Source organism: Tauraco erythrolophus, chromosome Z, assembly GCF_009769465.1.
Source record: "Tauraco erythrolophus isolate bTauEry1 chromosome Z, bTauEry1.pri, whole genome shotgun sequence".
Classification (NCBI taxonomy): domain Eukaryota; kingdom Metazoa; phylum Chordata; class Aves; order Musophagiformes; family Musophagidae; genus Tauraco; species Tauraco erythrolophus.
The window spans coordinates 78,841,277-78,913,365 of NC_141496.1; the positions used below are offsets into that span (position 1 = coordinate 78,841,277).

Sequence of the window (72,089 nt, forward strand, 5' to 3'; positions counted from 1 at the left end):
TGTCTTCGATGTGTGGGGTTTTTTGCTTTCTGTATCCTGTGAGTTTACTAACATAAAATAGAATTCAGACAAGGAAACTTTGCACTGAAATTATCAAGTCAGTGTTATTCTGACATTTTTCAATGAGAAAACCAGTCTTTAAAATAATCTGATGAGCTGCCAGAAGAAGAGGAACAATAACAGAAAGTACTTGTGTCCTGGCAGAGTTACCAGCGCAGAACTTTCTTCCAACCATGCAAGTGCAGACTACAGATTTCGGGAACGCAGCGGCTGTATTTGAAAATGATTCACTGCCTTGTTTTCTCTGCCCTCTTCCCTCTGATAGTAAAAGCATGTCAAAACTCATAGGAGGACAGAAGGAAGGACGGACGAGAGAAACAGCTGAGGTATGCAGTAATCAGCAAGCAATTACACCAAACTTGTTAAAGACATCGCAGCTATTTTTGCTGGCAATTAATGTGCAGAAAGAAGCAATTAGTCACAGAAATTGCTCTACTCACAGAACAAATACAGACAGCAACAAACATGCTGATTTCAAAACCTAGGGCATTAAAAAAGATTCTGAACACTGAAAAACAGAATATATCATTAAATGTCATGCGTTCCTTAGTGAAAAATGGAAAAAAAACTAGTCCTCCTTTTTAAGCAATAGTTAAGAGATTTAGGGAACATATATTGTAACTGTATGATTTATAATATAATTAAAACATAGTTGGAAGATTCTTCAGAAAGAGGCATCATCTTATTTTTCATGTAACTTTTCTTTATTTCCAAGAATGCATTCAGTCAGGCTAGTCTGTTCTGTCTTTATTCCTAAAACAGGACATCATTTTTTGCTCTTTCACAGGATGAGGCAAAACTCATGACATTTTCAATCCTCATGTAGAATGTTATGAATTTGGGTACCTAATGAGTACACGAATACGTGTTGCTGTATTTCAGAGAAGCAGAACATTCCCTCATTTTTGTTGTCCTTAAAGACAAAAATTACATTCATTCACATTCTGTCTGACATTAGTGCATGTAATAGCTCTTCTATTTTCAGTGAACTTACACAGAACAAGCTGTAAATACAAAGTCCACAGGCAACCAAAAACATGGGTAAGAGACTCAACTAATAGTTCTAAGAATATAACTTTACAACACTGCAAATAGCAAGCCTGAAAACCTGTATTAGAAAACTCTTCAGTTAACGGTGAGTAATCTGAGGACAGATAACCAAATGACCCTGTGCCATAAGATTTGTCATGGCAACTGAACATGCATAACCAATATTTGCTGGAGGTTTGGAGATGCTCCTCTTCCCTTGTGTCTTGGTTTAGACTGGGATGTGGAATCATACACACAGTTACAGTTGGGGTTTGACCTTGATGATTTAAGCCTGTGTTCTTGATGAAGTTGGGAAACATCGACAAAGAATGCTGATAAAAAGGAAAAGGCAGTGTGAGTAGCTGTCATGGGGAGTGTGAGAAGCTGACATTTAGCTTAGCAGATAGAAAATAATGCTTTTTTAGGCATAGCCGATAGCAAAGCTAAAACAGGTGCGTGCACTACTGCTTGTAACCAATGATAACCAAGCAAAGGGTGCGTTGACATGTTGTGGCTGGAAAAATGAGCTGCTTATAAAATAAAAGCTGCTTATAAATTGCAGTAAAGGTCTCTGGTATCACATCTACGGAGTACGTGCGTAGTGTGCTGCAAATGGCACCCGAACAGGGACCTGATATTCAAGTCAACTGAAGGGCCTTTGAGTTGCGGAGTGCGAGCGAACGGCGGCAGAGCCTGGCTGGATGAATCAGCGGTTGAGAGCTGAACAGTCCGGACCGAAATTATCAGCAGGATACAAGAGCTGAAGAGTCTGGATCAGTGACACCTGCAGGATACAGGTGTGCCGCCAGGGACAATGGGGTGTTTCACATTGGGAGACACGAAGAAATAGGAACCAAAAGAGAAAAAGCAACAATTACCTCAACAGGAGGAGGTAAGCGACTGGGAACGATGGGAAGCACGGCTTCAACAGAACAAAAGTCAGTATTTAAGGTGTTGACAGAAGTGCTAGAGAAACAGAATGTCACTGTCAACAGTACTGACTTGATAAACTCCTGGTTTGGGTATCGGCCCACGTACCGGAGGCAAATTGTTCAAATACATATATGACGGGGACTTGGGACACTATAGCTGTTGAAGTTTGGGACGCAGCCACCGGTGGGGATGCCGCCGCGCAGCGACAGCCGACAGCCTGGCGCGCTGTGTTCCAGGCGTTGAAGGGCGCGGCGGGAGAGAGTGGGGCGAGGGGGCGTCGGCGGCCGCCTCCCCCCGCAGCCCCGGCGGCACCGGCAGTCCCGGCCCCGCCTCCCCCGCGGCCCCACCGGCAGAGCTGTGTGGAGCTGCCGGCCTGGAAAAAGTCATCATCGAATCCTTTTGATCCAGGATCCCGAACAAGAGCCAGACTTATTTCCCACCACCCCCCCCCTCCCAACGATGGCACTCCCGCCAGCCGCGCCGCCCGCGGCTCCCCGCACCGCGCCCGGCGGCGCCCCGCGAACGCCGCTGCCGCCGCCGGCCGGGGCCGGGAGCGCGGCGTCTGCCTCGGCGCTGCCGCCCGTGTGGGGGAGCGAACCGCGGCTGGAGGGGACGGGGACACGCTGCGTGCCGCGCCGTGCCGGTTCTGTTGCGGTGGAGGGGTCGGCGGCGGTCACGGAGCACGAGCGGCCACGGCCGCGGCGGCAACAGCAACAGCAACAACAAGGGGGGCGGCCGGCACGGGGCGGGTGGTTCGTCGTCCCCATCCCACCTCCCCGCCCCGCCCCGCTGCACCGGGGCCGGCTGAGGCGAGGGAGGGATGACACCCCCCCCCTCCCACCGCTGCCGCAGGCCGCCCCTGGAGAGCAGCTGCTTGGCCGCCGCCCGTGGCCCAGGTTTTACCAAGAGACAGCACATCTAACACATCTAACATCTAACTGGATCATCTCGATCGGTATTGCAGGAAATAACTAATCCTCTTCTGTCCCAGCAATTTCAACAATTAATATCAGTGCTGCAAATCCGTAAACGTGCGTATTCCATCGCACACCTGCGAGCGCACACCGCGCTTCCAGGGCCTACAGCAGAAGGGAACAGGCGAGCTGAGCCTCTCACGAGTGCAGCTCTGGTACCAAACTCGTTAATGCAGGCAAAGATCTCGCCTCACTGCTACCATCAGAATGCTGATGCTATTAGGTGACAATTTGGCTTAGCACAAGAGCAAGCCCGCTCAGTTGTACTGTCGTGTAGTAGCTGTCAAAATACGATCGTGCCACCAATGGATGGTGTTAATCCTTGTGGTTTACGCTCGCAAGAACTTTGGCATACACCTCTCATCAGGCTCATGTATTTTTGTCATCATGGGGTATTGAGCATGTTAGTGGTATTCTTTACAATCCTGCTGGGCAAGCGATCATAGAACGTGCACATGGTACTTGAAAAATATGCTTTTAAAAAAAAACAAGAAGGGGAAATGATAGGGAAATCTCCCAACAAAAGAATAGCTAAAGTGTTATAAGTGTTAAATTTCTTAAATTGATGAAAAGATGATCTAGCTCCGATGGCTGATATCCATTTTGGGATGGATAAAATGTCACATCTCAGTCAAGATCAGGCACAGGCAGGGTTACAGGAGGTGGCTTTCCAACAACTGCCTGAATTGACGATGAGAGCATTAAGACGTGTCCCTGGTTCCGGGACAGGGGAGGCTGCCTTTGCTTCCATTCAGCAGGGAGCACAGGAACCTTATGAGCATTTCCTTGATCAGCTACAAACAGCAGTTCAGAGACAAATAGAAAATCCGGCTACTCCAGATGTGCTGGTATTCCAGTTAGGGATTGAAAATGCTAATGCAGGCTGCTGGCAAGCTCTTGATCCTATTAGAAATTGGGCAAAAACAATTGCAGATTTAATAAAGGCGTGTCAGAATGTGGGCTCGGAACACTGTAAAACAGAGATACTGGCAGCTAAATGTTTCAGTCAACAGTAATCACTGACATGTTGGTGCATTTAATTCCTACTGGTGTCTTTGGTCCTATTCCACAAGGATTACGTGCACTATTGCTGGTACGATCATCCGTCACAGCATCAGGATTGTTTGTGCTCCCAAGGATAATTGATTCTGAGTATAAAAAACATATAAAATAAAAAAGATCATGGCAAGGACTCCTTCACCACCATGCACTATTCCAGCTGGAGCAAGAATAGCACAATTGCTTTTGATGCCTCGAAGTACCACATCACCTCCATTATGTAACATAGATAGAGATATAGGAGTATTTGGTAGTACAGGCCAACTAAAAATTTTTTTGGACAGAGAAAGTCGCAGCTGCACAACCTCTTTTAACAATAACCATTAATGGGAAGGCTTTTTCTGGCCTAGTTGACACAGGGGCTGATCTATCTATAGTGAAAAAATTCTGAATGGCCATTCTCTTGGCCTCTGCTACAAGCCCTGGCAGCTGTGATCGGAGTAGGTGGAACACAGATCCCACAGCGCAGTTCACAGTCCTTGTTAGTAGCAGGCCCAGATAACAAACAAGCTATTTTGAAACCATATGTTCTTGATGTCCCATGTACATTATGGGGTCGGGATTTGTTGAATCAGTGGAATGTGGGGCTAACCACAAATTTTTAGTGCAGGTCACTGATGTCCAGCCCCAACTCAAGCTGGCCTGGTTGACTGGCGAGCCGGTCTGGGTTGGAGAGTGGCCATTAAAAGGTGAGCGGCTGGAGTGGGCTCAAAAATTAGTCAATGAACAGCTCAAATTAGGACATATAGTTCCCTCCACTAGCCCATGGCCATGGAATACTCCAATATTTGTTATCCCAAAGAAATCAGGAAAATGAAGATTTATATTAAAAGATTTAAGAGCTATTAATGCAATCATGTCACCAATGGGTGCATTACAACCAGGTGTACCAAATCCTACTATGATTCCAGAATGTGGCATTTGATGGTGATTGACTTAAAAGATTGGTGTTTTTTACTTTTTTAATTTTTATTTACACCCCAATTATTGTCCTAGATTTGCCTTTTCAGTTCCAGTGCTTAACAATAAATGACCCACACAACAATATCATTGGATTGTACTGCCTCAAGGAATGAATAGTCCTACAGTTTGTCAATTGGTGGTAGATGATGCTCTCCTTCGGGTCAGACAGCAGATCAAGCTCAGCAGATTGTACGTGCCTGCCCTGACTGTCAACGTATTGTGCCTTCAAATACTCCAGCAGGAGTAAATCCAAGAGGTTTATGTGCCAATGAATTATGGCAAACTGCTGTTACTTATATTCAGTCGTTACGTACATGTAACTGTTGATATGTTTTCTGCCTTTGTTGTTGCTACTGCTCACACTGGAGAAAACCATGGGAGTGCCAAAGAAAATTGGGATAGACAATGGTCCGGTACGGTGCCTTTTTACAGGACTGGGGAGTGACTCACACTACTGGTTTCCCTCATTCGCCTACGGGACAAGCTATTGTTGAGCGAACTCATTTGATGTTCAAACAAATGCTTGATAAACAAAAAAGGGGGAACCTTCTTTCCTTGTCTCTAAAATGGAGAGACACGGATTTGACAGATGGACCACTCGGTGGATAAAGAACTGGCTGGAGGGTCGCACTCAAAGAGTTGTGGTCCAATGGTGCGATGTCTACATGGAGACCAGTGTCAAGTGGTGTCCCTCAGGGATCTGTTCTGGGTCCAGTGCTGTTCAACATCTTTGTCAGCGACAGACAATGGATGATGGCATTGAGTGCACCCTCAGTAAGTTTGCTGATGACACCAAGTTGTGTGATGCCGTGGACTCACTTGAGGGAAGAGATGCCATACAGAGAGACCTTGATAGGCTTCAGAATTGGGCCAGTGCAAACTGCATGAGCTTCAACAAGTCAAAATGCAAGGTCCTGTACCTGGGTGGGGCCAATCCTAGGCACAAATACAAACTGGGCACAGAGTGGGTTGAGAGTAGCCCTGAAGAGAAGGATTTGGGGGTGTTTATAGATGAGAAGCTCAACATGAGCCGGCAGTGCGCTCATGCAGCTCAGAAGGCCAACCTCATCCTGGGATGTATCAAGAGAAGCGTGGTCAGCAGGTCAAGAGAGGTGATTCTCCCCCTCTACTGTGCTCTTGTGAGACCCCACCTCAAATACTGCATCCAGTTCTGGTGTCCCCACCATAAGAGAGACACAGATTTGTTGGAGCCTGTTCAGACGAGGGCCACAAAGATGATCTAGGGGCTGGAGCACCTCTGCTACGAGGACAGGTTGCAGGAGCTGGGATTGTTCAGCCTTGAAAAGAGAAGACTTCGGGGGGACCTAATAGCTGCCTTCCAATACCTGAAGGGAACCTACAGGAAGGGTGCGGAGGGACTTTTTACAAGAGTGTCCACTGATGGGACAGGGGGAAATGGGTTTAAGGTGAAGGAGAACAGATTTAGATTAGATCTTAGGAAGAAATTCTTCAGTACAAGGGTGGTAAGACTTTGGAATAAATTGCCCAGAGAAGTTGTGGATGCCCCCTCCCTGGAGGTGTTCAAGACCAGGTTGGATGGAGCCTTGAGTAGCCTGGTCTAGTTGAAAGGCGTCCCTGCCCATGACAGGGAGGTTGGATTATATGATCTCTGAGGTCCCTTCCAGCCTATGCCATTCTATGATTCTATGATATACTTCCCCATAGGAATCCTTAGACAAAGCTACATATGTTTTAAATTTTCTTAATTTGTCTGCTTCTAGGCAACGTACTACAGCTGTGGATCGCCATTTTAAAAACAGTGCCATTTTGTAGAAAAAACAATGGTATATTATAAGGAACTGGGCTCAACTCATTGGGACGGCCCTGTGCCTCTGCTTCCATGGGGAAGAGGGTATGCTTGTGTTCTTCCCACAGGTCCATACTGGTTACCAGCAAGAAACGTAAAGCCAGCCAGGACTTTTGAAACTACAGATAGAGAAAGGGAGATTCAAGAATTAGCAGAGCAAGAAGAGATCATAGAAATGCTGAATGAGGAGAATGGTTCAAAAGACTTGTAATAGAAGATTTCATGTTAATATATAAACTGTTTTTATGTTTCTTATTATTTGGTATATTACATGTGTGTTTTTTCCAGTTGGAAAGTGTATGCATTCCACCCATAGCTACTGGAAGGAAAAGAATTGAGTGGTATCAAATTAATGACAAAGAATCACAAACTGGACTTAGTTGTGAGTACGTAACTTTGAAAAAGGAAGCTGGGAGGATTGTTATTGAACAACGTGTTGCGATCCACAAAAGCCGCCGTCAGCCAGCAGAGCACGTACCTGGCAGCCTTGTTGCACGCACTGGCCACGCGTGCAGCAACGCCGTGTCAGTACCTTTGTCATAGACTCTGTTGAGGGTGTAAAAGAGATGGGTCAGAGCGGAGCGGAAGGAGGCTACAGAGCACACTTTGTGGATAAACAGGGGATGCCCCAAAGGTGCTGTGCCTACATCCCTTCTCCGCGATGACCCTGCTGATTGACACCCTCCTTCTTAGTGGTGTCTTGGGCATAGTCGAGATGGTAAGACTCCCAGAAAGGGGAACAATATGCTAGTAACTGCTTCTGCAAGGCTATACCAGAACAACGTGCTAGTAACTGCTTCTGCAGGGCTATAATAGAGCTTGGCAGGATATTCCTTCACATATAAGGGGAGATCTATGTGCTATAGGGGCTTCAGGAATGTATTTACCTTATACCACCATGATCCTAAGTCATAGACACACCTGGAGTAGGCAAAGCACGCACGCTTATGATAGCTAGTGCGATTCCAGAGCAGAATTTTGGGAACCAGCTAAAATCATTGCAGCTTCAATAGTTGCACCAGGAGTTGGAGTGACACGGGCGTTAACTACACTGAATAAATTAAGCTGTTGGCTTGCAAAACAAACTAATGCTACAGCTTCCGCTTTAGACATGCAACCCTGCAAAACCGAGCCGCCATCGATTTTTTATTGCTAATGCATGGGCATGGTTGTGAGATACTAGAAGGAATGTGTTGTATGAACTTGTCTCATCATTCAGAATCAGTTCATGAAACGATACAGAAATTGAAGGACCGGGCAAATTAATTACAGGATGGTTGGTATCCTTAGTAAAGGCAGGGATTATGTTACTAGTTCGTCCCCTGCCTATTGTCATGCTTTCAGCAGATGGTACAGAGTACGGTTCATCAGGTAATGGTCATAGAAGAACAAAGAAGGGGAATTGTGGAATCATACACATTTACAGTTGGGGTTTGACCTTGATGATTTAAGCCTGTGTTCTTGATGAAGTTGGGAAACACCAATAAAGAGAAAGAATACTGATAAAAAGGAAAAGGCAGTATGAGCAGCTGGCATGGGGAGTGTGAGAAGCTGACATTTAGCTTAGCAGGTAGAAAATGATGCTTTTTTAGGCATAGCCAATAGCAAAGCTAAAACAGGTGCGTGCACTACTGCTTGTAACCAATGATAACTAAGCAAAGGGCGCGTGGACAAATCGTGGCTGGAAAAATGATCTATAAAAGCTGCTTGTAAATTGTAATAAAGGTCTCTGGTGTCACATCTACGGAGTCCGTGCGTTAACCCGCCGCACTGGGACAGAGCTAGTTTTTCTTTTTAGCAGCTAGTTTCGGATTTAGTATGGGATTTGTTGTAAGAATGCTGGTAGCACACTCATGTTGGTATGGAGACATCAAGGACATTTCAGCTTCCTGTGTTTTGCTACTGTGCAGGAGCAGAACAGACTCGGGGGGAGCATGGCTGGGTCAAAGGGCCCACAAGTCCCCTTGTGATTTGAATTCAGATTTAGGATTGAGGCCCAGGTTGGCTAATGGAGTATACCATATCATGCAATGTCATGCCCAGCATATAGATGAGGGTTGGTTGGGAGATTTGGTACTCTCTTTTGAGGACTATCTCTGACTGTCAGTCTCTCAGAGTGCACTCTCTCTCTCTCTCTCTCTTTTTGCACTTCTCCCTCATCTGGGATTGTGGTGTCAAAGCTTATCTGTTTTGGGACCATTTGCTGGGACAGGACAGGCGTTGGTCACCAGGTGGTGAGCAATTACACTGTGCATCACTTGTTTATATATATTATTATCTATATGTATATATTAATATATTATTATTTCATCATTATTACTTTTAATTTTCTGTTATTGTTATTATTAAATTGTTCTTATCTCAGCACAGAGTCTCCTTCCCTTTTCCCCTTTAACTCTCTTCCCCATTCCCCGGGGGTGGGGGAGGGTGAGCGGGCAGCTGCCTGGGGTTTAGTTGCCGGTGGGGTTAAACCAGGATACCCTGTTTTCTCTTGCTGGATGAAGGCCTTAACCACCGTGAAAACAGAGCCATGATAACATCGCAGAAGCAATGACTTGAGAATGGCGGTAAAAAAGACAAAAACTGTGTTGACCTCTCAGAGATCTGGGTGGGGAAGCTTTTCCCTCAAGCAAGTGAGGAAAGTCAGAAATCACACGTAAGTACACCCATTTGCCTTTGGGATCACCCAGAGATAAGCCTGCCTTTTGAGGCCCGCAGGAATCCTCCCTTCTTGTCTCAGGAAACATTGAATGCATTTTCCCACACTGGCCAAAAGGGGCTGTGCCAGGGTAGCGAGAAGGTGGAGCTACAAGTGAGCAAGAGCAACCTAAGAGTGCCTCCAGCTCTCCAGGCTTCAGGTGATACTCACCGACCCTGTGGATGGATTAACCAGGTGCTGGCTGCTGTTGCTCTGTGCTGCAAGTAGCTTTCAGCATTTACACGAAACTCTCCTGCCCATGCTAGGCAGATGGAGCTGAAGGAGACCGCTCGTGACCGCTCAGGAGTGCATAATTTGGCCTTCCAGGTAAGCATGGTTTCCTTTGCTTTGTGGGGAAGAGGAAGGATTTAAAAACAATGAACAATGCTTACTTTAGTCCCTGAACAAAGAAAAAGCAAATTATACTCCCTGCCTACAGATACTTTACAACACCCCACATGATTTGCACTGACATCCTGCCGAAGTACGAGGCTCTTGCATAAAAAGCTGGAGCGCAATCGACATGTTCGGGAGTAGGTTCCGCTTGTTGCCTTCATCTGCTGCCTAGTATACTGGTATCTTTGAAAAGTCTCCTGACTCAGTAATATTTCTAAGGCTGATGGATCTCACAACTAGCTCACCCACCTCTCCCATCTGCTGTATCAGTTGCTGCTTTTCTTGAGAATAGGTAATTCACAGTTCTGCTGAAGAAGAGGTCATCATTATGCAGCAGACATATATCTCATCGAAGCAACATATATTAATAATATAAGAAAAATAATAATATAATCACAGTGGGGCATATCTGCTTTCTTCCACGCATAAAATAAATGCAATTGTCTTTTTCTGCTGCCAAGAAGAGCACAGAGAGGACGTAAGGAGCCAACCCAGAAGCTTCTGCATATTATGGGTATAATGAAACGTTAACACTCATTTCAAAAATGCAGATTTCAAAAGCGGAACCACCAAAACAACTGTTAACCGGTTAGTCATTGTTTCTCGGTGCCCAGCATCACTGTGCCTTCGTAGGAACTGGAGCAGGGGCAAACAGAAATTTGCCAACCACAGCCACGTGGGTTCACTGTACTTGTTAGTGAAGGTAGAACAGGTTGGGGAAAGAGAGCATCTCTAAAGCCTGCTGTGTTGGCAAAGTACCCATTGCTCTCCTCTGCAGCCTCCGATTCTCATGCTGCCCCTGAGCTCAGCTGGCAAGAAGGGTAGCACACAGTGGGTGTGAGTGTCAGCCGATGCTATGCAAACAACACAGAAAGGTCTTTGTAGATGCTAAGCGTGTGGAATATTATGTAACACCAGTGACATCTAACCACTCTGTATATTTATTCATTGGGCTATAGAGACAGACAAGCAATAGATTGATTTGATAATCTGCCAGTCAGGGAATATTTGCGGAATGTAAGGGAGTTAGGGTCACGTCCTTAGTCCGGTCAGTAGTTAATAATTCACGCTAAGTGGGACAGCTTCAAGAGGAGACAGAGAGATAACTCTCTTAAAACATGATAGCCCAGTGGTTAGGGCATTCTCCTGGGCAATCAGAGAGTCCTCCGCTCATCTGTGCGTCAGAGCAGATAGACAAGCAATTTGAACTTGGGTGTCCCTCAGTTACAGTGAATGAGATGACAGGCTTTCATCCTGGCTGCATTTTCACACAAATCATGTGCCTAAGACAGTGCAGTTAGCTTCTAAAGTCTGTGCCTACGAACTCATGAAGAAAAGAAGTCCCTCGCTAGCTGCAGAAGCCCGGTGCTGAACATTCTTGAATGATTTAAGCTGAAAATCATCTGTTTCCTCGATGATCTCTACAGTGACTCGGGATAATCCTCCACCTTACACAGCTAGCATACCTGGGCAACGTGCAGGGAACAGAAGTGCTGTCTTTCCTGTCCATTGCAAAGGTTTGCAAGAGCTTGTAAATCCTCTCTTATTTGAATAATTGAAATGCCAAATCACAGAGACTGTCCAACAATGAGACCTGGGGGCTGAGTCAGGTTTTCTGGTTACGTTTTTTTCCTGGAACACCAAAAAGTGTTCACGTTTACACTATCTCTGACCCAACATAGAAGTCATTCCCTAGAGAAAATAAGACACAGAGGGAAACAGGTAAACTTCTGCATACCGAAAAATAAATCACTTCACAGTAGAGGCCACTGAGAAGAAAACAATGTCATCATTTTTTCCCATTTTCTTGAATTTGAACTTTTCTTGCAGAAAGAGTGAGCGCTTTTCTTCCTCCAAGATGCAACATCTATTATTAAGCACTGAGTATCTTCCCTAAACCACAAAATATAAAAGTGTCCTGGAAAGGGATTAATTTAAGCTATTTTAAGTATCAGTGTGAGATTGTGCTCCATAGGTACCTTCAGATGTACCGGAGCCATGTAATGATTAACACACAAAGGGACAGAAAAAATAAGACAGGGACAAAGGAAACCCGGGCTAGGTGGTTTGTTTTATAAAGTAAACGAGTTAAGAAAACTGCTGTCACCATAATACAAAGGAACTCAAGGCTAAGAAGTGATGAATGAAGGATCATATCAGAGCTTTCTTATGTCAAGAATGAGAGGCATTGTGCCTTCTGTTGTGGAAGGACTTCAATGGGATGAAGAGGTTGTAATATAGAGGAATCTGCCTTTCGACTAGCCATAAAAAATGGTCAAAGGGGATAACTATTTGAGCTTTTCTCAATTTCACATTGGTTGTTATTTAAACATGCACATCCTTCTGTACTATGATAGGATTTTCACTCTATCAGAGAAGCATAAGACTTTTTCAACCATACTATAGTAGAACCCCAGAAATCAGTTAACCTACATCAACTTTCAGAGAGGGCGTGCATCCATGTCATGTAAAGTTTTATTAACACCATCAATTATATTTTAAAAATTGCATGATCCTGCAAAATATCAGCTGCTTCTTTCGTACGCTATGTAGATTCCACTTGAACTGTCTATGGGCATAGCATCAAAAACTGCAGGTCTGTGTTGTTGCCTTGTGATAATGCCAGAGCCTGGGAGCGCCAGAAGCAACTTTTTACCTCATTAACAGCTCAAAACTGTCACAAAAGAAAACAGACAACAAAACCCACATGTACAGCTCTGCTATATCTCTCGTTATCTCTCTTTGGTATTAGGAACATCTCGGTTACTAACAGCCATTTGGATGTATTACAATAAATAAGCTTCTTGTGTTGGTTTTAAGAAGATTCATAGCTCTACTCGCACTGCCAGTCTTCCCAAGCACACTCCTACCTTTCAGTGCAACGTCACCTTAATAAAACCTCCATGCAACTGTTAAGACCTACATGCTGAAGTTACCTGCTTTGGATGCTACCTTGTAGCTAGAATCAACAGACTGCCGCGCAGTTTATACCTAGACATTCAGGTTTTTAATGTGTTTTTTTTTCCCCTTAAATATGTCATGCAACTTAAGGAACCTAAGTCATTATGCTCATAGTCTTATCACTATTCAGAAGATTGTCCATGTTAAGAATCTACATGCCAACATAATACATTCACTATCTATACCTACAATAATGTCATACATAATGTATAGAAGCACTACTGTGTCTCTTGCATTCAGTGTGATTCAGTTAACTTCTCCCTGATGGCACAGGCTGGAACATCACTACAGCTGCCCAGAGAATTTCCTGCTCAGAAACCCTGCAACACTAATAGTAACCCTAAAACTGAGATTAGATTTACCTAGCCTGTGTTTAGCCCTCATTTAAGAGGTAAAGGTTTTACCTAATCGTTTCTGATGATTCAGATCTCTGCTAGTGATGACATTAAACAACAAGTCAGACTTTTTACTCAAGGAGTGATAAGAGCTGGCTTATAAAAAGGAATGGGACCAAAATACTCCCTAACTTTTAAAAGGAACTCAGAGGTAAACATAAAATAAATACAATGCAAAGGGAAGATAACAGCTAATACATATTTATTGTTCACTGGCCTCCTCTTGTCAGTGTTATGATGCATTAAGCAGTCAGTATTTGTTTCTGTAGCAGAGCACACTGTGCTCTTAAGAAGCTGACTTGCGGAAGGTTCCCCTTTAAAATTCTGCCTTTCGCTTGTGCTACGTAAGGACATTGGTACTGCCATAATATGTGCAGCTTTAGTACTCCTTTTCATTCAAATAAGCTTGTAACATATCCTAAAAAAATGTCCTTTATTTCTGTGTTGCTGTTCTCCACAGCTAGATACTTTTGTCTGGTTGATTAATTAAAACTATAGGCATTATTACGAATTTACATTTGATGAGCATATTTGTTGTAATTTCCCTTGGAAATTATGACGGCATTGCACTACATAACTCCATCAGATCCAGGCAGGAAATTGTGCAGTCTTTTTCCACATTTTCAAAACTTGCTTTCCAATATCATGCTTGTTTGTTTGTTTGTTTTTAATAATAATTAACTGTGATGTAGTACTCTATCTCTTACAGGAAATAACTGAAGTTAGTTATACATTTAGGCTCTTTTCTTCTCAGGCTAAATAAATATTCCTTGCAAAAACTCTATTCTGGATTCTTGTCCATGTCATCCTCATATTTCTGCTTGCCATCAACAGATGTTTTAAATGCCATAATTGCAGGGGTCGTGTGCACCTTGTACATGTGCACCATGTACAGATCTTTTTTCCTTGTTTCAGTTTTTCTGGATTTTGCTTTCTTTCTCACACATTTCGTTTTCTCTCAAAGCAAATGGATTTCCTATTTTATTTTTTGTTTATGACCAGTTTGTGCTAGTCTATCATTTTAACTTGTTTATCCCGCATTTCAGAATACAATCCAACTATCCTACTCAAGGCTGACAATTTAAGATTTTAAAGAAAACACTAATGTTCTCAGAGGTGGGTGAGCCTGATTTACAACCCATTTCAAAAACCTCATGAAGATTTAACCACCTGAATTTCAATCCAATGGTACACATTTCTTACCTGCTGTCTCTATTTACTATAGTTTAACACACGGATAAAGAGCATTCATGCCTCTTGCCCTGTACACTGAATTTTATCGTTTGACAAGAATTTATGAATGCTGTGAATATTGATTGAAAAAAAAAATCTTCCTCCATATTTAAAATGCATTTTAACTCCTTCAGAATCATGACTCTCTGGATAGCAAAAGGTAGTACCTGGGGGAAAACTTAGATGAATGGTCTTCAATTACACTGAAGTTTAAAAGAATAGCAAAGTTTTGAACTGTAAATCAGATGGCTTCTGTTTCGGCTGACTGCATACAATCTGAAATCCAATGAAATCCGGTGTGGTAACTCAAAACATTTGCTTTTGAACCATCTGTTTTCCACTGAGATCCTTAAGTACCCTGATTCTAATCTCCAAAGCTGATGTAATGACCCACCCTTGAACCATAAACAATTTAAGCAGCTGCCTGGGTCTCTGATAGCCAATCTGTTTCCATGGCTAACGGGCAGGGGCAGAAAACCATCTACTCTAGAGCTGGTGCTGCTGTTAAAAGCACAACCGGTACAAGCTATGCGCTCTTCGCAAAACCAATTCTCCTTCGAAAGGCAGCGAGGAGATAAGAGAGAAGGTCAAAGAATGTATGTAGTTACGCAAAAAAAGACTTGGCTTATCGCGAGGGAACAAAACAAACATTTAAAGAGTGCTTCACTGACAAGTACGAGATAGCTCCGTGCCCTTCCCATTTAATCAAATATTTTACAAGCAGGAAATTCCCATCCGTAGAAGTACAGCCAAGCGTGAAAACAGAGACACGCAACGGTGTGTCAACACCCAAAGCAGAAGGCTCGATTCTGTAATCCTTCGAGTGTGGCTTACAGGGAAGAGAATTTTCCCATCCAAGCTTCTCTAATTTGCTTTTAACTTCCTGCTTCCTTATGTCACTATGAATTGAGACGGTTCAGAAGTGATGTGGCCTGTTGCTGGATCTGGCCTGCGCTCGTAACAGGGCTGTGCTGGCTATGGTTCCTAAGGCTCGAATGCCCGTTTTCTATTGCCATGTTTTGTTCCGCAGATGTTTCCAGGGAGGTGGACAAGGATACTGAGCAAATGAGGTAGAAGCTTTTCTGCCCGTTCTGGGCACTTAGGTAGCAACCTGTGACAGACAGGTTGACATTTTGTTGAGAGTTCCTTCAGCAAACTCAGAAAGACTCTAAGCAAACAGGAAAAAAGAATAGGCAGGTGTATTTGTCACTTGAATGTTGCTATTCTTATGAGAAATTAAAAAGAACTGTTTTTCTTCAAGAGGTAAGTAGGATTAATAACATGCGTTTTCACCAAACAAACAAACAAAAAATTATGTGAAGGAGAGGATGAAGAGATAGTGCTTGAAGAATCAGCTGTGAAATATAAGAAAATTACTCAGTTTCGTGGCACTCATTCAAAGACTGTTTTAGTACACAGTAGTCTCTTACTGAAGTAAATTTGTTCTCAATAGTAATTAACCAGTTTCTACTGAATTTGGAATATGCCAGAAATGCGGTATCGTCAGTTGAAAGGAGTGCTTTTTACGTTTGCAGAAAATAACACGAATCTATCATTCTGCAGTGCGGGCTATTTAGAGTTCCAGCAATCATGCGATGCTCTTAGTAGTTTTCTGCTACATTACTCATACATTCATATATTTTAATTACTCTATAAATGAAACTCTTATGTAATTATTGCAGTGGAGCAGTGGGTTGGATAAAGTCATTTCTAGAGGCTTCTTCCAACTCAAATTATTCTGTACTTTTGCTGCTTGTAGGCTGCAACTTGCATGCTTACTCTTTTTCACATGTTCACTGACAAAAGTCCTAAGAAATCTCTGCTTTTTCTTGCTCAGCAACAAGTACAGAAATCTTCAAAGAGACTATCCCCAGAGGTGTGTGTGACACTTACAGGACAGTACCACTTTGACTTCACTGTGCTGTCCTGTATAGTATTTTTAATAGATTATATCTCAATGCTACAGTTAAGCTCTGCTGCTTGTGATAGGTTTTATTTTTTTTCCTGTGTGGAGTGTTCAGTAGAGGCTTTTATTGTCGACTGCAGGGGCAGCTATGGCAAACTCCTAAGACAGCATGGTTAGAAGGAAAGCGAGTAACAGAGGTGCTTTTTGAAAAAGAAATGCCTCACTCTTAAGGGAATGCAAAGATAGTCTTTTAGAAGGAAGAGGCATCTGATTTATCAGGGCCACAGCAGGTGAATCAACAGCTTCTTGTGACTCCCCTGCTTCCCCCAGACACACAAGGTTCCAGAAACTCTTTTACTGAAAAGGTACTTTTTGAAGTTTAGAGGCAGAGTATCTTTAAGGAAAATTTGTTACTGAAAAATGTTCTGGTTGCTTCTAAGGTCATGTTTCTGATAAAAGGCAAAATTTAATTTATGTTTAGTAGTACTGCTTATTCCTGCTTTTATCATAATTTACTAGGCTTAAGCTTATTCTGTATTGTTCATTTGGAAATTATTGTTTTCTTAGAAGGTTAAATATAGATACTAATTTACTAGGTTTATTACCATGTAAATAATGAGATACTTCATGCAATAAAACACAGTGAAATGACCATACCGTAACTGCTGCCGTAAGAAACCACTGAAACATGAAACATTCATATCAATTGCGGACATAAGTTCTCTGAAATTTTGTTTAAGTAGCTTTCTTACAAAACCAAAATAAGAACCAACCCTTCAAGGATCATTAGAAAGAAATAATGCACCCTTCAAAACATTAAGAAACAAGAAAATTCAGCTTCAGAATGAGAAAAGAAAAGGTAGAATTAGTGGAGATGGCTATGGCTGTCTTCAACTCTCAGTACACTCTGATCTGTTTAAAGATACTCTGTTTCATTCCAAGAGCAACAGAAGTACATATTTTTAAAAAATATGCATTTACTGCGTATGCATAAGGAGAATATATACTGGAGCAAAGATACTAACAACCCAAGGCAAGACCAAATAGACCATTTTGCCCTTGACGGGGAGAAAGGCAGGATCTTTATAAACTTGTTGAACCAGTCCTGAGGCAAAGGGCAGCACCAGGAAGACATGTGAGTTTGGGTCAAGAAAACAGTAGATTCACATCTTTGTGTAATAGTGCAGGGACTTGAACACCCTAGCTCTGTACACCAAGTTTCAAGCTCCCAGTACTAGTAAAGTAAAACATGGAAGCCCAGGCATCAGCACGTAAATCAGTTCCCACCACACATGAGAAACGCTTTCAGCTTTTCATTTAAACTGATACAATTTTTGGTCTTCTCATACCCCAGCACGACAGTGAAGGTGTGGATGTTATAAATCCAAAAGGTCTCAAAGACAACTCACAGAGAAGCAAGAATTCACAAAATAGGAAAACTCTACATACTAATCAGGTATGTTTTTTCTTTTTTTTTTTTTCTTTTATGCAAATTCATAAATCTCAAGTTCAATGTCAGTAGTTGGCTGTGATAATACATCCAAGACAGATATTTTAACAAAACCTGAATTTGATGTAAAATTCATAAACTGATAGGGAAGCAAGTTCTATTCTCAGAAATATATGAAGGAAAGAACACAGAAAGTTGACAGGACATGTAGGATTCAGAAAAATGTTTCCTAATGTTATAATGACTTCATACAAGGTACAAAAGAGGCACCAGAAATGGTGATCAGATGGAATACTATGGACAAGGAGTTGATACAGAAGCATTTTCTTGTGAGAAGATGGAAAACGAGAAGTTGGAAATACTTGGTTTAGTGGTACAATTCTTCCGTCAGGCAGGGCATACATATTATTAAACATCTACTAATCCGAAATAGGAGAAATTTGGGACAAGCACAAACTGCAGGCAACAGCTTTGACATACAATTGACCAGAGAAAGAAGAGGTGAATACAATACAGATTACTTCTTAATAAACACATCCATTTTGACTTTTGTTGACTGTATGCTTGTTTAAGCCCACATAGTGAGCAGCTCACTATGAAGACATGAGAGGTTAAAAAAGACATTAGAGGTTAAAAAAACCTCACAGATGTTTTACTAGTGTCATGTATTAATATTTTCACATCCGCACTCCAGAAATAATCTGCTACTCTAAAAGTTCCATTAAAAACTTCTAGTACTTTCCTGTGTTGTAATCATATGTACTTGCCAAGTTTGGTGATGGTACTTGAAGCAGCACGTAAGAAATAGAGGTTTCCTGATGCTGTGGATGTTCTTTTCTATCTTACAATGTTTTTTGTCCATGATCAGAGACAGCAAAGACATGTGGCCAAAGAAATGCTTCTGCTCTCAAAGTTGAAGTGATTCCAGATTTAGTGATGGAAAAGATCACTTGGACTGTTCCGATATGCACTCCTGGGAACTAGATGGGGATCTGAGATCCTAGGAGAGGAAGGTGGTAACCAGCGCCTATACCTTTGTCTTCTGAAAAGCCAGCAAAAGTAAAATGTCAAAACAAAAAGAATAAAAGCACTCTCAGAACTGACTGAAACTGTTGAAAAATGGAGAAATGTAGTGGCAGTCAAAGAATACTTGATTTTAATCAAAGAAACCAATTTCCCACTGAAAAGGTTCAGCTGAAAGTGTTCAGCCACCACTGTGCAAGCATGGTAGAGAAACGCATGCTCACACCAACACTTTCTCAGACACACTGTGATTGAGGCAGACGAGTTTATTTTGAGGCTCTGCAGAGTGTGGACTTTGCTGTGCCCTTGCTGGGCACAGGAAAAAAAAAACAAAAAAGCACACACTCCACATAGCCCTTGGGTTAGCCTCAGCAAGGGTCAACACTTCCCAAGAGTTAGATCTGATATTATGTTTGGGGATGGAGGCAGGAGGTGCGGGACATGTGCTACGAGCTGTGACCAGCAGAGAGGACATGGTACCAAGTTATGTGCCACCAGGGAGCACAGCCACCTGCAGACATGAAATCATGGCTCTTTGATCCAGAGGGCTGAACACTCTTGATTTCTAATGTAGGTTCAAAAATTTGTAAGAAGCACTGTCATGCAATATACCCCAAATTTAAGCCCAGGAATAAATGATACTTCAATACTCAGTGTCCCTCAGGTGAGAAGCCCACCTCCTACATCTGCTGAGAATAGTGCTACCAAGAATAACAGCAGCTTAGTAGGTGGCAGCATCTGCATTTTTCAGGTTTGCTTTATTTCACAGTCAAGACCAAAGAGAGAAAGAAATTGAGTTTAGCAAAAATGCAGCTGTAGGTTACAGTGCAGCTCCACAGAGCCGTGCGACTCCCACCATCACCCTCGCTCCAAAAACTGCCATCAAGAGGACTCCGAGACTCCTGCCAGCGTCACACTGAGTTTTCTGCTGGGAGAATGAATAGTGGCTTCTACATAGATATTCCTCTGCACCATTTTAATTGCTGGCCGTGTGTTCGTTTTGCCTTTGAGCTGGTCAAGTCTCTCGCTAAGAACTAACCAAGGGCTTTCCGGGACTTTTGGTGGTGCCTGCTGCAGGAAAGCCAGACAGAAGGCAGGGGCCAGGGCAAGGTCAGCAGTCTAGGGAATCCAGTTAGCACAAGTAAGAGTGACACAAGAAGAAAAGGTAAACTCACCTGCAGCCTGCCACCACTCCAAGAGGCTGGGCACAGCAGGCTGTGGGGCAAGACACAACCAACAGCTCATGAAAGTGCCTTCTGCGTGGGGGTACGTACCCATGGGACAGGTGCTGCCCCTCCATCCCTCTGGGCCAGGCCAGGGACGTAAGGCAGGCTGGGTACGGCAGCCTTCCCTTTATTTCCCCTTTCAAAATAGTATGGATGGCTTGGGAAAGTTCACAGTCATGGTCTAACCACTGGGTTTTTGCCCAATAGTGGCGACAGTGTCGGTGGCAAACAGGAGAGCTGGAGCCCTGTGCTGGGTGCAGACGGGAAAGTCTTCAGGCTGCTTCAGCCATCTGCCAGTGGGGAATCTGTTTTTTCACACCTTGCTTAACAAGCATGCGACCCTCTCACAGCCTCGGCACCTGATCTGTTTTCCAGGAGAATGAATACATCAATATTGAGAGCCATCTGCATGAAAAACAACGTGACTCAGTAGATGATGAGCAATCACACTTGAAAGGGTAATGTCTTTTGGATGAGTAAGTTTTCCACTCACTTCATCCTGGCCTAACCAATAAGCTGCCAGTGTTTCTGATTCTGGAGGGACAGCTCTAAATTTCAGCTCTAGATTTCTAAAATTTTCTAAATTTTTTAAATTTCATGCCCCTATGCTACATAGACCTTTGTATTGCCTAGAAATTTGTAACACATTGATTTAAAGTTATTACACATTTCAGCTCATGCAAGTGAGTGTGGAACTATCCTTCTAAAGCCTTGCAAATTAAAGGAGCAATATTTTTTCTTTTTGTATACTAACAACTTTTCCATAAGAGTCTTTTTTAAGGAGAGGTCTTAAACAGTGATCTCTTTCAGGCAGCTAAAGATTAACTACTGACCTTCAGTTTGCATAGCTATTTACTCCAGTGCAAAATAAGAATAGAATAGCTGTTAAAAAAGCCATTTTGATGGAGCACAAGTTTTACACTTCATTAGCACTGGTGCCAAGTGACCACACAGTGAAAGCACACATCTACATTTTACTTGAGGATTAGGGTTTGGGTTTTTTTTTAAAAAAACCCTACAAACTCTATATAAGACTTTAAAAAAACTAAAATGCAATATTTAAAATTGTATTTTAATGTCTTTGTATTTTTCTATCATGTTGAATCTTCATTAAAACCTTCATAGAAACCTTCATAGAAATCACACTGTATTTTTCCCCTGATTTCTATTACTGCATTCTGTCACACAGCACAGCATTTCAGCCTTGAATCTCTTTCTGTCAGCAGACTTTAGCAAATTTGCGTATCTCAAATAGGAGGTTGTCACACTCAAACTGGACTACTTGGAAAAATCTTGTGTCTGTGCAAATGATACACTTATATACAGAAGTAGCTGTGAAGATTTTAATTATGCTTTCAAGTCGCACATACAGAACTTAAAGACTTGTTAATATGATCAGGCTTACTGATGCTGTCATATTAAAATACTGCTTAAAAAATCTAGCAAAAGTATTTAGAAGTCACTTAAATATTCTCTCATTTCTCCGCTCTGTTCTTTGGAGATTTGTCATTCCTTTAGCAGTATGTAACATGAAACACTTTGTTGTTTAAAACATTTTGAATCTTGTCTAGCGAAAGCAGAAGCTGAGATTTGGTAGATCAAACAACCAAGGTTGATAAACCTCTCCAGTGGCAGGTATCCAGCTTGGCCCCCAAATTAAGCTAATTGCACAGGCAAGTGTTGGCACACAGATGGCTGTACAAGGTTAGTGAGGTCTTTCTACCTCAAATCCCTTGACAAGAAACATCCCTGCACAGAGATGAGTTGAGTCAGGGCAGAGATGAAGTCTGTGTGGTTTTTATTCATTCTTGTTTATTTGTACATCCCTCGAGATACGAGGGATAAGTAAAGTTGAATTCACAGGGCTTACTGTTCCCGAAGTCCCGTTGTTCTTCCATCAGCAGCAGGTACCGTTGCCTTGGGTAGTGAAAACTCCTTGTGGGCTGGAAGCTCAAGAGCACTTTGGTCGCATTCCAGCTACCGCTTGTTCTGTGCTCTCTGGGTTTAGTTGTCGGGGAAGTTTCCTGGCTGCTACATGGGAAGCACCTGTGCCTTGTCGAGACAGGTGCTGCGAGTCACGTTGGCCAGCCGGAGACCACGTGACCTATGGGAGGCTTAAAGGCCTCAGGGAGGGGGGGCAGTTCCCTCCTGGAGACTGGAGAGGCAGGAGCCCCCGGAGAGCGGTGTATTGGAGCTCTTGGTTGAATAGCCTTCTGATTGAGAGAGCAGTAAGTTGAGGCTCTCTGTTGGATAGCCTTCGATTGGGTCCATTGGGATTGAGACTCTTAAGAGTTGAGATAAAGCCTTCTGATATACGAGGGGAATCACAACGGCCTTTTGGGTTGTGATTCCTGAAGACGAGATACCAGCGGTCCGCGACATTTAGTACTTCGTTTCGTTCTTTGTCTAATCATAGAATCATAGAATGGTTAGGGTCGGAAGGGACCTCAAGATCATCTAGTTCCATGGCAGGGACACCCTTCACTACACCAGGTTGCTCAAAACCTCATTCATCCTGGCCTTGTATACTTCCAGGGATGGGGCATCCACAACTTCTCTGGGAAACCTGTTCCAGTGCCTCACCACCCTCTGAGTGAAGAATTTCTTCCTTAGATCTAATCTAAATCTCCCCTCTTTCAGTTTAAAGCCATTGCCCCTTGTCCTATCACTACATGCCCTTGTAAAAAGTCCCTCTCCAGCTTTCCTGTAGACCCCCTTTAAGTACTGGAAGGCTGCTGTAAGATCACCCCGGAGCCTTCTCTTCTCCATGCTGAACAGTCCCGACTCTCTCAGCCTGTCTTCATAGCAGAGTTGCTCCAGCCCTCGGATCATCTTCATGGCCCTCCTCTGGACCCGCTCCAGCAGCTCCATGTCCTTCTTATGTTGGGGACTCCAGAACTGAACGTGATACTGCAGATGGGGTCTCACAAGAGCAGAGTAGAGGGGCAGAATCACCTCTCTTGACCTGCTGGACACGCTTCTTTTGATGCAGCCCAGGATACGGTTGGCTTTCTGGGCTGCCAGTGCATATTGCCGGCTCATGTTGAGCTTCTTATCCACCAACACTCCCAAGTCCTTTTCCTCAGGGCTGCTCTCAATCCATTCTCCGCACAGCCTGTACTTGTGCTTGGGATTGCCCCGACCCATGTGCAGGACCTTGCACTTGGCCTTGTTGAACTTTATTAGGTTCTCACAGGCCCACCTGTCCAGCCTGTCAAAGTCCCTCTGGATGGCATCCCTTCCCTCCAGCGTGTCCACAACACCACACAACTTGGTGTCGTTAGCAAACTTGCTGAGGGTGCACTCGATCCCACTGTCCATGTCTCCAACAAAGATGTTAAATAGCACTGGCCCCAGTACCGAACCCTGAAGAACACCACTCGTCACTGGCCTCCACCTGGACATTGAACCGTTGACCACAACTCTTTGAGTGCGACCATCCAGCCAATTCCTTGTCCACCGAGTGGTCCATCCCTCAAAAACATGTCTTTCCAGTTTAGAGACAAGGATGTCGTGTGGGACAGTATCAAATGCTTTGGATAAGTCCATGTAGATGATGTCAGTTGCTCTTCCCCTATCCATCAATACTGTAACCTCATCATAGAAGGCCACCAGATTAGTCTAGGTTTATTTTTATGTTGAGCACCTGACAAGAGCAATGGTGTCTCTACCAAGTTATTCTTTGTAAATTAGCTACTAAAAGCCGGTAATAATGTGATCTAATGTCTTCCTTGTATCTGCTCAAAAGGGGCATTCACAAAGTCCCTCAATTTTGAATGTGTCATCCATTTCTTTCTACAAATGAGGCTGAATAGCCTGTGGTCTTAGACAGAACGCCTTTGAAAGATGGTTGGTCTGTTGATAACAAGGATTCACCATATTTGCAAGGTGTTGACATTCACTTATAGAGTACAGGCAGACCAGAAAAAGGATTTCCAAGTTGCAAAATGCAAGCAAGAATAATTTTGGCACATACAAATATTTCACATTAAAGTTCTCCTTTAAATGTTCTTAGGCGATATCTGCTTTTTCAACATCTTTGGTTAAGTAAAAGCCATCAGCAATGTGCTGTACTTTAAGCCTATAGGATCAGCTTTTAGAAAATAACATTTCCTTAGTAAATTAACCAGATTTTATAAAGAAGATGTTTTTTCTGTCACCTTTCAGAACAGAGCTGTATATTTATGGCATGTATATGCCTAAACATTTAAGATATCCTGATATCAAAGTGATAATCACCTAAATTAATAAAATAACGATGGAGAGATGTTAGACCAAAGACAAGATTACAAGGAATTGTATTCTTAAAATAACAATCTTAAATCCCAACAGACTCTTAAGTAACAGTAACAGGTAGTAGATCGTAATTTTTCCTTTCTTTGGTTGATGGATGAACCATAAATCTGATAAAGTAAATCTTGCTTACTCATACATCTGTCTCTCATTTCTTCTTTTCTTTCTTTTTCTGTTGTATCTAATCTCTGCTGAGATTGGATAGATAACCTAATGTTCTTACAAGTGGAAAAAAAAAAAAAAGAGCTATGATTTGTGAGGCAACAGGAATTCCCAGAACTAAAGCCGAAATATCAAAAGCAATCAAGATTTCTTAGAGATCATGTTGCTCTGTGTACTGACTGGTGAAGAAGTATGTTCCCACTCTGCTGTTCTGAGTGCTGATATGAATTAAGTTAATATTCCCTGTTTCTCTCAAATTTATTTTAAATTAATAGGGTTGGTTTTTTTTTTTAGTGCAGAAAAGAAGGGTGTTCATGCTGAATTTCAGTGTGCGTCTGACTCCAGCTGCATCTAGTTTCCCAACAAGTACAGTCTGGATAATTAACATCCCTAAATATAATGTTGCCTTCATAGACTGTAAGGTGTGAGGCATCACGTTAGAGAAACAGCTATAGCTGTGATTTCTTTTTCAGCTTGCACAATATGAGGGCGTTTGTTTAGCTACAGCTTTTGTGACTGAAATACGTCTGCATCACCAGCATACTTAACATTGGAAATCTGTGTGGAATTAACTCCCTTAACTGCTATTTCCCTAAATTTCAGCCTCCCTCATGAAATCACTGTGTTACCCTTAGTGAGATGAGAAAAGAATGAAAGCGAAGTAGGTAATAATTGGAAGAACAGATACTAGAACAGGACATCCAAATATAACAAATCATTTTAGCTTCCATGAAATGGCGAGTCTTAAACGAAAAGTTAATAGAATTAACAACCAAACTTTCAAATATCCAGAAACATCTATGCACGCTGTAATGTGGTTTTAAGATGGATATTGATTATTTTGCTCACACAAATGCAGTCTTAGGCCTTCACAACTAAAGCAACAATACTGCTCCACATAGCAATGCTGACTGGGTCTATTAACAATCTTTGTGGGCCTGGTAACAGGCACTGAGTCTTTTAACTACCTACCCTGTTTGCACTAACCCTGTTAACAGACCTCCTTACAGAAGAGCTGTGCTTCAGAGGCTAGTATAAGTGGCCTGCTAACTTCAGCCTATTACACAGTTGAAGGATTGGCCCATTAGGACCTGCCAGATTTTCTTTTATTCTTCTCTAACATCAAACCAAAGTCCCTCCCTAAAGCTCTGTGGATGTCAGTATGATTTTCTTTGGCACTTTGGGATTCAAACTGAACCCTTACCAACTAAAACATGCACCAGTGGAGAAATTTTTATCAATTTAATCTGATCTTTCTGTGCAAGTTACTCTTCTTTTTTGTCTACAGCTTAAGTTTCTGTTCTGTTTGATTTTTTTTGCGTTTTCTTAGGCTTTTAGAAAAGAAATACGATAAAGCCTGTGAATTTTGCAAGAAACATAAAACCAGAATTCACTATGTGATCTATGGAATTTTAATAACAGGTACAGTACATTACACCCAGGGGTGCTGAAGCCTTCTTTATTTACCAATATGAGATTATAGACTGTGCCTGTCTTTTATCTGACACAAAAACTCTTGACTGTCTTAAATAATGCATTTGAAAGAAGATAAAAGTGAATTTAGTCCCGCAGAAAGCTCCAGATCACAAACCTGCCACTCTTCCCAAACTTAACAAAAGCAGAGATCTTGCTACACTCTCCTCCTGCACATTTCAACTCTGACTAGCTATTACATTTGGGACAAATGAGTAGTTCAGTCTGTGTGTCTACTTCTTTACCAGCTTCCCTCCAAGAAGCCTGTTAAATTACAGCTTTAGGAACTTGTCCCAAACCACGAAATCGCATTAAAAAGAGTAAGGCACCAACTTTGGCTGAACTTAAGTCAGCAGGCTAGAAATGAAAGTTTTCTATTCTGACCTGTATCACTCAATATCCACAGCAAATGTTTGCTCGGGTAAATGTGCTACATGTCAGCATGCACTGCAAAGTCATTCAGATAGTCATCTTTGTCCCTTTCCTAATTAGCCAGTAGATTGGTTTGTTTCCTTCCATTTCACTAAGTTTCTTTTTGAGATCCTCCTCCTTGAACACTGAGAACACGCAGACCTAAATATGTCGGTGTGATAGGCATCAGCATACCATAAAGCAGTTATGAAAGGGCTGCTCGCATTCTGAATATCCTGCCCTCCTAGCATTAGCTCATCTTGCTTCGTCTTAGTACAGACATACCTTGGCTCAAGAAAGCAAATGAGTTCTAAGGCTATGCCAGGTTTTCATACATTAATTCCACAAAAAAGAACATGCCTTACAAAAATCAGTAGCTCTTCTTCCTTATTTGCCATAGACAAAATCAAATTATTATTTACAAGAACTGAATATTTCATTGACTGGCACATATTAGCAATGAACCTGCCAAATGACAAATCATTTCACAGCTACTTTAAGAAATAAACTACTTCTAAGCTTCCCAATTATTTGAGAGGGCCATCAAATCGGGCAATTGACAAATGTTTCCAAGTATTTCTTTTAGTTTTGTTGGATAAACTCATCCTTCTGTGAAAGAAGGAACAAGACCCATTGTTCTTAATTCACATTTTTTACAGAGGAAAAAGCAGTTCTGTAGACATGTTTAATTCTCCCAAGTGATTAACATGTCTGATATGTACTTGACTTGGCCAAAGCGTGTAACCTGCTTTGAGAGGGTGAAAGCCACCTTTCATGATGATGAGCATATTGTAAGCAACAACATTGTCTATGAAAGCAAAATTTTTCAGTATTTAGGCCAAGAGTCAGAAAAACACCTAAAAGAGAAGCACAGGCCTGACTTTAATCACGACCTTTAAACTGAAGGTTTGTTTCTGTTTTTAAAAAGACCAACCTAACTGACATGTATATTCTTGTTTCTGTGACAGCATACTTGGCAGTAGTTATTGCAGCCTGCAGTTTGAATTTTCAGAGAGCCTTGCCACTCTTTATTATCACTGTCCTGGCCATCTTCTTTATCTGCTGGGATTTTTTGATAGCTAAGTATGAAGACAGAATTGATGCATTCTTTTCCCCTGGAGAAAGATACCTGGAGAAACAGTGGTTTTGGATGAAATGGTAAATATGAATTACTTCCTATCTATGCAGAAACCAAAGCATTAGTCAATTTACTCCTATAGTTTTGTTTTGACTTACACACGCGTAAGTACAGAGAGGTGGATCAATGATACAAACTGCAATAGTATCAAAGAATACATACCAAATAATTCAATATTTTCCAGTTTACAGATGTCAGGCACACCCTTAAGATTGCAGTATGGTAGCTAGGTATCAAAAATCTTGACAGAAATTGTAAAAAAATTTCTCAAATTAAGATGGGGCAAGTTTGTGGTTGCAAGAGAACATGTTCACAGAAGTTCAGGTGCATTGTAGGCTTCTGCATTCGTTCTGCAAGCTAGAAGGAACCTCACTGTCACTTGTTCAGAGAGCTGTGAGATTCATAAAAACCTTAACTCTAACATATGCCAACTGCTAACAATGGAATTGTGTTATCTACACACTACTTGTTCACATATCCCCATAGACATTTTTATTTGACCTTCAGGAATCAAAACATCCCCACCACATTTAGTGTCAAAGTAAGATCATACAACCTTGTTTTGGAAGGCAGACATTCATCTGGTAGATAAATGGTAGATAGTTAGATCTGGTAGATACTTATTCCGAGTATTCTGGAGCAGTTATCAGGAGTATTTAAGTTATTCCTGGTAAAATGGGAAGCCAAAGGAGGCTTGTAGGCCGAAGATAAGACCAAATGAAATCTCATTAAAAAGGAAAAGGAAATTGGGCAGCTGCCTTCTATCTCAGCTAGGTCAACTTCTATCTGAGAGAGAAAGGAGGTGTCCTATCCTCCTATCTAAGGAGGAGTCATTTTGGGTCCAGGAAAATGTCCCAATTTATTCTTAAGATTTTGAAATTATTTTACCACAGAAACAGGAAGTTCTAAGAAAGATGTTGTAAAGATTGTGGTCCTTCTGCTCGGAAGCCACATTAGAGACCAGTCAGACACAGGCACATTCATTAGATGATCTGGCAGCCTCTTCAGGGAAAACAGAACAGGAGAGCCCTGATAAGCAGATGTAATAAGCCAGGGGCAGTAAGTGCTGTATTATTACCTGGGCTGCCATCCTTAAATTGTACATATTGCAGGTTAAGTGCTTAACTGTAGGTCACAGATTCCTCCAAGAGACAGAAAGTGTCTCAGGTGTAGAAAGTGTTAATCAGCATTGCAATGGCCAAGCCATTTTGTGGAGTTGGCCTGCAATATTTTTGATCCGGGTCTGAAAATGGAACCTAGAAATCAATAGAAGCCAAACAACTGATGGACACAAGTAGCATTAAAGAACTGGGACTGTGTTTCGTTTTCCCCTCTGTAAATGGAGTGGTGTATTTCCTTGCCTCTCAGGCTGTTGTTATGATAATTATCTTCAATATGCAAGCTGAACACGGTTCTGTGATAACAGGGACCATAGAAACACTGAACACAGATGTAGACATGGCACTGGTCATTGTTTCTGAGTTAGCTGAAATTGTTGTGATTAAAAGTTAGTTTTCTAAACAGATTGCAGCTGGTTACAAAGAAGTAAATGGTTTATAACCTGCTCCTTAGTATTGTGTGTTTCATAGGCCCACCAGTTAAACAGCACAGTGCAATTCATAAAAACCACAGCTTGTCTTGCCCAGAGCTAAGAAAAGATTCCATAAAAAAAACAGGAAAGGAAAAGGAGGATGGAGTGAGAAAGGAGAGTATCTCCTTACACTTCATTTAGTAGAAATAACACCCAGACAAGAGTCACTCGTGCTTTATTGGGTCTCCTCGACACTGACTTTGGGGGCATGGTTGGCAGACATTTCTTGGGGATGCCACCAAGGGATGTTGTTGTCAGAGTTGCATCAGTAAAGGCAGGTTCCCGTTTGTGTAGAGATACATGATTCAGCTTAATACATTGCTCAGAGAGTTCATTCACTGACAGAGATGTATACACTGTAGGGAGGGGAAAGGGAAGGATATCTGGTCATCTTGAGGATGTCATGCCTGACACTTTTTTTTTCCTAGGGTGTTGTGTGCAGGTCTTATTATAGCTATCATCTGTTGGCTCATCTTTGACACAGCAAAACGGGGATCCCGCCAGCTGATCTCCTTTGGTGGCCTTGTGATGTATGTTCTCTTGATGTTTATCTTTTCCAAATATCCAACCAGAGTGAGTATTTAGTCCATGTTGGATCTTTTGTGGGTTTTTTGTTCAATGTCTCAAACCCTAGCACCAAGTTCAATAAGAGTAAGAGAAGACGTATGAATGTCAAAATTTAGGCTTGGCAAAACCCCGTCATGTGTTTATTTTCTGAGGAAAGTCCTTTTGGTGTGACGTCTTGAGGAGCATGTGTAGGGCTATACCAGCATCTGGAGCTCATTATTTTGGAAGGCCACTGCCCATGCTTTGTTCCAGTCCTGATGCAAATTGATTCTGGAGCATCAGTGCAAGCTGAGGCAGGCTTGCTCCATGCTTTACACCCACAGGAGACTCACCACAGTCCTGAGGACCTCACAGGCACTTACTTGAGGACACTGTCATCACATCAACACAAATTGCATGGAACTGAAGATGTGCTTTACTCGTGTAGCTCCTAATCCCTCACAAGCTTGATTCCCACTGCAAATGCAGCATCTGAGGCCAAGCTGAGGTCCTCACTTTGCACTAACCCACTCCCAAAGGCTTGTCAATGCCATTTGTTTTAATTTTCCAGCTGACATGTCCACTCCCACCTCAGCTTTTACCCCTGTATGCATGCCTAGCACACAGAGCATGCTTTCATTAATCATATATTAATCTGTTGTCCGGGTCACCAAGTTTCACCAACACTTTTTCAACACTCCTGCGTCAGTGCTGAGACTTATCTTAACAGAAAAAGTCCCCTTAGCCAGGACCGAAGGACCTGACACTCCCCATCCTTTGCAACTGCTACTGTCTCCAGCTAAGGTGAAAACTCATGCGATCTGAATGCTTTGTGCTCTCCCATGGGTCCTCATTACACCTAATTGGCTTGTGTTATTCAAATATCATCTGAATAAATTAGAGAGTTCCATCTCCACTCTTAGCCTTGTAAATAATCAGATTCAATTTTCACAAAACAAAGATGTTTTCTGAAGCAGCAGAGCAGAAATCTGCAGTGTAGTGAAGAGGGTCTGGTCACAGGCAGCCACTGTTTTTCCTACAACTGCCTTTATGTCGTATGAATCACAATATCTAATTGTGAGTAGTGCTCAAGTATCAAAGCTCTTTAAAGCTGGGGAACAGAAACAGTTGAAATTACTTAATACATAAAAAAACCTGTAGCAAAATCTCCTTATTCCCAGTCCGGATATGTGAAGAATCCACGTGCTTGGTTACTTTTTTTTGTTTGTTTTTTTGTTCCAGTTAAAAAAAAAAAAAAAAAAAGAAGAATCATGTCTACTGCCCTCATGCATGTCTGTTTCGTCTATAAACAGTAGCACAGGAAGAACTGTCTCTCCTTTTCCTACTACTTGATTGCTTGCAGTCTGTGATGATGAAATGGGCATGTCCGTACTTACCTAGGCAGGCTTTCAGCAGCTAGCTTGGATGGAGACACATCACAGAGTTCTCAAATTAGGAGAGGTGATTCACGCTCCAAGTCTCTTACGACCTTTTTTGGCAGCTGCTCCTACCCTGCAGTATAGTCAAGACAATCCCCTTACATTATTTTAACAAAGATCTGAAGTAAATTATTATTTATTTAAATAACAAGTGGTTTCTGTATTTTTATTTTGCTGTCCATCTAGATTGCTTGGAGACCAGTGTTTTCAGGAATAGGAATACAGTTTATTCTTGGCCTTCTTATTCTGAGGACCAAAGTGGGGTTTGATGTGTTTAACTGGCTAGGCATTCAGATCCAGGTAAGTTACTGGGCAAAAAAATTATTTCTTATATCATTTTCTGTCTTGAGACTCTTACATAGCAGTCAAGCAGTTCTAAGGTCTGTTTACCCCTGGATGTTTTTCCCTCCTGAGAAAAATTGGATTCTCAGAAAGGTAATTGACTACCTGAATTCAACCTTCTCATTTCTTTTTTGTCCAGTTAATGCAAGACCATGTGGGACAGGCTGATGAGTACTGGCCAGAGTGACCCTGTTTCTTAACTGTTTTACCATCCTTGGGCTGAAATTATAACTTGCACCCTCCAAACACAAAACCACTATTGTGCTAGTGCACTCATAGAAACTCTTGGACCTGGCTTAAGTCCAAAGTATCCTTGCAATAAATGTGATATGCTGAAAAGCCTTGGGATTTAGCAAGACAGAACCACCGTTGTCTTCAGAGTAGCCACAGTCCTGGCCCTGAGGGCAATTCATAGTTCTCACACCATACAAGAAAATAAATCCAACTACAGGTGGCAAAATCCACAGCTGTGAGCAGCAAAGGATCTCTAGAGACAGGACAGGATCCATCCATAGGTGACCCTGCAGGTAGTCTGCAGGCACAATTTTTTTTTCAAAGTCCATTACTGTAAAGTGATAAATAAGAGAAATCCAAAATGTAGATCAGAGAGTTCCCACTGAAGGACTTTCAGGCTTTTCACCCCAGGGATACTATTCACACAGCTGTTCTTCACGGTGCAGGTAATTAAGCACATTTAAAACAAGACAGTGCAGAATGTACTGTCTCTGCGCGGGAGCAAAGGCACAGGTCTGACGTCTGCCTGGCTGCTAATCTGCAAGCAGTGGGAGTCATCTGGGTTTTGTCACCAGGTTCTCCATGTCTCCTTTCGTCGAAGTGGGTCTGGTGCCCCCTTTCGTCAGCTCGATACGGCTTACAGTCACTCCTGCCATAACGCATTACTCTAGCTATTACATCTCCGTTTTAAACTGTATCATTAATTGCGTGTGTTGGCATCAGCACTACAGAAATGCACCACCAAATTAGAAAGTAGAAGCTTTTTTTAGACTACATTTCGGCTACTTCTTTCAAAACTAATTACTTCAGCCATTAAATCTGCATCATTTATTTGTTATCGTTTATTGTTTAAACAGTATCGTTTATCACACTTTTTATTTTTCTTGAGAGGGAGCGTAGAAATGCACCACAGCACCAGGATTAAAAAATAAATTCTTCTTTTGATATAGCTTATGGCCTCTGTCTTGTCGGGTACAGGAGGAAAATGTGCCCTACCCCTTTGCTGTTTATCTACATACTCTGGTGCAGCCCATGCTCTTGGCAGAGCAGAGCAGAGCAGAGCCCCTCGGTTCAGGCAGGCACAGTGAAGCCTGGACCTCTACAGAGCAGAGCACAGGCTCCTGGGACCTCACCAGATCTCTGCCAGACAACTGGCAATATTTGCTTAGTTTTTGGCAGAGTCCCGGAGCTTATGGCTAACTTTCTTTGCTTTCTGTCCCTAGACTTTTCTGGAGTACTCTGACACAGGTGCTAAGTTCGTGTTCGGTGAGAAATATATGGATCATTTCTTTGCTTTTAAGGTAAGTTTTATATGTACTGTATGTGGCAGATAGACCACAGAAAAAGGAACAGCATGGCTGGGAAATAAATTCACCAGAGAAATCAGCTAAGAAGTAAACTATTCCTTACTGCGTGACACTCCAAATAAAAAATTTGGGAACTCCACATAAAGCCTTTCATCTATCGCTATACACTGGGTTAGGTTACACTTACTTGTCTAATTATAACACCATATACTACAAGTAGACAGAACTTTGGGATATGTTCCTACAATTAATATGTTAGAAGGCTTCTACCTGGTCACTGAAAGAAATATTACCTCCAACCTGTCTTCCCCACCTCTCCACAAGTAAGGGTGCTATACTGTGCTATGCTGTTCTATCCTAAAGTGCTGTGCAGACCGCTGCTTCATGGATGTTGTCCCTGTAGAAGTGGAAAGCCTAGATGTATACTTATACCAGGTAGAAGAGGTAGAAGCTGCCCATACATAAGTAGGAAGAATTGCATTACGTTATTATTACATTACTAAGATCCCAGGGAGATTTCCCAGATCTCCCTTAGGAGATCTATTTGGGAAACTACTGGAATGCAGTTTATATGCTCTGTGCTCTCTAATCCACTCCAGCATCTTGTCTGGTTTTGCTCCCACATGCAGCCCATACCGTAATACCTGCTTAAGCCGGTAACAAGAACATGCAAAGCAAAAAAAAAAAACCCAAAAAACAACCCAGACCAAAACAAAAAACCCACCACCAACTTTCTCAGAGGCCGTTCTTCTGTCTGGTATTTCAGACACCTGACCGTGGACTTATACACCTTTTATCTTCATTTTTTCCTCGAGGTGATATTCCAAACTGGTTGTTCTTTACACTTAGCTCTTTCACTACCTAAGAAAGAAGATGCTACCTGTAAAATATGCTGCTACTAAGAACAGTCAGAACATCTTAGAGAGGACAAAAAAAAAGCATTTCAGCAAGAAGTATAAATTGTATTTTAATTGCAGTATTTTTGTACATTTTGTTTCACTTTTCAGTCTCCTCTCACTTTTACTCTATTGATCACTTGGATGTCAATTTACATTCACAATTACATATTTTAGGGGTAAAATTGTTTAATTCACACCCCCATGCTGTTTTTCCTGTGTTTTTCCACAATGCCTTGTGAATATTATTTTTTCAAGATAATTTTTTTCATGTCTCAGTGGTGATGCAATGTACGTAGCTGGCTAAAGCCATAACTAGGGACCAGACAATCACAAATTTGCTTCTGTGAACGCACACATCCATTAGTCTTATTCTATGGGATAAGCCAGCAAAAGACGTGGAATTTCTGGAAGAGGTTAACAGGGACAAGTAGGTTATTTTCACACTGAAAAACAAGAAAGCAAAAGCCATGAGCTGATTTTCAGAGCTGCATATGTCTTAGTATAGGAATATATATGGTAAATAGTGGCAGACAAGTGCACAGCAGCACCGAAACATGCTCCATCTGCTCCTCTTGTAGAAAGAGATTTCTCTCTTCCAGCATCAGTGAGTGAAAGCCAGCCTATTCTCTCTTGAAACACTTGTAATTTGTTTAGAGATGAAGATGGTCAAAAGTGCTTTGTTTCTTTCAGATATTTTATGAGGTTTGCATGTAGCACTGGGCTGCCCAAATCTTGCCCCAAGATATTTCGAAGTGCCCTCCAGAAGAGAAATGTCTCAATTTCAGCTTAACACTCTCTTGAGAGAGAGTAGACATGTAATAGGGTATGTCTTTGCAGAAAACTGTCAAAGCCGAGTTGCGCCCATACTGTATCCTTAGCAGTATGCTGGGATGCCTCAGTTTTTTGCTACTTAGATGGACACAGTTACTAGGGCAGACACATCCCTTGCGTGCACCCACTGGGCATTCTGACCAGTCCTACTGCAGCCTTTGGGCACATAATCTTAGAATCCCTAATTAGTTATAAATACAACCATTTGCATGCATGAACTAGGTTATTTTAAACGCGTGTGTGTGTATGCAGGTGCAGGGTCTCAGACTTCTGAAAAAAACCACTTGCCCGCATAAACAAGCACACCCAAGTACTTAAGTAGTCAGAAAAAACCTCTTAGTACTAAGTCATCTATCCTTTTGACTACGAAAGGCAAAGTTTGCTTTGAGCAAGCAGGGAATTAGACTTCTGTTATATCAGCAGCTTCCTTTCTGAGCCAGGAGGATTTTGGCTCCCTGAGGAAGGCTTTGCTTTGAAGGTCAGGCTTTAGGAGTGTCTGAAACCGGGGTGTTCCTTGAACATCAGTAGCAACTTCTCCTTTAAAGGAACATAAGGGAAAAGCTGAACATCAAGCCACAAACGAGAGAGGAGTTGTGAGCAGCCAACAATTTCAATTCCCTGCCCTGGATGTAGCATAGGCAATAACCATGGTCTTAAAGTAGCTCTTTAGTAAGGTCAAACCATATTGCAGAACTGATAATAAATATGACATAACCCATTTTATAAAAAATACCAGTTAAAGGATTTATTTTCTTAGAGGTTATGTTATGGGAAGCATTAAATGCAACATTTGTAGGCCACATAAATGCAATTCTAAATAGCTCTTTAATATCAATTCTTCATTGAAATATGGGATTTTTCAGAATGCTCATTAAATTTATTCATCAGTTATAACTTGACTATTTATAGGTATCAGGAGCTATAGATGTTGCAGATTAAACTTCCACACAAGTTTGTCCACAGCAAGAAATATAATTCTAATAGTTTAACCATGCAGGTATAATCACACTGCAGGATCCATCCACTCCTCCCATATGGAAACACACTAGCCCTTTTTGAGGAGCAGGCTTCTGCTACAGCTGAAGTCTATCTGACTTCCCTGTCCTATTTCCTTTTGCGATTCTCTCCCCACTTTTCTTGGAGTTGGCAACTGTCTCCACCTGCAGGCTGTAATGGTGTGTGTATATCCAGATTAAACTGGTGAATTTTTTAATAGCAGAAGCAAGTTGGGAGACGATCTCTTTGTCACCTCTTGCTCAGAGTACACACATCTTTGAGGCAGACTCTTGCCCTCAGAGAATAAGGGCAGTACAGTAGAAAGAGGGAACTGAGAGTCCATGAGACAGAAGAGTGAGTTTTAAGAGCTTTTCTTTCCCTGCCAGTTAAGGCTGATGTTCCACCATGACCTCCTCCTGCTGTGCAGATATTCCTACACAATGCAGAGTGTGCGACAGCCTCATAGTTACAGAGAGAAACTGTTCGCAGACTCCTTGGATCATCACCCTGCCTTTTGTTTTCCTAACAGTCCTGCCTCCACGTACATATGCCTATCCCTCCTGGTCCTCTAGCCATTCAGATCCCTCTTCAAATACAAAGGTTTGCATGGTGTGTTCCCCTTCTCACCTCCCCAGGTCCTGTACCTGCAGCTCCAAGGCTGGATTCCTTCCACCCTCCCAAGACCTGCTCCTGGCCTGGGCTCCCTTCACCCTCTGGATTCTTTGCCAGGTGCCTGCCTGTCCCTGGAGCACCCCGAGAGCTTTCCACTCCCTCTCCCATGCCCTTGAACAGCTCTTTGCCATCGAGGTATTGCCCAGACACACACACCTTGTTACCCAAAAGCCCTAAAGCCCTCAGAGGGAGCCCTCTGATGTTATTGACCCCATGCCATCTTCTCCCCTGGTTTTGTCACTGGAAAGAGGGGGAAGGAGATGATGGGGAGTGGGAGAAGACACTCCTGGCTTACTAGTTTTCTCACTCTTGTGCCACCTGCAATGTGCAACTCCACATGGGGCCAGCACGAAGGCAAAGCTCCTCGTGGCTGGTAGGGAGGAGGTGGCTGCTCCATATAGACATGGGACAGAACTCCACGGACTTTACACTTTAGTGTATTAAGACCATGGGGAGCCTTTCTGTAAAAGAGTTCTGTTTTTTTTTTTCAGTTGAACTAGTTGCTTCATGTTAAGTGCTTTTCGTTGTGTTTGTCTCTGCAAACAAGGCAATTGAAAACCCGCTGCAATGTGATGTGTTGCAAATAGATTATTTACGTTCTGCTTATTTTAGAGTAGTAATTTGCCAATGTTTTCCATATGATTTTGTTATGCCTTACAAAAAGGCTAGCCCGAACATGACAAAACATTACAATTACTTACCTATTAAATGGTTGCTGTGCTTTTCTCATGAAGACTTAACATAGTAGGTAACACACTAAGTCACTGAGGATTTAGGCAGGAGGGTTTAGTTACAAAATTGGCCCAACTCTTTAATGCAGTCAAGGAACAAATGATTGTAACTAGAAAACAAGCTCCCTGTTTTGTAAAGATGAATGCTTCATCTAGAAATGCCTGAAAAATTGAAAGGCATGTTTTAAAGTTATGTGAGGTATTTGAGAGGAATGTGCACAAGAAACAGGCCGAAAGGTATCAGCTGTCACCCAGCTTAGGCAGAAGAGTCTTCTCTCTCCTTCAGCTAAAACCAAACCACGGTAACACCTGAGAGCTTTTCTCATCTGTTTGGAGTGAAAAACAGGAGGACGCTCGCTTATGGTTTTTAGCGTCCAGTACAGACAATTGACTGGACTGTCCACTGCCTCTCCAGACCCATTTTCCTACAGGCATCACGGCAGTCCCTACTGTGCTGGGGTATGGAGTAGGCTGGGAGCCAGATGTCTCTCTGGCTAGCTTAGGAACAGGGAGAGGAAATGGCAGGAGATAAAAGACAGAGGAGAAAGGTTTTGCTTTTACTGAACTAAACTTTCTGCCATCCCTGCATGACAAATCATCCTGAGAAGGTCATGAGAAAGATCAGAGAATCAAACTAGGGGAAGCAGCCCTCATACTAACTTGTTGAAGAGCACAATGGTGTCTGTCAATTGCACTCTCTCCTTTCAGTGAAAAGTTCTGATCATTTAAATTGAGTTTCCAAACCTTCATCAAAATTGCTGATAGTACTAACTCTCCTCTAGAAAGACACGGCTTCTGTTTACTGAAAAGGTCTGAACTAACAAAGGTTTTGTTCTTTCTCATTCTGTTCCTTGCTTCTATTTATAATGCATTATGCCCTCTGTTGAACACACCTAAAAGCTTCCTACAGTTAGTGGTACTGTTTCAACTGTAACTAATACATCTGCCTAATTTTGGACCTTTGGGGGGGGATTTTTCTTCCTGTTGTATACCAGCATGAAAATGCTGAGATCCTGTGTGTTTAACATTCTTGAGAATCAAGTGATATTAGTTTTATTCAGGATGAAAACCCAACACATTTAGTAACCATCAGACAGTGGGTTAGGCATTCATGCAGTTCTTTTAAATTACGTTTAAGGAAAACATTTTTCCTCCAGTCCCCACTGAAAGAGATGTGTATTGACTTCTTGTATTTAGTAAATATGCACCTGTGAACTTATTTTTAAGCAGATTCTGTCTCTGCATACAGTTACAGAGCTCTCGAATACTCCACATCAGCATTATAATCAGTGTTATAAATAGAGCAGAATAAAAGAGGATTTTTCTACAGTGTGTTATTAAAAGGTAGCTACACAGTATGGACTTTCTAAGGCAGCTTCCCTTGACTCTGTGAACTCAAGTCAGCTGCAATCCCCTTCAAAATCTCTTCAACTTCTGCTTATATAGCAGTCTAAACCGGGTGTTTTAAGCACAGAAGCAGAGAAGTTGAGCTCTGAATTCTATGCCACTGTCCCGCTGTGTATGTTTCTGTTCATGGTTTTCGAAGTCTACAGATGTACATATCCAAGTCTTTGTAGATGCCATTGCCCAGTAAATGTTTGAGCTGATTTAAACATGGCTATAAACGAATGAGTATCACGTTAAACCAGACAGTTTCAAAGCTATTGCAGTACTTTTAGAGAGCAATGTAGATATGTGAAAAATAGTTAATTTCAGCACAAACATAAACAATGAGTCTAGAAGGTTAAAAACTTTACAGTGTTAATTTAACGGTGAGTTTTCAATACCTTTAAGTGTGTCTCAAAAAAAAAAAAAGCATCGTTTTCAAAAATTAAATGGCTTACAGAATCAAGGAAAAGAAAACCACTCTAGAAGTGTTAATAATTTTGTGTCTCCAAATCAGGTCCTGCCAATTGTGGTCTTCTTCAGCACAGTAATGTCTATGCTTTACCACGTTGGATTCATGCAGTGGCTCGTTGGAAAGGTATGAAATTTTGCCAGTAGGTACTCATTTGCGTAGTACAGGACATTTCTTGAACACATGAAGCCAAACTGTAGCATTGACCCTGACCAAGCTTGGCAGGGGTAGACATATGAAAAGTAATTCTTTATTTTTAACCTGGAAATAGCTCCAGATGTTACCACTGCAAAATTCTAGTTGGCATCACATAGCACACTTTCCTCCCCCCTGGTTTTATTCCTAACAGCACAATAATTGTTAGATTTGGCTGGCTAACGTTAGAATTTCTCAGATGCCACACTTGCTTAAATCTTCCTTTCTCCCTGCCCCTCTCCCAGCTCCCAAAGTGCAGGATGGAGTTTACATCACAGGCAGTGGGTTTCTGCTTTCTACTAAGCATTGCAGTAGCAATTGCATGTATCTTCCTCTCACAGATCCCCAGAATCAGATCAGAGGCTGGTTCCTCACCTCATGGTCTAAGTGTTCGTTTCTGTCAGGTCCTAGGTCCAGTGCCAGTGTCCACTAAGATAAGAGCAAGTCCACAGAGAGTCTACTTCCTGCTCTGTCCACCCCATGAACTTAACCATATGAGGGAAAAGATCTTCCTGTATGGTGGTAGTTAAACGTTGTTTGAAGATACCCTTAAAAAGTCCTTTGTCCTTCTCATTCACAGGATTGTCACATAAGCACCACAAACCTCACCTAGCTGAAACAGTGTGCTAAGATTTCTGCGAGGCATTTTTAGTCTTAATTGGAATTTCACATATTTTTTTCCCTTCGTATGATCCAAAGCCCTTTGGACAGGTACCTAAGTAATAAGGACACATCACAATATCTGCTTTGACTAATTTTTTTTAACAATTTAGTGCCTAAGAGGTACCTGGGGTACTATCAATTCTGTTAAATTATTCCTCCTCTGGCTTATTTCAATGTGCTACTATTAAATGAATGTGCCATACCTTGAAGGTGAAATCATTAACTGAGGAAATACTGTATAGTGTCTCGGAGCTCTTACATTGGCATGATTAATTCAAGAAGTGCACAGAATAGGCAGACCAATGTGGTGGTGTTTTTTCTTTTTTAATCATTTTAGGTTGGTTGGATAATGCAAATTTTCATGGGGACAACTCCTGTTGAGTCTCTGGTAGCTGCGGGTAACATATTTGTGGGACAGGTGAGTTGGACCGCAGAAAAACGTGCTAGCAGAGGATTACTGAATATTGTGAAATGTTGCTGCTCAGTGAGCATCTGTGTATAAAAAATCATTGTTTCATATGAAGCTAGAACTGCAGTACAGCAGGACTGGTGGTTGATTTCCAGAATTCCAGTAAGTTCATACGTCAGCAGTGGTGCACAATGGGGTGGGTTTTGGGAACCATATGTTTTCCCAAAAGAAAGTCAAGCATAAATAGAGGTGATAGATCTCCCTTAAAATGGCTACCAGGCTCCTCCAAGACTATGCAGAAATAACAATTTCAGGGTTTTTTTTTGTTTGAAACAGCAAATGGGATAAAAAGAGGGCTTATGAGGTGGGCAAGGGCAGGAATCATAGAATCATAGAATCATAGAATCGTCTGGTTGGAACAGACCTTCAAGATTATCGAGTCCAACCATTCAGGGTCCCTAAACCATATTCCTCAACACCAAATCCACATGGTTTTTAAACACCTCCAGGGATGGGGACTCCACCACCTCCCTGGGCAGCCTGTTCCAATACATCACAACCCTCTCTGTAAAGAAATTTTTTCTGATATCTGACCTAAATTTCCCCTGGCGCAACTTGAGGCCGTTCCCTCTCGTCCTGTCATTCATAACATGGGAGAAGAGACCAACCCCCATCTCCCTACAACTTCCTTTCAGGTAATTGTAGAGAGTGATAAGGTCCCCCCTGAGCCTCCTCTTCTCCAGACTAAACCGTCCCAGCTCCCTCAGCCGCTTAGGAGAGGGAGAGACGGACAATGCAGAAAACTAAGATCCATGGCTGGCTGTGCAAGGCAATATCCAAAAAAGCATGGAACAGGGCCTGACAGTCTACTTTAATTGAAAATCCATTAAACTCGCACTGTAGCAGTGCCTGTCCCAGGCTTCAAAGCAGTGTGGAAAGATCACCAAGTAGCATCCAAGCCCAAAAGCGGCCCAAAAGCATATCAGTTATTTAGTAATGGTGCATCATTTTATCACACCACTTTAAGATTTAAACTGGTACCTTTGCATGACACTGCCTTTAGGATGTGCTCACACACATGCCAGAGGATGTCAGAGCTTTAAACTACCCATAGTGACTGGCATGCATGCTTCCCTTGATGCACAGACTTACCTGCAGCTCAAACCTGTGGCTGTCCCTAACTTACTCAGAATTGGATTAGCATTTCTTGACAATTTCATTGGGCCTTTGGGGAGATGGTAAATCAGCAAGAATTGTCTTCAGACAAGATGAATGTTGGTACAATTTCCCTTCTAGGGGTAAAAAAACCCCAACCTATTAATATTCAGAGCACTCATTAGCACTAAGATTAAGTAGTCAGACACCTAAGAAAATATCATACAGCTACTCATTTTTCTGCCCTGTTGATAGAAGAAACCTTTGAGGATTTATTAGGAAATTCTTAATTTGGTAGTTGTTTTTCACTTCCAGACAGAGTCTCCTCTCTTGGTACGGCCATACTTACCATACATCACTAAATCTGAACTCCATGCAGTCATGACAGCTGGATTCTCAACTATCGCTGGAAGTGTCTTAGGAGCATATATTTCTTTTGGGGTAAGATGGGGAAAGAGAAATGGAAAATACACTGTTCATCTGAAATCATGTGAGTATAGAAGCTCAGCTAAAATGCTTTGAAGTATAACTGCACCATTCCCATAAATTCTTTTTCTGAAGGTATTAGCCATAAAAATCTCCTGTCTGCTGACAGTAAAAAGGATATCAAGATCTGATCTAGAAGATACTGTTAAGTAGCACAAACATCTGCCTAAGTAATACAGACTTACTGCCATAACTGCAAGGAAATGACTGATTTGTATACTTTTCCTACAGTTCAGACGTAATGACATATGAATATACGAACTGATCAGCCCTATCACTTCTGTGGCAGTGACAGAGATAAAGTCCTTCAGGAACTGTTGCTAGCCATATGAGGCTAAAGGGTTGACTTGCGACTGAGGTTCTGGTGATGCTGTACAAACATGGGTGGCAAATGTCTCGTCTGCTAAGCGGCTGGTAGCACAAAGCCAGAAAAACAGGACTGAAGATGTGACATGATCAGAGTCATTGAGGGATGGTTGATAAACATATTAGTTCCATATCTGAATAAAATACAGTGGAGAGGCAGAGGCAAAAAGGGACGATTGGCCAAAAAGACAGAGGGAGTAAGACAAGAAAAGGAGAGAGAGAAATACTGCAGAAGTTAGCAAAGAAGTTGTTTTGTGTAGAAATCTGTGGAACAAGGGCTGAAAGGGGAATATAAGAATTTATGTTAGTAAATTGTAAATTTTTTTTTTAAACACAAATGTAAATTTTTTTTTAAACACAATGTCAAGGAACAAAAACAAATTTCTGCCACTGCAAAGCCTACAGAGGGTGTTAAGGAAGGCTGGCTCTCACTCACCGGCTCTGCTATTGCTACACCCGGCTGCACTCAACGCACCTGCCATTTTTTGGTTTCTTTTGCCTTCTGGCTTGCCACTAGAGAGGAGTGAAGCAGTTTGCCTCTTAGAAAGATTACTTCACTTTCCACTACTTAGACTTTTCCTGTCTCCTATTGCTTTTCTCCTGTATTGCTCATTCTCTTCCTTATGAGCAATGCAAACTTTTTAATGATTCTCTGTAGAAAAATCATCCAAGTATCTAATATTAATTGCTTTCCTCCATGTTTGTCCATGATGTGGTTATTCCAGCATATTTTCTATCACCTGGAATTCTAGGTTTCTGCCTCTCACCTACTGACTGCTTCTGTCATGTCAGCACCAGCATCATTAGCCACCTCCAAACTATTCTGGCCTGAAACTGAAAAGCCTACAGTAACTCTGAGCAGCAGCCTACGAATGGCAAAAGGGTAAGTCGATCCAGGCTTTAGTTGATAGTAATTCTCATGCAAAAATGAGATTTGGGAAAATAACTCCTCACACATAAGCTTTAGGTTTAGTACATGGTAGACGTGCAAACAACAAATTAATTACATATCAGTATACCCCAAATGAGTAGTTTGTGAATTCAGGTGCAGCATGCTGCATTGCAATGTGAAGGACAAGAATCCTTGCTCCGTGTAATATCATATATGACAGAAATAAATTCTTTTAGTGGAGGTGACCAAATTGTTTATTCACCAAAGACAGATTTACCATTAAGCCTCAGAAAGTAGTCTCCGTGGTTTGAGTTTGTACATAATTCTCATCTGCGTGTTCCAAGTGCATATTTAGTATACACGTGTCTTGCACAGAGTACTAAAGTAAGGAGAGAAGTGTGTGTTGTCTGTGTGCCCATTCTTCTTGAGTGCATTTGGCTCTGGACTGTGCAGATGATAGTAGTTGATTGGGGTTTTTTTCCCCTGTGATAGGATGAGAGGAAATGGCCTCAAGCTGAGCCAGGGCAGGTTTAGATTGGGTAGTAGGAAAAATTTCTTCACTGGAAAGGTTATCAAGCATTGGAACAGGCTGCCCAGGGAAGTGGTTGAGTCATCGTCCTTGGAGGTATTTAAAAGATGTGTAGATGTGGCGCTTAGAGTCATGGTTTAGTGGTGGACTTGGCAGTGGTAGGTTTCTGGTTGGACTCGATGATCTTAAGGGTCTTTTCCAACCGAAATGATTCCGTGTTTCTGAGTTATCACTACCCATGAGGACAGGTAGAGAGATGCCAAGGACCTGGGCCAGCCAATAAACCCTCCAAAGGAAGAGAGAAATGTCTACCTGAAGTGAGCCATTGAGCAGCCTTCCCATTTGCTCTTTTGCTGTCTTTGCTTTTGTAACAAATCTGTAAATGCAAACGTACAAAAGCAAAGGCGGAGTGATCATTTCAACAATGACAGCAGTGAACTTGTTGCCATCTGCAGGGAGACTCACTTGTCTTGACAATGACAGGCAAGACAAAACGGCTTGTAAGGAGCTGTTCCTGAGCAGCTCAGGCATCTCCGCAAGGGCTGCCTGCAAGAAGAGCCGTGCCTACTGCCCCATCGCAGTGGTGCCACAGGCTGTCACAGTGCTGAGACCTGATCCAGAGCTTGCCCAACCCCAAGCGTGCTGGAATTCATCCTCAGGGCACCAAAAGCATACCCTCCCAATGGCTCCCATGAGGATCAAGAGTGAAAACCCTTTCCACCTCATCACTGTTTTCCCTGTAAGTGGACAGGTTCACTAGTACATTTCTAATCAAGTCAGTGAAACTTCTAGTTCTATGATCTGTCCTTGAATTAAAAAATGTTCACACTCTGGTTTCCTTTTCATTGATAAAGTGAATCAAAGAACCTGCTGGAAGCAGCCAGTCAAGGTGCCTCTACGTCCATCCTGCTGGTGGCCAACATCGCCGTGAATCTGATCTCCTTTCTTGCCCTGCTGGCTTTCCTTGACTCAGCACTTTCTTGGGTGGGCAATCTCTTTGACTATCCACAGCTGAACTTTGAGGTATGGTCTTCAGGTCCTTCACGCAGCTTATATACATGCATAATTTGTTTGTCTCAAATTAAGTGTCTGTGTGATTTTGTTGTGGGGTGGAGTTTTGGTTTTGGTTTTTTTTAATATGATCTAAACCCGTATATTTTTATGTGCATGTTCTTGAAACTGTCTCTACAGCCAAAGGAAAATCGTTGCCATGTAAATATTTCTGTATCCATTAGTCCACGTATAGCTTCCCTCTGTGGTGCTTTTGCTAACTAGCAGAGTATGTTTACAGAGCATTGTATGCTAATACCTGCCTCCTCTGACTTGGCAGTGCAACAAATCTGTCGGTTACACACGTGCCAAGCCATTAACATCTCCTTCAGAGCAAACGTTAACGTGGCTTTAGCTTCAGAGAGCCCCACAAAGTTCTTTATGCTCGCTAGCTTCACTTAGATAAGGACACTGGGGCAACGCCAGCGCGTTCTCGATAACGCTTAGTTCTCAACACAATTAAGCTGTAACACTGCACCTAAATCACTCAGCTGAGCAAACAGGTTTTAAAGACGACTTCTTTTTTAACCCGGGTCAATACATCATTTTTGACCTAATACAACAATCTTAGTTCAATGGTTTTGGGCTTTTTGTTTTGCAAGCTCCTAGTAAAAGCGCTATGTGAAACAACGCGTATCGCGTTGCGATAAAGGTGCTGCAACAGTGAATAGACACTCACAGCAGATGTGGCTTTAGCAACATGTTACCCCCACGGGTTCCACAGGTTATCCCACTGCGCAGACACAGCAGAGGAAAGACACAAGTATGCACACCTCAGCCACACTCATGCAAGGGCTGATACCTTAATAACTGCTGAATGGAGTAAGATTTGGACAGATAGGTAACCCACAAGGACCCACAGACACATTGCATTCAGCCATCCGTCCGTTTTGAGAGAAACTAGCCTCTAGCCTTTTGCGGGCGGAGAAACCAACCAGGAATAGTAGCTGCCCAAACACCTCAGATACAGTCACTAAAGACAATGTGACCAAATCCTTTCAAAGCTGGAGCTATTTTCTGTCTTATATAAAAATAAGCTACACTGTGATATCAGATTTTTAAAAAATTTGTATAAAACTTTTAATCCTAGGAAAAAACATACAGCTTTAATTATGTCAGATGCACAGCTTTTATGCAGAGACAAGTCTTTTGCTAACAGCAGTTGGAGTCCAATAACCTGGTAATTAAACATGTTCGTTAACGCACTTCATTTAATCAGTGGAAGAATCAGACTTCTCAATTCTTTTATCAGCTCTTTTAGCTGAACCCTCCGTCTTTGCTTCAAATGCTATGCCTTATCTGAAGCCAGTCTTGGGGAAAAAAGGCACAGAAATTTGTGATTTACTTTAGGTGTAAAGTTAGGGACCTACTTAATTCATAGAATCATAGGATCATAAAATGGTTTAGGTTGGAAGGGACATCAAAGATCATATAGTTCCAACCCCCCTGCCATGGGGAGGGACACCCTCCACTACACCAGGTTGCTCAGCACCTTATCCAACCTGGCCTTGAACACTTCCAGGGATGGGACATCTACAACTTCTCTGGGCAACCTGTTCCAGTGCCTCACCACCCTCAGAGTGAAAAATTTCTTCCTTAGATCTAGTCTAAATCTCCCCTCTTTCAATTTAAAGCCATTGTCCCTTGTCTTATCACTACATGCCCTTGTAAAAAGTCCCTCTCCAGCTTTCCTGTAGGCCCCCTTTATGTACTGGAAGGCTGCAATAAGATCAGCCCGGAGCCTTCTCTTCTCCAGGCTGAACGGCCCCCACTTTCTCAGCCTGTCTTCATAGCAGAGGTGTTCCAGACCTCGGATCATCTTCGTGGCCCTCCTCTGGACTCGTTCCAGCAGCTCCATGTCCTTCTTGTGTTGGGGACTCCAGAGCTGAATGTGATACTGCAGGTGGGGTCTCACGAGAGCAGAGTAGAGGGGCAAAACCCCCTCCCTCGACCTGCTGGCCACGCTGCTTTGGATGCAGCCCAGAATACGGTTGGCTTTAACATAACCTTACTTCATTATGTCCAGATTTTGGGTTAGTCTTTCAAGTATACCTTACTATCAAAACCCCTCCGTCTCCCAGACATGTTGGCAGTAAGAATTCAAGGCCAATTTTCCTCTGCTGAAATAAAACCATCCTTATTTTAAGTTTAGAGAACGTAGCACATGCCATTGTTCTTTGACCAACCATATCTTTCAACCTGCTTTGTCTTACATATTTTGCAGAACATTTGTGCTTACGTCTTCATGCCATTTTCTTTTATGATGGGAGTCGACTGGGAAGACAGTTTTGTTGTTGGTGGACTACTAGGTTACAAAACTTTCTTCAATGAATTCGTGGCTTATGAGCGCCTCTCAAATCTGATTCACAACAGAGAAAAGGGTGGGAGCATGTACATTAATGGTGTGAAACAGTATATGACGGTAAGTAACATTTCCTATTCTACAGATTGATTTGATCCAATACTTTTCTGCTGAAACAACTTATTTTTCAGTATGGGCGCAAAGGGATGATGGCGGTATATTACTCTAAAACATGTTTTTCAGTGACAGAGTTTAATTATGAAAACACAGCATTGTTTTGTGAGGCTGTCGTGACTGTCATCACCGCTCGGACAGGTCGGGTGCCGCCGGGCGGAGCGCATGCTGGTCCGACCGGTTTTGGAGCCCGGGAAGTTTCAGGGGATGAGTCCCCACTCCTGCCACCAGAACCCCCTCACACAAACCCAGCACAGTGCACACAGACAAAGAGCACGCAGCGATCAAGGCTGACCTTCGCAGCCATGGCTGCTCCCCCATCTGCCATCCCCATCACAGCCTGTGCAGTTTGTCCTCATTCTAAGCACAGGCAACAAAAAGCATACCTGGCTTTACGCCTGCACTGGCCTTTCTTCCTTAAGACAAGTCGTCACTGTAGAGGACCCTTAATTAGGAAGCATCATTTTGTACATCTTTTAATCTTCATTTAATCTGGTGTGACGCCATGGATACCTGCCTTACGTACTAAACCGAAAACGTCCCTGACCATTTGCTTTTCTTATTCCCGCTACATATTTCACAAGTGGAGCCAGGAAACCAGGTGGTCTGATCTAACGTGCTTGCCTAAGCATCCATTACCAGTGTTCCTGAAATTCCTGGAAGTGGGATCCCGGGCTAGATAGACCTTTATTCTGCCCTACTATAGTCATGCTGCATTCTACAAGGGAAATATGGCTCTGAACTCCTGAATGAGTGAATATTTTTTTTTTTAATCTGGAAGTCAGCCTTAAAATTCAGATCCTGTCAAAGATATTTCCCTTTTTTTTCCTTTTTTTTTTTTTTTTTTCAGTAAGATGTCATATAACACTTCCATATTCACTTCTAATACCTGCGTAGAGCTGTACAAGCTTCCATGGTAAAAAACACTGAGATGTAAAAATAATTTTGATTCCTAACACTAGCAAAAATCACCTAGTAACTATTTTAATTACAGCACAACAGTTCAGGTGAGAGTGTGCTCGACTTCCACTTTTAATTCCTCTTCTGCCTCAGAACTATCTAATACATCCAGGCACAGATATGCAGTCAGAGTGAGCAAACAAGTGGTTTTCTGAACTCTCTCACCTGAGTCAGTAATAACGAGGCTTCCTGTTTTCAGAGCTAGGAAAGTGCAAACGAAAGCAGGGAAATCACTGTACGCAAAGCCTTTTCTAGGAAAAGCAAGCAGAGTGGGTACTTGAAAAGCATTTTCCTGCATATGTGCAGAGTGATTGAAAATATCTACAAATTGGTTTTCATAAAACAGGAATGGAAACAGCGAAACTTCTAATAAACAGGAAACCTACTAGAACACTCACTCAGGCATCTTCAGCTGGGGCCTAAAACACAGTAAACAGAAGTTCAGAGCTTCCATGGGGACGAAAATGCATTTGCTGAGATATTTTGCCTTCTTTCCCCAAATGTTTGAACTACATTTGTCTCAAGGTTTGAGAGGTTCATAGCCTGATTTCACCCAAAGTAGTTTTGTGTCCTGTGAGGGAGTCCCTCCATGGGGGCGAAGGCCAACCCAACCTTGTCTCTGCTCTGAGGTCCAGATTAAGATGGTGTTGCCCAAGGGGAGGAAGGTGGCTGAAGGCAGGAAGGAAGCAAGCTACTAATGCGGATTCCAAAATCGTAATGCCCCTCTGCCTGATATCACATCAAAGTACTACTCTCTAGGAGATCCATTTCACTTTTCTTCCTCTGTGCACAGGGTGGAGCAGCTTTGCATATGGAGCCCTCTGCTTGTTTAAGGACGAAGATGTAAGGGATACATATCAAAACTTGAGGTTTCAACAGTGTTATAGAGGCAGTTCAACTAGGAACTAAGCTGAGTTAAAGCTCTCTGATTTCTACCTTCAAAAACAGCAGCTAAATTGCCACTAGTAAGATAAGAAGTATTTTTTCTTTCTTTAATTACTAGGACTAATTCAACAAGGCACAGCACTATATATGAAAAATAAAACCATCACATGGTTTATAAGTCTGTACAAATGCAGTGGGTATGAAAGCCTGTACATTTCAGCAAGAGATTGAACCTACCTTGCTGAAAGCCACACGCCGAGGTAGCAACTAAGCAAAACAGAGTGATTTCAGTACTTGGAGCCCTGAGCCACTTGGATCCATGTTTTCAGACCTCTACACCACTATGAGCTGTCTCAAACCACTCAACAGGGTGTGTGTTTGTTTTCCAGGTTCGCTCTGAAGTGATTGCCACCTATGCTCTTTGCGGGTTTGCCAACTTCGGCTCCCTGGGACTGGTAATAGGAGGCCTGAGTAAGAACACCTCTTGTGGACAATTTATTTGGAAAGCAAATACCACAGAAAACACCCAAAGGAACAGGCTGTGGTTGAAGCTTAGCAGCATTAGGGGCTGAGTAAGCAGCTGCTCTGCTAAGACCCAGCACACAACTGTGCATGGAAGGGCTCCCAGAGGGGAGCAGGCTTTGGCATGGACGTACTGGTGAGGGGCTAAAGGCAAGGGAAGGGACCAAGCCCTGCTGATAGGTCTCCCTGTTCAGCCCTCATACGATGAGCCTGAGCTACTACAGTCCTCTGGCTTCACGAGAAAACCGTCTCTGTAGCCTGTTGGTTTGAAAGGCAAAATTTTCTATGTACTTAAAAATGCCATATATGTGCAGTAGACTTGTAGGGAAAAAAAGATTTTCAGATCTCAAGAGAAAAAGAAAAATGGAAAAAAAACCATCTGGGTTCCTCACTGGGTGACCAGAATTGCTGGCAGACACCTTTACCCCAGAGCGCAGGCAGGCTCTGCAGTGCCAGCATTGGGGCAACGTGGAAGAGCAGGACCCAGCCACAGGGCCAGACCTTTTGAGAGCCACCGTCAGCCAGCACAGACATGCCAACAGCCAAAGCAAACAAAAGTCACCATTTTATACACAAGCTATGTTCTTAACAGAAAGAGCCAACATTGGCACTAGACCTTCAAACAGCCCACTAAAAATGTCTCATTTTCTCTCCTGTTTCTCCTGGTTCAAACTGCAGGGTGGGAATTTCCTCTTGTGGGAGAGCTGGCAGGTTCATCTTCTTTATATCTATACGTGTTTATGTTTGACACACGCTTCAATTTTCTTTCTAGCAAGCCTTGCTCCCTCAAAAAAAAAGGAAATAGCTGGTGGTGCTTTCAGAGCAATGATTGCGGGAACTGTCGCCTGTTTCATGACAGCTTGTATCGCAGGTACAGTACCCAAGCGTGATGTCTTTGACAGCTGGTGACCATGGGGCAGTAGCGCGTTGGTGCGATGGGAGCAGCCGGGCAGCTCCTCTTGCTCCAATGCTGATGTTTTCGGGTTTGACAGGATTAAAAGTCAATATGCGACGGAAGGTTCCTGAAAACTGGAATATGGATAGATTTATTTTATTTCTTCCATTATATTTTACCTTTTTTTAATTTTGTTTGTGTGTAACACGTGACTGATGAAGAAAGCAAGTTATAGATGAGTTACAATCCCTCCTCCACACCATTGGCTACAGAAATACAGGTGTAATTACAGAGCAAAAACGGAGAATTGGAATGAAAGGAGGGTGTAACAGAGAAGAAGAAAGGGGGAAACTGAATAACTTTTTGTTTTAATGTTAAATTGATATTTTGATCTGATAGTATTCCTACAGAGCATTGAAGTTAATGAAACTGTCCTAAGGTGGGACTCAATGGCAGGTCCTTATTTTTTAAGTCTTGCCTTCAAGTTGAGTAAAGAATCACAATGTAACAACCATCTTAGGGATGAAATTAAAAAGAACATAGTACTGATTATTCAAAAGATTGATTAATTGACCAGATATGATTTGGCAGGTAAAATGCATCCGTAGTATTTAACAATCCCTTTCCCAGCTTTCTTTTCTGAGCATGTAATATGAAGAATTGTGTAATGAAGGTTAAAGCACTCAGATTCCTTCAGTGAAGAAAGATCTTGGTGCTTTATGTAGCTGGAAACAGTGCGTCTGTTTTGATCACAGCTTCCCTATCCCTTTGCGTTCGCTGCAGCACCAGAAACACATATTTTAAGGATAAACCCACACTTGTTTCTGTGGGTTATAAAACTAGTACACTTGAAATGTCATTAGTCTCACTGCCCTCCGTAATGTTTTTCTACATGGCACTACTCTGTATAACTGAGAAATCAGGAAGTCTTGATAAAATGTGTCATTTTGTCACATGAGCCAGCAGTGTGCTCAAGCAGCCAAGAAAGCCAACGGAATCCTGGCATGTATCAGAAATAGTGTGGCCAGCAGGAGTAGGGATGTGATTGTCCCTCTATACTCAGCACTGGTGAGGCCACACCTGGAGTACTGGGTCCAGTTTTGGGCCTCTCACTTCAAAAAGGACGTTGAGGTGCTGGAGCGGGTTCAGAGAAGAGCAACGAAACTAGTGAAGGGTTTAGAGAACTTGTCCTATGAGGAGCGGCTGAGGGAGCTGGGACGGTTTAGTCTGGAGAAGAGGAGGGTCAGGGGGGGACCTTATCACTCTCTACAATTACCTGAAAGGAAGTTGTAGGGAGATGGGTGTTGGTCTCTTCTCCCACTTTATGAATGACAGGACGAGAGGGAATGGCCTCAAGTTGCACCAGGGGAAATTTAGGTCAGATATCAGGAAAAATTTCTTTACAGAGAGGGTTGTGAAGTATTGGAACAGGCTGCCCAGGGAGGTGGTGGAGTCCCCATCCCTGGAGGTGTTTAAAAACCATGTGGATTTGGTGTTGAGCAACATGGTTTAGGGACCCTGACAGTGCAGGGTGAATGGTTGATAATCTCGAGGGTCTCTTCCAACCAGATGATTGTATAATTCTATGATTCTGTGATTTCACAATCCTGGCCTTAAGAATGAAATTATGAAGAGCTACTGTGAAATCTTTCCAAAACAGTAAGATCTGCTTTGGAAAGAAAACTACATTCTACCCACTCCCGCCCTGGCAAATGCTTTCCTTATGCCCAGAAGAAGGTAAAAGAGTCAAGCAATTTCTACTACCCCAGTTAAGATCAGAACACATTAATAATGTGTCTGAGTTCCACAACACTATGTACGAGAAGGAGCTGTCACTTTCATATTTTGTGTCTCCATTACGACAAGAAATGCTGACATTACTGTTTATAGGAGATTTTGGAGAACATCTAGCAAAGCAAACATAAAGAAGCCATAACTATCTCCATTTAAAACAAAAGGAAAGGTTCTGTATTTACTTGCACTGCTATAAATGCAGCATAGCTCCATTTTAGTGAATGAGAGCACACAGGCCCAGCAGTGGGAAAGCCATTAGCATACCTTTCTATTAGCATTAAAAGGGATAGAAAAATAAAATTTTCTAAGTGTAACAGGTTACCACAGTTTAATTTCTGTATGTAAAAAAAGAAAAATAAAATGTTTGTGGTCATTCCTCAATTTAATTCTGTAAAGCGAGTCAGTGTTTTTAAAAATTCCACAGTTCAAGGGCTTTAATCTTGCACAGAAGATTATGGAACCATCTTGGAGGGTGATTTCATATCGGCCAGAACATTTCATCTGACTGTGCCCTGGTGACTGACATCCCCAAGTCTTATCTTCCTCTTCATTGTTACTTACTTCACAGGAATGCTGACTGTCCCTGGTCTGGAAGTCCCTTGCCACATCTTAGTAGGAAATCTCTTCAACTCCACAGATTTCCCTGCCAGCAGCACAGAGCTAGTTGAATGCTGCCAGGAACTCTTCACCAGGTATTGAGGAATGGTCATCTCTCTGTCAGCAAAATTTAGGGAACTCAGATATTCTCTAAAAAACAAATTTTATTTTGTGTATTTGGCTTTTTTTCTTAGGCACCTGCTTTCCATGAACTTTCACCTTTTAAAGAAATTAATATTTTAATGCTGCTGAATTTTTTTCCTTTTCTTGGTCATTTTTCTGCTACATGCCACACACAAACAGAACCAACAGAGAACTCAAAGCATCTTTCTCCAAACCTGAGCTTCCCAAAAGGCTAAAGATAGATTATTATGTAAAGATTCAGTGGTCTAGCTCAGGCCGATCTCAAATATTAACAAAAAATAAATCAAATATTTGAACTAACATAATGTTAACATAGTATATGAGCATAACTCTAGCTGAAAAAAGCCAGGAGCTTTTCCTTCTGCTGTCTATGAATCTGACTGAAGACAATAGTAGCTGTGCCTGTTTACACAGAAAACTTTACACACATTCGAAGCCGAAAAATATTCTGAAGTAAATTGTATTTGATAATTCTCTACCCAAGATAGAGAAGAAAGAAGTAATTATATTAAATAAGGAATGTATTCAGACATATTTAACACTATCTCACAAAGAACTGAAGGTATTTAGATTATGGCAAGAACCTTTTAAATTTGTCCTATTGTGCTGCTTTTTTTTTCCATTTTCACAACTAATTACTTTAGAAATAAATACTCTGATTCATCTTTTTTTTCTGTGCTAACTTCATCATCCTTTTCACATTTCTTTTAGTGAGTTTGAGCATTTGTCTACAACAAAAATATACAATGTAAATGTAACAGTGATGTTGCTGTAACCTAATCTGAGAATTCTCTCGACAAAATCCTCAAATGGGAATTTTTTTCAGAATTGTTTTGATTTCACTGGATCTGCCTTTGCGCTCTTTCACTTTAAAACAGGAGGTTTATGTGTGTAGTAGAGAGGTATCTTTTTACATCCTCTTAGTGTCAGGACTTGTGTCAACTTGAAATTTCTTATGATATTTAAATCCTTGTGTTAGGAACCAAAATTCCAATTCTAACTTCAGGTGATTTTTTTTCCCTGCATTATTCTTATGACACATACATCTCTTCTTTCCAACGTAGCTTTGAATATGGGCATATACAATATGTAAGGTGACCTCATTTTTATGGTAACATTTTTAGATTTCAACTATTCATAAAAACATAGTTTTAAAAAAACTTATTAATGTTGGTATCAAAATCACCAGCTTCTGCCTTGCATATCACTGCAAGGAATTTCTGTTCTCACAACCTGATGTTCCAAATGAGTTTTTCACACATTGAACTAGTGTCAAAATCCTTTTTGCACAGTAAAAATCACCTGTGGTATTGGGCGCATTCCTTAATTCATATCTCTTCATCTCTCCAACTTTTCCTCATCACACTAATTTTAACTCTACCGTGTTGTTACGAAGACAAGGACTTGCTCTGTTTTCACCAGAATCAATGTTGAGCAAATGCTTTGAAGATGCAAAAACCTTGAATAGTGAAGTGAAATCCTCAATCATTTCAGTTATCTAGGAAGATATATCTGAAGCAGAAGGACTTTATACAGAAAACCAGGCATCACCTCAATAAAAAGCCAGAACAACTGATTATGGTAGATGGTTTGTGTTTGGATGGTCTCATGAAAATTTTAACACGTTGAAAGTTGCTTTGGAGGAAGTGCATGTGCGTATGTGTGTGCAGGTGCATGTGTATGTGCATGTGTGTGTATATACATATACTACGTACACAGAGAGAGAGAGAGAGAGATGTATTCCCATAAGAGAAAATAAATGTCTGATTTCTGCTTTCATCTCCTTCCCCAGTGTAAATCATTCGCAGGAGATCTTCCCTGGAGGAAACTACAGCCTGAGTTCCTGGAAAAGATGTTGCAAAATACTGGATCAACCTGCTTTTCATTGCACTTAGATTAAGCCTTAATTTTTTTGAGGGGATAGATAATAAATAAGAGCTCTGTTCTTGGTAGCAAGGTAATAAAAAATTTCCTTTTCCACAACAAGTGTGAAACCTGCCTCACTTACCTTTATTTTCTATCTCTTACCAGCCCAATCCCTCTGACTTGCTTGGAATTACTCATAAATTAAACTGGAATAAATGCAAGACAGCTCTTGCTGCAGATCTCGTCCGCCATCAGAGATCAGAAGAGAAAGAGAACATTTCTGAGCCTGGTTCTCCTGATTTGATTTCTACCCTGAAACTAATGGATCTATAGTTAAATTGCTGTAGGCAAGAAGAAAATCAGATTCAGAGGATTTGATAGCCACTTACAGAAAGTTGTGAACTGGAAATAATATTTAGAAATGCCATTTGTTCCTAATAGTATTTCTGCTCTTTTTATATCAAAGTGATTTACTGCATGAAGATAAATGGCTCTGTTCTCAGACATTTCTGCACACTTCTTCTGGTAAATATGGCTGTATGTGAACTGAGCTGCTAACATGTGGTGCACCTCGCCAGCTTGATCACTCAAGCACTCAAATCAGGGACTAGCCACTGCGTGCCCCAGTCCCCCTCCTTCCACTCACAAGGGTATTCAGGCTATATCTTGATCCAGGAGCGTGGTCCCTTTTTAGAGGTAACTCGTGTGAATGGAAATGCCCAAACTCCATGGAAAGTTTCCTGTCTTCACTCTTCTCAAACTTTGTTGTTAACGATTGTAAAAATTAATCCTGGAGTCACCAACCAGGAACTCAGAGCAGTAGTCCTACCATAAACAGTAGAGCTGGGTTGCAAATCCTGCAGGGGATCCAGATGGAATGCCATCCAGAGGGACCTTCACAGGCCTGAGGGCTAGGCCTATGCCCACCTCATAAAGTTCAAAAAGGCCAAGTGCAAGGTCCTTGTAGGTGGGTTGGGACAATCCCAAGCACAAGTACAGGCTGGGCGGAGAATGGCTTGAGAGCAGCCCTGAGGAAAAGGACTTGGGAGTGTTGGTGGATGAGAAGCTCAACATGAGCCAGCAATATGCGCTTGCAACCCAGAAAGCCAACCGTATCCTGGGCTGCATTCAAAGAAGGGAAGTGATTCTGCCCCTCTCCTCTGCTCTCGTGAGACCCCACCTGGAATACTTTGTTCAGCTCTGGAGTCCCCAACACAAGAAGGACATGCAGCTGCTGGAGCGGGTCCAGAGGAGGGCCACGAAGATGATTCGAGGGCAGGAGCAACTCTCATATGAAGACAGGCTGAGAGGGTTGGGACTGTTCAGCCTGGAGAAGAGAAGGCTCCGGGCTGGTCTTATTGCAGCTTTCCAGTACTTAAAGGGGGCCTACAGGAAAGCTGGAGAGGGACTTTTTACAAGGGCGTGTAGTGATAAGACAAGGGACAATGGCTTTAAATTGAGAGAGAGTAGATTTAGATTAGATCTAAAGAAGAAGTTTTTCACTCAGAGGGTGGTGAGGCACTGGAACAGGCTGCCCAGAGTTGTGGATGTCCCATCCCTGGAAGTGTTCAAGGCCAGGGTGGATGAGACTTTGAGCAACCTGGTGTAGTGGAGGGTGTCCCTGCCCATGGCAGGAGAGTTGGAACTAGATGATCTTTATGATCCTTTCCTTACCAAACTATTCTATGATTCTATGAGTCTACGAATGAAACATGGATAAAATCAGGTCACAATTTGACTAATCCCTGTGAAAGCAACATTAATGGATCTTGAAGACCTCTAGAAGATCCTCTTGAACAGGAAAGTCTACTATGTTTTTAAGCTTCAGACCTTTCATGGAGTCCAAAATTGAAAAGTTCTTTGCAGATCGTTTTGCAAAAGATTGTGATATATATATTCCTATCCTATGACATTGTTAATGCCGAAGACTTGGGAAAAAAAGCTAAGAACTGAAGTACAGGAACATCAGAAAGTCCTAACATACCCTCTAAATAATACTTTTGATCTAAATGAACCAATCTATTCTGATAAACTATAACTAACTTTTCAATCTTCCATTAGTTATTACAGAATCTGTCCCAGGAAATCCAGATTCATAAACTTAGACAGCTGCCAGTACAGCTATTTTCAGGAGGCGTTTATTCGACCTATTGTAAAAGCTGCTAGTTTCCTGTAAACCTCAGTTGATTAACTTAATCCTCTGAAAAATTATAAATGCCAGTATTACTACTACTTGTGAATTTTATCATGCGTTTCATATTGTTAGGTGTTTTTCTTTGCCTCATCCACCTAGATTTAGAAGACTGCACATCAATTTCAGCTTTTCAGGTTTTTTAAAGAATATTGCTAATCCTGATTATGGTAGATATATGCTCAAATGTTTTATGCAAACCTGTCCTAAAGAAACTGTATGGGTTTGGTCCACAATTTTTAGCCAGCATCCTGGTTTTAGCAGGGTTTAGCTTTCAAATAAGTTTAGCATCTGAAATAATAGAGAAATATATTCTTTGAAGGGGAATTATTCAGAAGCATTAACTCTCACTGTCAAGCGGAACACACCCACACCCCCAGTTCATACGTCATCACTGGCGCTCTTCCTCCTTGCTACTCCCTAGCATGCTCTATTTAATATTAGCTTTTTGAAATGGCTGCTCTTCCCATTTCAGCAATTGTAAGCTGGTTAAAAGGGCTACTCTGGCTGGTAAAGGCAAAAACCCATTAACTTCTAAAAATCTTCTCACATATCTTGAGGCAGAAGACTTTCTCCCACAGAAGAAATGTGGTGTGTTTCTTTTCTTTTTTAGGACTCCTCTATAGCAGGATTACATGGAAGGCAATTTTAGCTGAGGTTATGTGACATAGCTCTACCTACACCTAGTCAAAGAAATTGCCCACCCAGTTTGCTGATGGCTTAATCAAAAGATGGTATTCATGGGATATTGCATCCTGTATGTAGAAAGAAAAAGCAGTGAAAGCAGGACAGGATTGCTAACAAGTACCATTATGCTTTCAGGGGACTATTTTCTCTCTGTCCTTGTGATGGTGCTAGGAGTTCAGTGTAGAGGTCTTTGTGTCTCTCTTGACACAAAAAAGGAATCGTGCATTTCACTCGCTCGGAGTTAACCTGGCAACTTCGACCCTGAACTGTCAGCGCCCAGGAACACATTTCCAACAACACGATTGCCAGCAACAATGAACCTGAGAACTGATAAGAAACATTTGATTTAATCAAATGCTTTCTAGCACTCTATACTCCTATACAAGTATAGAGTATACATACTTGAACATTTTGGCAATAATGATTAAATAATGGATGAAGCCTACTGGGAGGTATCCCCATTTCAAAGGTCTGGCAAAACAGGCAGAGCTTAACCTGCTTTCATGGAAGTGCACAAGAGATTGTAACTAGTGCAGATGACAAGTTAATGAAGTACAGGTGGCTTGATTCTATCTGTCACCCTCAGAAGCTACCCACTGGATGTCAGTACCTATCTAATAGCCTTGTGGAGCTTTGTACTGTAGCATTCACAGGATGTTAGTTAGTCACTAAAAATCACCAGTACTAATTCCAGGAAATGTTTTACACAGTTCGGTGTACTACAGTTCCAGGAAACATAGTGTGTAGCCTTTAGCATGCTTGGGGCATATACAATCAAGGAAAACTATCCTTAATGTAAGACAAGTTTTCTCTAGCCCCAATCCAGAAAAAGCACTGAAATATGTAAATGAGGCAAGGGTGGTAGGTAACAGGAATATTTCTATTTTAATTGACTGAAAGGCAGTTGGAAAACACAAGTATACTTTGTGAAACAAAATCATTTTCCAATTCTCCATACCACAGCAGCACTTGCAACTTTTTATACTTTTGTGAACATGTGAATAATTGACTATGTCAAAGAGGCAAGTCACATACAGCAAGTTATGGAGCCCAGTAAGTGTTCTCCAAACCAGGTATCCCCTCTTTCCTGCAAAAGACGTGAGCAGAGAGAGGCAAGATGATTAAGATATAGAATATGAATACCAATTGTTTTCTTCTGCAGACTGAGTTTTTGCAACACAGTGGTCAGTCGGCTTCCCACTATGCAGTGTCATAAATTCATAGTTCCAAAATTTTGTGAGTCTGCAGATCGCTAACAGACATCCAAAATTCAACTACATACCGGTAGCTTTAACATCATTTAAGCATGTTGCTCAGCAGTGGCGTATAGCCTGGAAGGTGGCTCCGAACCTCAGCCCCACCAGCAGTGGTAGAAGACGAATCTGTGCCTAGGACGTCAGTGCTGGGCAAGGGAAGCTCTCTGCCCTCATGAAGTATGTGGCACGGGGAGCAGAGAGCCCTGCTTGGCAGCTGGCGGCACAGGCAGACACACCCTGGGGGTAGCTGGTGTGAGGCCTTGAGTTTGGAGTTTATGGGCATGGTTCACCCATGTGGCATCATCTCAACTCTGCAAGCAGGATGATTAAGTCTGGTGCTATCCTAAGCTGTTACCTGATACCAAGTAAAAAACAAGCAGCAGGTTACAAAACTTTTGTGTTTGAGAGGCTGAATCACATTCTCCTCTCGTTTACATCGCTTTAAACTGAAGCTGGAGTTACCATACACTTCTACCACTGTATATTAGACCAGAATTTGTTGACTTGGATTTGATTCTGGTTTCAAGCTAGTTGTAAAGTCTATCAGTCCACAGGAGCCAATGGAAATACTTCAATTAATTCAATATTGTAAAACCATCAGTGCAACTGTACACATGCTTCTGTTCTATCTCATGGAGCTCTGAATCTGAAACTTGAGAAGATTCAGAAAAACAGACTGGTGAAAAACAGTTTACTCTTTAGCTCAGAACTACTTCATGATGATTTTACGGAGGGAACAAAAAAATTCAAAGCATTTTCTTGTTGCCATGGCATTCTGCAGCATAGGGATTTGCTATAGCAACCAGTGCACTGCCTCAAAAGGCATTGATCAGAATGCACGGGTTGCCATGGTTGCCATAGTGAAAACAGATATTTTCTTTTTGCTATATTCATTGAGGCCTTTGATGTCAGGGGGCTAGAAATGTCAGGGAAATGGGAGCACGCTACATGAGATTGTTGCATGTTCACTGGCAGCAAGTGTAGATGGCAGTTCAGGGCCACATTTGTCCAGATGAAACGAGAAAATCTTGAGGTTTTACCTGCAAAATCTTGTATGTTCCCAGGATTAAATATACTTGAGAAATATTATACGTGCGTCTTGTTGCTTACTTGTGTTCCGCGTGCTAAGGAAGTGTTCTTACCTCAGTAGAAATTGCATTCCATTATTTGGAGTCCTCATGTTAGGAAGAATGGCCCCATGCATAGGATATTAAACCTGGATTTGTGTCCACTTGTGAATTTTGCCACAGGCCCTGTGTGTGCTTAGGAAAGTTTCTCAGCTCTGTGATGTCTCTGTTCCCGATCTGTCAAATGAAGTAGTAGCCTGGGGGTGTTGTTAGCAGTTGCAGTACAGCAAAAATTGCTAGACAGCAGAAATGGGAGAGCAGGACTTTTGCAGTTGTGGGAGTATACACCCAGGAGCTCCCTCCAGCTGGATTCAGTATGGAAAAGTAATGAGGAACTCTGCATTACATGCCTTGTTTCTGCCAAGAGCTCTTACACATGGATCAAAACAGATATAACTCCACCAATCTGGCACTCTTCCTGAACTAACAGCTCTGGTTCAAATAAAGGAAGAGGTCTGTGGATAGGTTCATATCAATGTTATTTCCCCCCTCTAAAGAAACACCATTTCACTGCTGTAGCATCTGAGTTTAAATAACAGCAGGGACACAAAAAAGTTGGTGCCCCTTCCAAATTACTGCTGGTACATCGCACCATCCCAGCTACCTTCAGTAGCTGCTTTCTTGTCTCTGTGACCCCAAATATTCCAGGTGTCCTTAACTGCTGACTGAACTTGCCCTGCAAAGCTCTCATTTGACTCTAGTTGACTATTTGGCCATATTACACCAATTATTAATCAGGGAAAGACTCCAAAGTCTCTTATCTGTTTATCTTGAATAATTTCTGTGTTACTGGTACTTCCCATAGAAGCTACTCAAAAAAGCTTTTATCTATTTTCAATTTGCAAATACCATGTAAAAGGCATCCAGCCCCCACAATTTTTTGAATAATCATGTCCAGGCATTTCCAAAAAGGAGTTTGTTCTTGCAATTACATGCTGTTCTTGCGAGCAGCTGAGATGAAGTCAACTGAGGTACTCTCTGTACTATACATTTACCTCGCTTAACTGATTGCAGTATCTGGCTTGACCTGAAACCACCCAGAAAAACTTGCTGAACTCTCTCTGAGCTACCAGTTCTCTCCTTGTGCTGCCTTGACTGCCGTAATAAAACCATGGCAGAGCTCAGACTGAGATTTCAGGTCAGGCTTCATTTACCAGGTAACTTTTGTATTCCCCTTTCATCCTTTCTTCTTCTGACCACTCCATGGCTTTACAGTAGCACTGTTCACATCTTGTTTTCTGTACACGCTGCTTTTACTCTTGATCACTTTTGTTTTCAGACATCACAGAGGTGCTGGAATTTTTCTTTCTCGCGTCACTAGGTGGCAGAACACAATCAGTAAAAGCTCTTCCCAAGAAAACACGTAGGGGTGCAAGTATCTAGCCTTTTTATTTGTTCTTATACGGCCTACTTGGGGGCTGTTGTTGCTCAAAATTTCAGGTTAAATACTTTCATTAACTACCCTCCATTTTCAGATAATATAAAAACATGATATGTTTTGGCCAAGGTGGTTTGCTTTTAAGGTGGCACTGTGGGAACTTTGAATAGCTCCACTTTTCAGAGTGCTGCGCAGCTGCCCCTGAAAATTGTCTTTTCCTAAAGCACTGCCTACTGATCCCTCCAGATTTCTTATTGCCTTTGTAGATTGTGGTGAAAGGTGTTAATGCCTGTCTGTAGTAACTTTAGCGAAAGTAGTAGAATGAATTATGGAATAAAAAAAGGCTTAGATACTGCAAAAACTTGCAACAGAGGGCGGTGTGGGGATGGTAGTTGCTCATCCTGCTACAATACCCCCATTCTACTTAGCTGCGGGCAATATGGGGCTAAAAGTTTCTTAAACTCATGCATGGTCCAGAATAGCAACATCAGTAACAGTACTAAAGTCCATTTTACTGCAATTTGCACCACTGGCCCAGCTCTCAGCCTGTCCTCTGCCTTGGGAGTTGCTGAACACAGTAAGGCTTTTCACACCCTGGCATAGTTTTCCTTAGTTGCCTCCTAGAGGTGAGGGGGAAGTAGGAGGAGTGAGGTCACTGCAGTAAAGAAGGTTAAGAAAAAACATATTAAGGCTGACATACACCATGAGTAGCAGCCCTAGAAAATAGTACTCTTGGAAAGGAGAGGGAAATGATGTATTGTGGAGAAAGCAATGACAAGACATGCTTATGAGATGTGACTCAAGTAAATGCCTTGTTTCTGGAGTATTGATTGTTGCAGTGCCTGGCAAACTCTTTATTTACAGGGAAGAGGGAAGCACAAAGAGCCTCCCTTGCCTTCCTGAGATACTAGAACCACTACTCAAGAGCTTAAATACTTACTGCTAAATATGGCAAAGTAATCCACTTTGCAGAACTGTAACTTGCTCACAGTGAGTTGCAAGAGCTTGTATAGAATTTAAAAGACTCTTTAAAAGAGACTGGATGGGTATAGCCTTCTCAAAACCTAAATAAGGAGGGTCTCTCTGTTACTTTCGCTCCAATTGAGAAATGTTTCATCAAATAATATGAGACAGCAGAGCACTTGCTATCTACTTTGAGCTGTTCTTCATCTCTCAGATCTATGATTGTGTTAATGGGAACATTTGGGAAAGGCATACTCAAAGGAAAGGGGATGTGAGCACCCGTCCTTCAGAAACCCGAACTGGAAACATCCACGGAACACTCTTGAAAAACTCGAAGGACTCAAAGCCAGAGAGAGGGTGCTGTTGAGACAGGCTCAGATAGATTTGGCTTTCTTACATCAGCTTTTCTTCTTTTTTCTTAATTTGAAGGCTGTTGTGCATGCTTATCACCTGAGTTAACTAAAGCCCTTGTGGGTGGTATGGGGTGGGAGGTGGTGTTGCTTTTACCAGTGATGCCCAGGTTTGAAAAGGTTCTCTTGCCCTGGTGAGGCTGCATCTGGAATATTGTATCCAGTTCTGGGCCCCTCAGTTCAAGAAGGACAAGGAACTGCTTGAGAGAGTCCAGCATAGGACCACAAAGATGATTAAGGGAGCGGAGCGAGGAAAGGCTGAGGGAGCTGGGTCTCTTTAGCTTGGAGAAGAGGAGACTGAGGGGGAGACCTCATTAATGTTTATAAATATGGAAAGGGTGACTGTCATGAGGATGGAGCCAGGCTCTTCTCACTGGCATCCAATGATAGGACAAGAGGAAATGGATATAAGCTGGAACACAGGAGGTTCCACTTAAACATGAGGAAGAACTTCTTCCCAGTAAGGGGAACAGAACACTGGAACAGGCTGCCCAGAGAGGTTGTGGAGTCTCCTTTTATGGAGATGTTCAAAACCCACCTGGACACGTTCTTGTGAGATCTGATCTAGGTGGTCCTGCTCAGGCAGGGGGATTGGACTAGATGATCCCTTGAGGTCCCTTCCAATCCCTGACATTCTGTGATTCTGTGTGGTTCTTTACTGGAACATTGCTCATAAAACCATTTTCACTTGGACATGAAAGGGAGCATATTCTCCAAACGTTCTTTCAGCTAGTTCCAGAAGGTACATTTCTGTCCTGCGGACTTTAACTTGACTGTTTCCAATGAAGAATTTGCAAATAACTGCCAAAAGGAAAGGAAAAGATTAATTTGTGGGTCTAATTCACCCTAGTCTTTTCTCTATATTCTTTTTCTTTACAGGGAAATGCAAGACTTTAAATAGTGATAACTTTCCATTCCATGAAGCTTGCTGCTTAAAGTTCCTTCAAAATACTAGTGCCAACTGGAAGAACTTTCTTTTCCATACCTAAGTATATTGCAATAACAAGAAAAATATAATTCTTTATCTAATCATTGCTATTCTAATCTATAGAGATGTCCTTTGCAGTTCCTTGAGGATTCAGCAGGATGCTAAAATTGTACTAGAACTTGTTTCTGCATTAGAAGTCACCCTCATTCCCTTCTTACTCTTTAAACAGTTCCTAAAATAGCAATGGGAAGGTGCTTTCAGCTGCATCTAGATATATTTCTTCTCTAAGACAAGGTCATTGATCTGTGCAAACGTCTCCCAAAATTCTACAACACAGATATCAGGCAAAAATGGCTTCTGCACTACATATATGTTCACTTACATGTGCTTAGTTAAGTGGCAAAAAATACTTTCCAACGTATTATGTTTGACTCCCACTAAAACTATATGAGGCAGCAACAGATAGCAAACTGGGTTCCTTTCATGCTTTATGCTTTCACAGATACAGCTGTTATAGTTACTTCTGTGCAAATCCAATCACATAATTACTCATTAGCCATCAAAGAGAGAAGTAGCATGATTCCTGAGAACTATTTGACCTTGCAGCACTATCAGTCAAGAAAAAATTCTTGTCTGGAAAGTTTCAATCTACTAAAGAAAGTTCCAGTTGAAACAGCACTGGCCAAAGCAGAGGACAACAGTAATTCTTCCTCTGGTTTATTCTGAGAGGGGACATTAAGGAAAGCAGTTTTCAAATGACAAAAAATCTTTCAATTGCAGATTATCTTGCCAATACAGACATTTCAGAGAGTCAAGGCTGAATCCTGAGGTCTCGGTACAAATGACCTATGAACTATTTTGATGGCATTGTGAACTACTACTGTTCTTTCACTAAAAAATTATCTCATTTAAGATTTTTGGAAGAGTCTTTTATACTTTTATGCCCAAGAACACCCTGCTGCTACATGTCTTTTTCCTGATTGTGACAAAGTAAGACTATGTTGATGATGACTGCCTTGTTTGACAGCACTGTTTCTAGCAAAACATACCTACCACAGCAGGTACAACTCAGTGTACTACTTTCGCAGGCATCATGAACAGGCACTAATCTCCATCTTACTCAGCATTGTACAAACAGATAGTCCAAGCTTCAGAGAGCATTTGATCCAATTTTTATGGAATAAACAGAAAAGCATGTGTAGAGGTCAAGGCAGCAACAGAGACAGGTCCATAGAATAGTAATCATAGTAGCACTAGTGTAGATAAATGAAAGACAATACAAATTAAGCAGTCATTAATGACATAATAGAGAGTACAATACAAATATAAGCAGATCTCTTTTCCTAAGCAAGAGTATGAATGTGTTACATTTTTGTGCTATTTGTATAGCGTAGTCCTCAACCGCTGATAAAACAATACACTGAAATCAGATGATCTCTTTCTTTCGCTGCTGTGCCCCACATTTAATGGTCCATGGCTAGGTCTGTGTTGGCTCCATTGCTGGCCACAGATCAGAGCCAAAGTCCTCATTTATTATCACAGGTGGGCCCATGGGACTTTGTTCCCACCATAGACAAACAACTGTCTCTGTTGGTACTCGAGTTTTATATTCATGTATCTTCTGAAGAGATATACATGTATTGCTCTAGGATTGGTGAGATTATTTGAAGGGACTTTTTTATTTTAACCAGGTGTTAGCACCAGCCTCTTCACCACAAGTCTAAATAAACCTGGACTGAAAATGTTGGTATCTGGTGCTGCTGCTGGTAGCACCTGTGGAGCTGAAAAGGGGTAACAAGGACAGACTTTTTACAAAAGTGTTTGCAAAGGGAAAGGGCAGGAGGCAATAGCTTTTTCTGGGGGTTTTGTTTGCTTAGTTTATAAATAGTCGACTTGCTAATGTTCCAAATTGAAAGAATATATCACTTTTGCAAATTATTGCTCAGCTCTCTGCTCTGCATGGGGTCTAAGGACTGGCTCATGAGGGCTAAGTGGCTCTAACAGGTGGGTGATGACTCTGTGCTACATTTTCACCATAAACCAATGTAGATGATGCCATTAGAGCTCTCCTGACATCAATGGCAGAAGTTATGGAGCTGCCGTTGCAGAGCACTCCTGCACACAATCACACAGGACTGAGTCTGTTACGATGAAGTGGTGTATTGGGTTTACATGGCAAGTTTCAGTAGTGGGCGGCTTCAGGGTTGGCCTCTGTGAGAAGAGACAAGGGCTACCCCCATGTCAGACACAGCTGGCCCCAGCCAGCTCCAAAACGAATGCACCACAGCTGAGCCCATCAGCAACGCTGGTGGTGCCTCTGTAGTAGCATATTTAAGAAAGAGTAAAAAACACAGTTCATGAGTTGTGGGAGAAAGAATTGAGAAAATCATGAGAGAAACAGCCCTGTAGACACCAAGACTGGTGGAGAAGAAGGGGAGGAGGTGCTCCAGGTACCAAAGCAGAGATTCCCCCATAGCCTATGGAGAAGACCATGGTGGAGCTTGTTGTCCCCCTGCAGCCCATGGAGGACTACGCCGGTTCAGCTATACACCCTGCAGCCATGCTACAACATGTGGACATGCCTGAAGGAAGCAGCAGCCGGTGGAGAGTCCGTGCAGGAGCAGGTTTCTGTCAGGATCTGCAGCCCATGAGGGATCCACACTGGAGCAGCCTGTCCCTAAAATGCCGTATCCCGTGAAAAGGACCCACGTTGGAGCAGTTCTTGAAGGGCTGGAGAGCAATCTTAGAGCTGCAGCTGTAATTTCTTCTGGAGGCAAAGTCAGCACGACATCAAACACTGGACTGCTAAAGGATCAGTATGGACTGAAAAGGAAAATTTTTACAATCATTGTTGCAGAAAATCCTCACTTGCATCTGCCTTTCCCTTACAGCAAGAGAAAAACTGCTTTACTGCTTAAACATAACTTAGGCATGGTTCTCTACCTTGTTAAAGAAAAAAGGGTAGGTCTTTTCCTATAACTGTGCCTTAGAATGACTGTACATGAAGTCCCCATATCATGTATGTGGAAATATTTCCATAGGCTGTCAATGTGCAGCCTGTGGAAAAACTTCAGGCTATGAAATTGGTCTGGATGCCCCAGCAGGCTGAACGTAACAAAGAAAACATTAAATAAAAAAATTCCAAGTGCTGCCTATTAAAAAAGAGTCACAAACACCATACATGACACTAATGGAAATATTACTGGCCTATCACCTATCACTAACCCTCTGTCTAATTAAAAATATACAACAACCATATTTAATAATTACTTCACAAAAAATGAGCTACATGAACCAGACAGAGCCTTCCAGATAGTGTAATCACAATCTATGTTATTTTTCTTGGTTTTTTCATACAAACTGCAAAATCATTTAAGGATAAATTTCATTATTCTTCGTTTCAGCTGCTTCAGTTACAATGTGTTCTTCAGTAGCTAAAATCTGCCTGGGAAAGTCTGAGGAAGGAAAAGGACCTCTGCCGAGGCAGGCTTTGTTTCCATACCTGTACCTATTACTGCAGGGCTCAGCAGTGTCGGCACCAGGCCTCCTCTGTGGTTCCACCCTCACGAGGACTTGGCACACCAGCGATAGAAGTGACCGAGCCTGGAGCTGCCACACTGCTGTGAACGTGTCAGATGAGCTGAGTTTTGAGGACAGCTTTTCAGGCATATCACAGAGGCATCTTTCATGTGCTCAGCATCAAGCTCTTTGCACCCTGGCACATCTGGCAAAAATAGCCAGAGAAGTCAGAATCCAGAGTCTTGCACACCTTAAGAATTTGTTTCTTCTTTGACGCTGAAATGGGATCTGAGGCCATTCAAAACTGTCTGTGTACCAACTATGTCCCCCGGGTGAGCTCTTCAGAACAGACTCTCCATAGTGCTTAGGCTTGTTAGCTGTGGCGGGCTCTGCAATCAGACAAGGTCTTTTTTCAAATGTACTTTCCTATCAAGCATTCTTCTGCTTAAAAATGCCTTAAAATTTGCTTCATTTTACTAGTGCGTTGGAACTCTATAATTTTTACACAAAAGTACATCAGGAATGCAAATAATTTTAAAGAACAGCCAACAAACTAGCAAGGATGGCATGAGGTATGTAGGATCAAATAAGGAGCATTCCCTGGGGTGGAAAGTCCATATGACTGTGTTTTCTCATCCATCAGTAATGGAAGATTTCCAAAAGAGTCCTGTCTTCTCCTCTGGATTTCAGAACTAGGCACGGACAAAGTAGTGATTTACAGGACTTCTAAAGGGAATGTAGAGCTTTCCCATGTCACAGAATTTATTACTAGAGGATACTTTCTAGAGACAACTGCTACAAGTGAAAAAAAAGGTGTGAAATGTCCACATTGAAGAATCTTAATCACTAACACCTCATATGTATGCTTTAAAGCTGTTTCTAGTCGTTTACTACAAACATCTGAAAAATCTCCCCCATGCTGTTTGCACTGTGACATTACAATGACCTGTAGGGCATTGGTAACATACTGACAGATGTTGTGGCATGTGTTGTGAAAACATACGAGCCGCAGTCTTCCCTTGAGGAATAAGAGGATGGAGAGGTGTGGAAGAATGTGCATCTCCAGCCACAACCTTCTTGTACCTGAGTGTTCACATTTCTGGCAGACGTTTCTCCGAGTCTGTGGCATCTTTTTGAGATTTTCAAACCTCTTTTGTGCCCTTCCCCTCTACTATGACCCTTTTGTGAAGGAGCTTGCCAAGGAGATTACCGTGTCTCCCCACAGCACAAGTCAGTGGGCTCGCTCCTCTCCCCAGCACCAAGGGGATGGAGACTCCCCTCTTCCCTGCTCTGTTCACTGTCCAATACATTTCTGTCTCTGTTCTCTCTACTGTGCTTCTCTGTGTTTCCCTGTCCCTCTTTTCAGAGGCCGGAGTGTGTTGCTGCCTCCCAGGTGGCTGCTCTTCTTTTAAGGGACACAAAGAGGGGAGAGAGGTGCAGCAAGGAGGGATGGGGTGTAGTCAAAGGAGCCGTGGGACGCAGTGTTGGGTGGAATGGAGTAAGGGTTTTGTCCACACATGGAGCGCTGAAATTCAAAGCTGTCTTTGCAAAATGAGGCCCTAAACGCTACCCACAAGCTGAGGACTGTCATACCCCAAAGGAGATTTTCAGTACAGTGTTGTCTGGGCATACGCAGAAGTATCGACAATTTCTCACCAGCCCAAAGGTAAAAGGAGAAAACTTAACAAAGCCTGGAAAGTGGAGCTGAAATACCAAATGTAAAACAGTGGGGAATTAAAACTTTCGAGTGCTGCTTGTACAATTTCCATTTGACTTATTTTCTGAAACAGGCTTTTCAGAACACACTGTTTTTCTGTATAGGCTGAGACCATGATTCCATTTTTTGTGTATGGACTTCCTAACATTAAGAAACATACGTATGTCACACCTCTGGCATATAGTAAGTTCATTGTTGTTGATTGGCAAATTCAGTTTGTTTAAAGCTATATTTTTTAAGACAACAAACGGGAGCAAAGTTTGCATTTTAAAATTATCTTTCAGACAATGTTTTAACAATAGGCATGTCCAGAAAATGTATCATAATTTGCATCAATGTTAAAAATTTGACTGCTCCATCACTTATTATGAATCTCTCATAGATGTATATGTTTAATTTTGTTGCCTGATGTTTTCCTCAGCTCTAATGTTGTCTGATTTTCAAAAAATATTTTTTTTTTACATGAAAAAGAGAGAGAGAGATGACTGGGAGTGCTTCTCAGAGATAGAATTCATTTTTCCTCTGTCGACTTTTTTACTTCACCAGCTTATTTCTTTTTGTCTGCCACAACATCTCTTCACACAGTTAGAGTTTACCTACTGTGATGAGGAACATCCTAGAAACATTTGAGACTGGTTTGTATCCATAGGCCAGCTGCTCTGTGGGAGTGATCTTACTTTGTGCTTCGTGTTATTTCATTGGAAGTTTTCCAAACTCAGGTTTTCAAAGCATCAGAGAATTAGCAAACACAACATTTGAGAGAAGATGATAGACTACTAAGTGCGCTCGCTTTCCATCAAGTACGTTTTCTGCAGTAATCATTCTTGAACCCAAAGAGGCCTGTTACTGAAAACACCCGTCACTAGAAAACCCTCAGCTTCAGTGTGACAACTAAGTAATAATCCCAACTTTTGTCTAGACTTTCGCAGAGGCATGTTTGCTTTATTGTTACCTCATCATCTCTGGCTGATTGAAAACTCATCTCCACCCTCTTCACTCTCTGAGAATGATGGGAGACTCATCTACTTTAGAAACTCCTGCCGCCTTCTCAAACTTCCTCTTTTTTTACCTATTGCCTCCTCACCCCTCCTCCCTGGTTTCAAGCAGCTGTTGTTCCACTCATGTCCTACTGACTCAGCTGTGGGCTGTTTCTATGGTTCCCTGCTTTTAAAATTGCTTTTCTGAGCCTATCAGCTACACTACCTTCTATTTTCTAGTCCTTTGTCACACTCCTGTTTGGCAGTTCAGCTTTTCGGACAATTAAGCATGTGTTAGGGCCATCCAGCCATGCTCATCCCTTGGTTCTGGGCTTTCCTCAGCTCACCATTGAATTTCTTCCTCCTATTTCTCTAGTCTTAAATCCAGAGCACCTTTGAATAGGGAATACCTGTAAACATATGATTAAATGTCCTAATATCTGACGATAAATAGGATAGCGGACCATTTTCCAGTCTACTGCCCTGTCACAGTAGAAAGTGACAGCAATGTAGGGCCTGTTTCAAAGGCAAGCAGAGTCAGAGGAAGTCACACCGATTTCAGAGAGGTTAGATGGTACCTGAGGTGCGATGTGTCACTGTAAGACGATGCAGCAATAAATCTGTGTATGTAAAGCATCGATTAAGTTACCTGTCATTTTACAACTCTATAAGCACATGAATGGAAAAAGTGTAATGTACATGGGTTCTTGAGATGCCACTGTCACACAAAACTGGAAGAAACCAATTTACATGTGTCGTGGGTTAGGCTGCTCCTGCAACCAAACCCCCCCCACAGTCGTTCACTCACCCTCCCCCAGCCCCAGGTATGAGGGAGAGAATTAAAGGATAAACGGGAAACCTGTGGGTTGAGATAAGAACAATTTAATACAGATGATTTAATACACAGTGTAGATGCTCACCACCCCCTCTTATGCGAAGCCCGTCTCGTCCCGAAGCTGCAATCCCGGACGAACACGAGGCCCCGAAATAGAGAGGGGCAGAGAGAGAGAGAGAGATAGTACTCTGAGAGTGGGTATACTGGAAGGGAAAGGAAAAAAAAGCCATAGAACAAAAACGCAGAAGCACAAAAGAGCAAAAGCGGTGAAAGAGCCAAAGCGCAAAAAGCCCTTCCTTCCAGCTGTCCCTCACTTTTATACTGGGCATGACACTGCATGATATGGAATACTAATTGGCCAGTTTGGCCCTCAATCTTAAGTTCCACCACAAATCACAAGGGGAATCATGGCTCCCTTGTCCCAGCTATGCTCCCCCCTTATCCTGCCGTGCTTCTGCAATCCGGCACACTGAAAAGTCCTTGGAGTTTCACTTCCAACCACAAACATCAGCTTGCTATCAACATTCTTCTCAGAGCGAGCCTCTGAGTAAAACCAAAACATGGAGCTCTTCTAGCTGCTAAAAAGAAGAGCTAACTCTGTCCCAGCTAAAACCAGGACAACATGTAGCAGGTACATGTAGGCTTAGATGTTTGACACAGTCTTTCCAAAGTTACTCTGAAGTGGGATTTAATATACTGTCAGTAAATATGTTTTTACACAGGACTAAGCAACTAACATATTCTGTTAACTGAGCTATATCTAAATTGATGAATAAAAAATACGATGTTCCTCTTTTTCCCTGGAGAAATTCAGAGAATGACATCAAGATGAAGCTTCCAGGGCTTAAGTAAGGAGCCCTCTCTCTTAGGTTTTTTAAATGTAACTTTTCAGGGGCTGATTATACTTTATTGAAAGAGAAAAATCATTACTGGGAGCTGTAGCAGTGCAAAAGCATATTGAGGAGTTGATGACATGGTAACCACAAGAGCGACTCTCAAGTGGCTCGCCACACCGTGAAATACTGAGAGGCTGACTGCGTGTTGCTACCCTGGTTGGCAGTGCGGTGCGTGGATTGGTGGATTTTGTCATGCTTTAAGAAGAAATACTCGTCCCTTTTCCCTCTAATGTGAGCTGCAGTTGTAATTCCCACAGGCCAATT

The 72,089-nt window shown here is 42.1% G+C and overlaps 1 protein-coding gene across 1 annotated transcript; it reads left to right on the top strand.

Annotated features, from left to right (window-relative positions):
• The first annotated feature begins 9,814 nt into the window (after positions 1 to 9,814).
• On the top strand, positions 9,815 to 54,970 carry SLC28A3 (solute carrier family 28 member 3). Its single transcript, XM_009988190.2, has 18 exons — positions 9,815 to 9,871; positions 17,790 to 17,891; positions 20,510 to 20,592; positions 25,920 to 26,011; positions 27,442 to 27,631; positions 29,631 to 29,775; positions 31,374 to 31,487; positions 32,987 to 33,064; positions 39,103 to 39,183; positions 40,253 to 40,333; positions 41,795 to 41,920; positions 43,084 to 43,214; positions 44,607 to 44,775; positions 47,027 to 47,224; positions 49,513 to 49,594; positions 50,418 to 50,516; positions 52,903 to 53,026; positions 54,868 to 54,970. The coding sequence occupies exons 1-18, from the start codon at positions 9,815 to 9,817 to the stop codon at positions 54,968 to 54,970; spliced, it is 2,055 nt and encodes a 684-aa protein (XP_009986492.2).
• Positions 54,971 to 72,089: the final 17,119 nt, after the last annotated feature.

What these genes read in the sequence shown, in the direction of transcription:
- SLC28A3 (XM_009988190.2), top strand. Translation starts at nt 9,815, where the DNA reads ATGGAGCTGAAGGAGACCGCTCGTGACCGCTCAGGAGTGCATAATTTG. An exon ending in GAGCATATATTTCTTTTGGG is followed by an intron (nt 41,921 to 43,083) that starts GTAAGATGGGGA and finishes CTGGAATTCTAG; the next exon opens with GTTTCTGCCTCTCACCTACT. An exon ending in ATCCACAGCTGAACTTTGAG is followed by an intron (nt 44,776 to 47,026) that starts GTATGGTCTTCA and finishes CATATTTTGCAG; the next exon opens with AACATTTGTGCTTACGTCTT.